Source organism: Sorex fumeus, unplaced genomic scaffold (genome assembly GCF_029834395.1).
Source record: "Sorex fumeus unplaced genomic scaffold, SorFum_2.1 ptg000008l, whole genome shotgun sequence".
Taxonomy (NCBI): domain Eukaryota; kingdom Metazoa; phylum Chordata; class Mammalia; order Eulipotyphla; family Soricidae; genus Sorex; species Sorex fumeus.
The window spans coordinates 65,124,158-65,196,246 of record NW_026606065.1 but is presented as its reverse complement, the minus strand read 5'-3'; positions in this window follow the sequence as shown (position 1 = coordinate 65,196,246).

Below are 72,089 nucleotides of genomic sequence, written 5' to 3'. Positions count from 1 at the left end.
TGGGCATGTCCCATAACATTAATGGCACAAATCTCAGTGGGCACTGCAAGTGCAGTGTGAAAGTTTCACAATAATGATGTATCGTATCTGCTTTACCACAGTGGAATGTGCAAGCTCTTTGGCAATCAGGCATGTCTGCAACGCCAATCATCACCAGGGTAAAACAAATGACAACACTATAAAGGGTGGGGAGAAGGAAGAAGAAATTTAAAATATAACAAATGAAAGTTATTTTTCCTATGGTCCTTAGAATAGATAATGAGTCATTTCAGTGAACTGTAGTAGAGGGATATTGAGACTTTAGGGTGGGTGTATATAGAAACATATTTTGAAGAAGTGAAATAAGGTACTCCCCAAAAATAAAGCTTTGTAAACTACCATTATCTATTTATTATGTTGGTGTTTATTCAGGTAACATTGATTTTTTATTGATATACTGTGATTTACAATACTATTAATGATGACATCTCATGTTTACATAATTCTGCTATTATGTCCAGAAGAGTCATGACCTCCTTCCTTTGGGGAAAATCAGCAAAGTATGATTGTGGTGTTGAAAGTGTTGTTGTGGAGACACAGACTATTTGAATGCAGTTTGAATGCAAATGTTGAATATTTTCATATTACCATAAAATAAAATTTCCAACACTTGGAGAGGTTAGAGTCTTAGACCTAAATAATTTAACTACATAATTCAGACCCACTCTGGGAGCAAAATCTTCATGTTTGCCTCTACCATGGGAAAACACAGAAACAGTGGAATACTATAAAATATTTGGGTGCAGTGAATTTCTATGCCACTTTAAGAGAAATCATCTCATAGCATCAAAGTGGTTGTTGAATTATTGTTTGAATTAATCTGATTTACAGATTGGAATACATCCAATTATTATACCTTGCCTTGTTCTTTAAAAATATTTAAAGGAACTTGAGACACTTTTTAAAATAAAGTGCATCCCGAGCGAGTCCTCCAAAAATCCTTTACTTGCTGTTCTTTTCTCTATCTGATCTGCCTTTTCTCCCAGAATCTGCTGCCGACTTCCAAGTCATGGAGCAGACCTCCTGGTACTTATCTCAAGTATTCTTGGGTTTTCATCTCCCATTCTGTTATTTTATATTCCCCAGATGAGTGCAGACTTTCTATGTCTGTCCCTTTCTTTCTGACTCATTTCATTTAGCATGAGTAGAACCACTTGTATGCAAATAGACCGAACATGTAAAGTAAAGACCCTCCCGTTGTTGATCATTGATTTGCTCTAGCGGGCCCAGTAACGTCTCCATTGGAGACTTTGTTGTTACTGTGTCTGGCATATCGAATACTCTCGGTAGCTTGCCGGGCTCTCCGAGAGGGGCGTAGGAATCGAACTCGGGTCGGCCATGTTGGCTGCGTGCAAGGCAGACGCCCTACCCGCTGTGCTATCGCTCCAGCCCTGATGACCACTTAATACCTCTGTTGCAAACCACAACACCCTAAAGGAAAGAGAGCAAAAGAGAATGCCCTGAGACAGAGGTGGGATGGGGTGGGGTGAGGATGGGGTAGGGGGTGGGAGGGCTACTGAGTTCATTGGTGGTGGAAAATGGGCATTTGTGAAAGGATGGGTACTCAATCATTGTGATCATTGTATAACTGAAACCCAAGCATGAGAGTTTGTACCTCAGGGTGTTTCATTAATAAAAAATAATTAAAAAAAATAAAAGATCTTATATTCTAGGTCTGTGCTGTCTGAAACAGTTTGTCCTAGCCATTGGTGTTTATTAGGCACCTGGAAAAGTGATGTCCAAACTGAGATGTGCAGAAAGTGGAAGTAACTCATAGGATTTTAGGGATTTCATATGAAGGGAAGAATGCAATATTTTTCAATACTTTTTATACTGACTATATTTTGTATTATAAATTTTTAGTCATGTTGGGTTAAATAAAAAGCTTAATCACTTAATCACTTAACTTCCCGTTAGTCGTCGATTTGCTCGGGCGGGCGCCAGTAACGTCTCCATTTGTCCCTGTCGCGTGCTAGTGTAGCCCAATGGCATCTGTTCGCTCCGGGAACATGAAGGGCTTCAAACCAATCGTTCATGATCTTGACGAAGAAGTCTGACCATCTGGTAGGTGGGCGGCCACGCGGTCATTTGACATCCCGTGGAATCCAGTCGGTAACAGCTCTAGTCCAGCGGTCGTCTTTAAATCTCATTACGTGACCAGCCCATCTGATTTTCGACACCTTGGCAAATGAGACAGCGTCCCTGATCCTTGATCGTCGACGGATGTCAGAACTCCGGATTCGTTCTCTCATTTGAGTGAAACGTGATATTCCAAGCATAGCTCTTTCTATTCTTCTTTGGGAGACCTGAATAGTATTCTCATCTTGTTTGTGTAGGGCCCAGGTCTCTGAGGCATATGTTAATGCAGGAAGAACAGTGGAATCAAAGAGATGTGCCCGGAACCGGAGGTTCTTCGTCCTCTTAGCAATTTCTTCGACGTTCTTGAAAGCATTCCAAGCCGCTCTCTTCCTCCTGCGCAGCTCGGGTGCCAGGTCATTTGTCATGTTGACCTCTCTACCTAGGTACACATAGCTGTTGCATTCGGAGATAGTCATTCCATTGAGAGTGAATGGGGCGTCAGGAACAAGGCTGTTTCTCATAAACATTGTCTTCATAAGATTCAGCTGTAGTCCTACCTTTCCACACTCACGGTCAAAGTCGTTCAGCATTTGTGCCACTTGGCTGATGTTTGGTGTTATTAAAACAATGTCATCAGCAAAGCAGAGGTGGTGTAGTTGCCGACCATCTACCTTCACTCCCATCCCTTCCCATTCCAGTCGTCACATGATGTTCTCGAGGGTGGCACTGAAGAGTTTCGGTGAAATGGTATCACCCTGCCACACCCCTCTCTTGACATCAACGATCACTTCTTTGTAGAATGGTGAGATCCTGGTAGTGAATCCGCAATAGAGCTCACGGAGGATCCTGATGTATTGGGCTTGAATGCCCTGATTGGCTAGGGCTTCAATGACCGCTTCCGTCTCAACAGAATCAAAGGCCTTCTTTAAATCAATGAACGTTAAGCAGAGCGGCATCTTGAACTCTCGAGAAGTTTTGCCTGACCGATGTCGCTGTTGTCCCAAAATTTCGAACGGGATCGGACCACCGTCTCCTTCGTGCAAAATTCTACTTCACAGAGAGGGGAGAAAGGGCTGCAAAGTTCAAAAAGAGAACTCCCAGAATGACCACCAACTGGGAACTCTTTGGTACTATTGCGGCAACTTGGGAAGATGCCATTGTTGACAACATTGACGAGGAATACGATCGACTGGTTCAGCACCTCCATGAATGTGCGAGGAACGCCAAAACAGAGATAGCCACAAAAAGTCGCCTATCTTCGAAAACTCTTGAGCTAATTCGCCAGCGTGGTTTGGCGCATGCCTCAGGCAACCTCAAGCTAACGTCCGAGCTTGCAAAGCAGTGCAGAGATGCGATCAAGGAAGACCTCAAAGAGAGAAGAGCAGAAGTACTGGTAGATGCGGCAGAAGCCGGGGAAAGTATTCGTAACACCCGCCTGTCCTTTGCCAACTATAAGACCAAGATGACTGCCCTCCGACGTCCTGATGGATCCATCACATCCTCCAGAACGGTAATGGAGAAGATTATTCATGACTTCTACTCAAATCTCTTCGATAGCCATGTCCACTTGCCGACATACCAAATTCCACAGGATGGGTATGTCGTTCCCAATGTTCTCCCTTCCGAAATCTGACACGCCATTTCGTCGGTAAAGAAACAAACAGCACCTGGCCCAGACAAGGTCAGACCTGAACACCTGAAGAACCTGCCGTCAGTACTCATCAATACACTGGCTCGGCTCTTCACTCGCTACCTGTCTGAATGCAAGGTTCCGTCCCAATGGAAAACCAGCAGGACCGTACTACTGTTCAAGAAGGGAGACATCCATGACATTGGCAACTATCGTACGATCTGCCTATTGTCTGTCATCTACAAGTTGTTCACTCGAGTCATCCTGAATAGGATTGGCAGAACACTAGATGAAGGACAACCATGCGAGCAAGCAGGGTTCCGCAAAGGATTCAGCACCATTGACCATATCCACACGATAACCAAGCTCATTGAGGTTTCTCGGGAGTTCAAAATAAAAAGCATGATTCAAAAAAATAAAATAAAGAGCAATGATAAATGCGTAGTTAGAGAAATGGCTCAGCAGATATAATGCTCTTAGCGATATTTTAGAAAATTATAATATGCTTGGTAGTAACAGTCTGCTTAAGATAGCTATTTTTTTAAATTAAGAGGGTCAATGTTTATTGAAAATAGTGTTTATGTGTAACAGGATAGAAAAAGAAACCTTAGATAATTAGGAGCCTTACGAATAAAAGAATAATTTACATTTGAAGTAATATTTCAAGTATTTAGTATAACTTATTAAGTTGCTTTTAGTACAAAATAATCTCTATTCAAGTAGGAAAATAAAATATTCTTTGCCATAATGAGGCAAAAACCAAGTTTAGTAATGATTAAAGAATGCAGGCCACTATACCTCTATTTGCTGAAACAAAATTGAATGAATCCATTAATCTTCATTTATATTCTTGTTTAATACACTGGCAACTATACAAATTGTAAATAATTGATGAATAAAATGTTTAGTTTGTCCTTTGGTGCATTATTCATGGAAGTAAGGAAATACATAGATATTGTGCAAAATCCCAAAGCATATGTCAGAAAAAAATTAACTTTTTGGGAGAGGAAACTATTATAATACCTCTATGGTCAATTAAACTTGATAGAAACACAAGGGTTGGCTTCATATGATGGAAACCATTGAGCTTTTGGGATTAATCAAAACAAGAATTTGTTTCTTTTACTAACTAGCTGTGTAACTGTGGGAAATAGTACACCTTTCTGAGATTCAGTGCCTGTTTGGAAAATGGTAGAAATAATTATAGCTTAAATTTATGAAAAAATTTAATTTCTCCATGAAATAAATATTTGAAAATGCCAAGTATGTCATCTTTCATATAGGAAATAGTAAATAAAGTTTTCTACAATTCTTTATTGTTTTAAAACTCCAATTCCTTCAAGCTATTTAATTTGCACATCCACCTTTCTGCAAAGTAGGTCTTGAACTGAAAATAAGCATAGATAGCTGCACATCTCCCTTGTGTAATGATTCACATTGCTTTCCTTGTAAATGAACCCTCTTGGGCACAATGCAATGAGAATATATTCACTATTTGTCAAAGAGGAAATATTAACATTGAAAACTCTATACCATTGATGTTAACTTAAATGTTACTCATTTTTCAAAAAACTCACAAATTCATAGAATGCTGCCACTTTTAAAATAATTTGTCTTTTTAATTTCAAAGTATGTCAAGTGATTTTTAATCACCTATATTAGAAATAATATTATGCCTTTTTTACTTTTGTTTTTTGGGTCACACCTGCAGATGCAAAGGGGGTTGCTCCTGGCTCTGCACTCAGGAATTTCTCCTGGCAGTGCTCAGGGGACCATATGGGATGCTGGGAATCAAACCTGGGTCAGCCGCGTGCAAGCAAATGCCCTACCTGCTGTACTATAGCTCCTGCCCCTATACTGCCATTTTAGAGGAGGGACAGAGGCTCCCCAGCAGTGCTCAGAGTATCTAGGGTTTATTCCCAGTGACACCTGGCAAACTAAACTGGTGGTGCAGTGCTGTGATGCAAGAATGCATTGCTGTTTCAGTCCTGAGCAATGAAAATCATCAGGGGAAGCAGGAAGCATTCAAAGGTATGTCATTGGCACTTAGGGATATCCCCTGTGATTCTCAGTGCTCAGAGGCTTTAAGGGCTACACCCAATGATGCTTGGGAGATTATGTAGTGTCAGGGATTGAACATAAATTGGGTGTATTAAAGGCATGAAACCTAACTCCTGTACTGCCTTACCCACTGGTAAATCAGATTTTTGATGATCTTCCTTCACTAGCAAGTTTTTTCTGTCTACATAGAGGGAAATGGGCATTTAAAAATATTTGTAATTATATCTTATTGAATTATAGAAAATTTAATTTCTCCATGAAATTTTATAAAATCCAGATCCCGGACGAGAACAGTGCAGTCTCTGCCCCCGCGCCTGGGTGTTCCTTCCCGGAGTCCCTTGGAGGGGAACGGGTTGAGCTTTCCTCCCCGCCCCGAACAGGGCTACGGCAGCCGAAGACCTCCAGGACCAGCCACCACCATGCTGAGACCACTCTCCGCACACATGAAGGTACTGGCAGAGGGACAAAGCCACACGGGTTCCGGGGCCGAGACCTCCAAGCCTACTCGAATTGGAGTCGAGCATCTTCCACCCAGATCCTCCAAATTCCAGTAGGCGGGGGTCACACCCACCACCTGGCCCCCTGGCACCGTGTAATCCCATCAGCGGCCAAGACTCAGAGACTATAAAATCCAGATCCCGGAACCGCGCGGCCGCATTTGCGGCCGCACGACATCTTAACAGAACATTTTTTTATGACATCTTATTGTCTTATTTCTACTTTGGACAAACTTGCAGGCTATCGAATGTAGCCTGTCCACAGGGCATAGTCTGGCAAACTCCCCGTGGCGTACCAAATATGCCAAATACCAGTAACAATGATGGGTCTCACTCTCCTAAATAGCCTTGAATATAATCTCAGGGCTAGGATGAAAGAGACGTTACTGGGGCCTGCTCGAGGCAATCGACGAATAACAGGATGATGAAATGAAAAAAATGAAATGAATTATAGAATATATCTGGTGTATACATATATTCATATATATCATATATTTTTGTTTGATAATATATAAAGAGAAAATTTCTTAGACAAATTTGATAACAGAAAATTTAGTCTATGATATTTATATTATAGAATATCATTGTATATGACAATGTATTATCCATTATAAAATAATCTTTGATAAATTAAATGTCATACAAGTATATGTCAGATATATTCTATTTTTTTTTTTTTTTGCTTTTTGGGTCACACCCGGTGATGCTCAGGGGTTACTCCTGGGTCATGCACTCAGGAATCACTCCTGGTGGTGCTTGGGGGACCATATGGGATGCTGGGAATCGAACCTGTGTTGGCCATCTTGGCTGCGTGCAAGGCAAATGCCCTACCCTCTGTGCTATCGCTCCAGCCACCTCTATTTTCTTATTAACCTTGTCTCTCCTGAATTTACTTTGGCTGTAAATTTTTCTTGATTAATTTAACCACACCGAAGCTACTTTCCTAAAAATTCTTTTTGTTCATTTGCTTCTGTGAGTTGGAGAGCATGACCCAGTTAGGTCTTGCTATTTATTTTACCCACATATCTGTTTTTTAGCATAAGTTTCTTCATGACCAAATTTCTAATTATATAAAACACTTATAAAGGTAAAATTAATAAGAAGTAGTAGTATAAGTATAATAAAGTCAAAGAGAAGAGTCCAGTCTAATCCGCTTTATAATATAGAAAAATTTCCTTTTTGCACTGTTTTCTTGGGATCCAATTTTTAGATTCTGAACAAAATACAAAATTATGCTTGAAATAAATTAGAAAGGATTGTAAGAGTCATATTATTAAGGAATTATTGGAGGTATTTTACATAGATTAGAGTTATTAATAATAGCTTGCATTTGTATAAATGAGATTTCTGTATTTTTTTCAGTAAGATGTGATTTGAACATGATTTGAATATTAAGTAAATTCTAAACCTTTAGAATTGTAAAGGCAAGGTCAAAGAGCTACTACAGTGGGTGCAGTGTTTGCCTTGTATGCAACTGACCCATGTTCAATTCTTGGCATCCCATTTGATCCCCTGCGCATTTCCAGAAGTGATTTCTGAGAGCAGTGCCAGGAGTGAACCCTGAGCATCGCTGGGTGTGACCCAAAAATACCCAAAAAAGTGTCCAAAGGCTGTATTTATTATATATATATTTATCAAAAGTAGTTATTTAGTACTCAGCTAAATTAATTTTTAGCTTCATATGTCGTGTTTTAACAAAATTACACTATTATTCATGAAGTAAAATTGTTATTTTCATTTTATCATCTAAGAAAAGTTTACTTTAAATTCAGTTTTCTCTGTTAAATTTTACCAGATATCATCTAACCCATCTACTATTGGCAAAAATCTTGTGTGCAGAAATATTAGTTCATTTTTCTAATCACTCAGCACATTGTACCGTCATTGTTTAAATTCCCATTAAATTTAAGATTCTTGAGTTAGGATTGTCTGTTAATATTAGCCTTTATATTTATATAAGTCTATGTTTAGTGACTAGTATCATCGCATAATTTGTTTTGTTTGGGGTTTGTTTGCTTGGTGGCCACACCAACCAAGCGGTGTTCAGAGCTTACTACTGGTTCTGCGCTAATAGAGATCATATGGGATGCCTGGGATTGAAACTGGGTTTGCAGATTGTAAGGCAAGTGCTCTACCTCTATTCTATGTTCTGGGCCAGTCATCATCATTATCATATAATTTTGACCCTAACATTATTTTCAATAATGTACTTAATACATAATCTAGTGAAAAACAATATTCAGTACTTTTCAAGTTAGTTAAGAAAATAGTAACTCTTTCAGTCATTTACTTCATAATATTTCAAATCACCTCAAATATTCCCTGGGTATTGTTAATTTGAGGGGATCTGCTTATAAATATTATTTATATATTTCTTTTTGCATTTCGATCTTATGTTTACTTTTTACCAATGTTTGTAATCAAACTACTTTATACTCAAGAAGATAAAAAGAAGCTAGTCATCTATAGTTCAAGCTCATTTAACGTTCCGAAGTATAAGATTTCAATCAGAGATCTGCAAATTAAGCAGTAGTAACCAATTACTTGAATTAAGTGAGAGTGAGGATGCATCATTTACTCTTAGTCCTCCATTAGGTCTTGGCCTTCTGTTTCTAATAGACTGGGGAGGTTTTATAAAAATGATGAAAGTGTGAGAGAAAGAAGTCAAGTGCTGTAATCATTCATTGGAATAGCTTACTAATTAAGAATGAAAAATGCAGATCATCCTAAATTTGTGGATTGGTCTTCTATTGCTCTGTAAAGGCTTACTACTAATTTAGAGACTTAAGACAAACAAATATGTTCTTTAACAGTTCTAGAGGTCACAACTTTCAAGTCAACGTCGAAGTTGGGAGAGTTCATTTTGGAGGCTTCAGAGGTGAATTTGGTTCTATGTTATTAATAGTTTTTAGAAAACACAACACTAGATTATGACTCTTTCCTCAGATTCTGTAAAAATCCTGACTAAAAGTCCTACCTCCTGATTTGAAACAAATTTGTATTTACTTGTGTCCACCCAGGCAATCCAGAATAATCCTTCTATTTCTTTTATTTTCTGTTTTTGTTTTGGAGTTGTACCTGCTGTGCTCAGGGTTTACTCTTGAACCCCTTATCAGGGATCACTCTTGGAAGATTTGCGAGACCATGTGGCGTGCCAGGGATCAGACTAAAGCCCATTCAGTCACCTGCAAGATAAGCATCCTACCCCCTGTACCATTGCTCTAGTCTAAATTATATTAATTTATACTGATGAATTATACTGCGACTAAATTATACTAATTGATTTGGAATGAGCTTAAACATGTGTGTTGAGAGATTCTTTTCATAATAAAACATTGTCATGAGTACTTTTTTTAGTATAGCACTGTAGCACTGAAGCACTGTCCTCCTGTTGTTCAGCGATTTGCTTGAGCAGGAACCAGTAACGTCTCCATTATGAAACTTGTTGTTACTGTGTTTGGCATATCAACTATGCCACAGGGAGCTTACCAGACTCTGCCATGCAGGCAGATACTCTCAGTAGTTTGCCGGGCTCTCCAAGAGGGACAGAGAAATGGAACCCCACTTTTATAGTATAAAAAATCTAATATACCATCCTGTGATATTTGTTAATTTTACCAACCATCTAAAATCTGATGATCTGTAATCTTTAAAATATAGATACTTATACTTGACATTTAAATAAATTTTTAAAAATATTTATACTTAAATTGTTTGTATACTCACATATTTTCCTGATGGAATTTATGGAGGATTTTGACCCATGTCTGTTTCTAATACTGTTACTCATACTGAACTCCATTATGGGATTGAGATATTTCCACCCTACAAGTACTAGTAGGAGAAGTAAAGTAGAAAGGGGTTTTTCACTAAGCACACTTTATTGTTTCAGTTTCACTAAAATATTATAAAAGTTGTATAATTAAATATTCCCGAACGAAATAATAACATTCTAATAGATTTGATGTGAAAACTTAACTTAGCAATTACCTGAGATTTCCTAGAGAAATTAGAGCAGTGGAAGCCAAAAGTAGATATAAGAAAACTAATAAAGTACAAAGTGAATGATATTGAAAATGAGAAAAAAATAGAAAAAGGAAATCACGCTAGGGGGCAGGGGCCATAGTACAATAGGTAGGGCACTTGCCTTGCACATGACCAACCTAGGCTCAATTCCCACCCCTCCCCAAAACTCCATATTGTTCTGGAGCCTGCCAGGAGTGATCCCTAAATGACAGCCAGGAGTAAGCTCTGGAACTGCTGACTATGGCTCTTAAAACAAAAAGTAAAAGAAGAAAGCCAATATAATTTATATGTCTCTAGGCAGAAAAAAAGGAAACAAGCAGATATGTCATAAATATAAAATCCAATATAGGATCATCAATACTAGTTACAAGGACATTAAGATGAAAAAGACATACTGTGAAAAGTGAATTCCAGAAATTTGATAACTTTTACTAAAATTATCTTTTTATTTTAGTGATTAAAAACTAGAAAGCCTCAAAGATAAATATTTTATGTGCCTACCACAATGAATTAAAATTAATAACTGGTCACAAGTAAATTACTGGGGCCAGATGGTTTTATTAAATTCTATATAATATTTAAGAAATAAATTATACATATTGCAATAACCACTTTCAAGAAATAATGAGAAACTACCTAACTCATACAGTAAGATTAGTCTTATCAAATATCTTTCATGATCATGGTAATGAAAACTCTCAATTAAGTATTAGTAATTAGAATTGTACAATGATGAAAGTTTTGTACACTATGACCAGTGGGATTTAGTCTAGGTATATGAAAATAGTAAAGTATTTGAGATTCAACCATTATTTGTCAAATTTACAAGTATAAGAAAAGCCATACAATTGTAACAATGAAGAAAAGACACTTTATAATACATAATGGCCATTCATGATTCTATATACATAACTAAGAATGAAAAACACTTCCTCTTGAATTGAATTACAGAAAATTGTAAAACTTACAACTAACATTTTATTGTGAAAAAATGAAATGCTTTGCCACTAAGTCAGTGTTTTCAGAAATAGGGTAATATCACTCTTTGCGTGAGTTATTGGAATAATCCAAGAGGTCAGTAGTAAACCTGGGAAGTGCAGTGAGTGATACACTTTTTTCTGAAAAGGTAGTGATAAGCTAAATAAGTTTGAGAATCTTTGTTAAAGGACATATAACAAGAATCTGAGGATTTTCACTCCCCAACCTTATTCAATGTGACACTAGAAATCTTAAGTTTTATAGAGTCTTTTTTATTAAATAAAAAGTATTTAGAGTGTAGAGAAAAATTAAAACTGTTCATGTAAAGAAAAAACAAACAAGGAATGAATATCTTTTGTTCATAGCCAAAATATTAGAGCAATGTGGCAAAATACAGGGCAAATTTATTTGAAAGTCATTTGCTGTAATGTATTAGGATGACATTGGATTTAAAATAAAAATTTTATGCCAAAATAAAATGACACTAAACAATTGAATCTAACAAAATATATACATGACCTTTATAGAGAAAATTACAAAATGCTGATCACTTTGGAAAAGTTTTAAAATAGAAAGCTGTCTCACTTTCACAGATTAGAGGAATCAATATTTTAAGGTGACAATTCTTACCAACTTGATCAAATGTGGAATGCAAACTCCTTAATGTTTACGCTTTACAGCAATATCTTAAAAAGTCTTTACTTCGTAAAATTAATAGCTTATTTTCCCTTTTTCAGTGTTTGTCTTTTTCTTAAATCTTCTACTTAATTGTCACGAATTACCATTTCTGCAAATCTGAGCAGTTAGTCGAATTTACTATCCATAAAAATTTTGCAGAAGTTAAAAAGTTTTGGAACAGAAAATCCTTCAAATTTGCAGGTAATAGAGGCAGAGCAGGGACCATACTGAGGTTCTATCATCAAAGATTCTCAGTTAAGTAACCCATAATCCCAGCATCATTTATCATCTGTCTCCAAATTCATTGTCTAATGTATCAAATCATGAGTGGTTATAATTAAATAACTCTTGAAAGTATAAGTAATATTTTAATAATCTAGTAGTTAGCAATTTGAATTTATCCCCTACACTGGGATCACTAAGTACTAATGTGAAGCAAAATGCCATTGGTTCCCTTCCTCCCTTGCTTAAGGGTCTGAATTAATAAGAATAAGGTCACCTTCCTGATGAGTAGCAGTTTCTTGGTTAATGAGAAAAATCTCTGAAACTCCAACTTTAGAAATGTGAGTACATTATTTCTGAGAGTATCACTTCTTCTCATATTTTATAATTTTTATACCTTTAAAAATTGTTTTATAATCTTTCATAAATGAACAATGACCTCTATATTAATTTTTATATTATTTTCATTATAATCATCATCATAACTATATGTCATTTTAATTATTTATAGATAAAATGCTATAATCACTTAACTAAAACTGAAATGCACTCTTAATTTTCATTTTTTAAAGGTTTAAATATTTTATTTTGCTTAGATATTTTCAATATAAACATCTCAATAAATTCTGGGAAACATGTAGAACGGAATAAACATTTCATATTTTTAAATGTAACATTTCTGTTAATAAAGTCTTTTTTGCATTAGGTTTACTGGAAACATATTGCATTATTCATTTATATTGACAGAATTTAAGTTGCCCACTGTAAATCAACTTTATATTTGCCCTTGTTTGAATAAGTTTCTCACAATCTAAAAGGAAAATATATTTTGAACCAAAGTTCAAAAATAGCTAGTTATAATAAACATTTGAAATCAGCTCATCATTTCAAACTGGAATAAGTTTACTTCATTTTTATAAAGTAGGTTGATCATTATTTTCTGTTATTAACATTTAAAATTTTTGATATGAATATCTTCGCATATATCTTAAATAAAATAATTACTAAAATAAGATCGGGGGAAAAGATATGGTTCCCTTTCTCTAAATATGTTTTTATGTTTACAACTTAATATATATATCTACATATATACATACACATTTCATAAAAAAAACATTTCATCATCCTGTTAATCGTCAATTGCCTCGAGCAGGCCCCAGTAACATCTCTTTCATCCTAGCCCTGAGATTATATTCACGGCTCTTTAGGAGAATGAGACCCATCATTGTTACTGGTATTTGGCATATTTGGTAGGCCACGGGGAGTTTGCCAGACTCTGCCCTGTGGGCAGGCTACATTCGATAGCCTGCAAGTTTGTCCAAAGTAGGAATGAGATCATAAGATGTCATAAAAAAAAGTTCTGATAAGATGTCGCGCGGTTCTGGGATCTGGATTTTATAGTCTCTGAGTCTTGGCCGCTGATGGGATTACACGGCGCCAGGGGGCCAGGTGGTGGGTGTGACCCCAGCCTGCTGGAATTTCGAGGATCTGGATGGAAGATGTTCGACTCCAATCCGAGTAGGCTTGGAGGTCTCGGCCCCGGAACCCGCGTGACTTTGTCCCTCTGCCAGTACCTTCATGTGTGCGGAGAGTGGTCTCAGCATGGTGGTGGCTGGTCCTGGAGGTCTTTGGCTGCTGGAGCCCCGGTCGGGGCGGGGAGGAAAGCTCAACCCCCTCCCCTCCAAGGGGTCCCTGCAAGGGACACCCAGGCGCGGGGGCAAAAGACTGCACTGTTCTCGTCCGGGATCTGGATTTTATAGTCTCTGAGTCTTGGCCGCTGATGGGATTACACATATATATACACATGCATATATATATATATGCAATTGCATTATGAGACCTGTAGGTTATGCCCTGTAGCCATAGATATTATCATAAACCTCTAATAAATGTGGAGATTTAGATAGTCTATCAAATACCATAATTGATTTACTTAGCATTTACAAATAAATTATGTTGAACTGCTGTCTTCACACATATAGAAAATTTTTTTGATGCTTTATGTTTTTAAAATCTTTTAAGTTTTCATAAGACAATTATAAGTAAAGGCTCTCATCTGTACTATGCTGACCACTGATTCATGAACTTGACCTAACTATAAAAATCTGTCAAATTCCAGGCATAAGGAACTTCCCAGATACAATTAAGCTCACTGATAGTGAATTTAACCTAAGTATATTTTGCTGGATTATACAGATTGGCTTGATGTATTTAAAAATAAAAACTGAATAAAAATGTGACAAAGTGGGTACTCAGGTATTGAAAGCCTGGGAAGGATGGGTAACACTCTTGTTGGATTTAAATTTAAAGGAGACAAAGAATCATAGCTCAATAATCATAAGGAACAAAATACTATAAATGACCTGCAAGAACTTGAAGCAGATTTTTCTCTTAAATCTTTGGTTACTAATGAATGTTTTTATTTCCCTCATTTAGTCTAGCCACTTTGTGCTAGGATTCCAACCTACAGAAACTGATACATGAATTTGAAAATTTAATCTTTATGTGAATTTGATAATTTTATGTTAGCAAATATTAATGCATCCCCCTTAATTAATTAAGTACAAATTTTGTCCTTGAATTTATAACTTTTTTGTATATTTCTCAAAGGTATCTCATAGACAAATGAATTGAAAGTAGAATATTTCACATTACTACCATTTAAACATAAATATGAATGAGAATATACATTTTTTACTATTAGTCAGGGAACTGCAATTTGACATGTTCTTGGTGTTTAATTTTCCAAAGCTCCAATTTTAAAGTCTTTTATTTGATATATTTAATGTTCTCTTATAATAATAGCAAATTACAGTTTGGACTCATCCATATTATTTAGTTTAAATAGTGTCCAGAAGTATACCCTTATCTTACTAAGTATTTAAATCCTTTACTTATAATGGTGTTAGAACTTTTATATGAAGTAGGGAATATTAAGTCAATAAAAAAAACTTATTTTGTGGGCTAGAAGGAGTATAGCTGGTGGGGCACTTGCCTTGACTGACTGACCAGGTTACTATCTCAGACATCCCATATGATCACCTGAGCACTGCGAGGAGTAATACTTGAGTACAGAGTCAGAAGTTACACCTGAGAATTACTGGGTGCACCCCACCCCACCCTGCAACAACAACAAAAAGACACATTTTTTTAAGAGGTCTAGCAAAATCCTCCTAAAGGGATGCCTAGTTTAAGTCCCCATTCCAAAAACCTGGCAAGTTGAGACCCTTCTAAGCTAAGATAATCAGCAGTTCCCTGGAATATCGAGACTCCACCATTGCTCCATTCTGTCCTCCAGTTCGTAAAACTGGATTAGGGACCCCATCTGCCTTAGCTGTTTGGCCTCTCTAAGACCTTCATTCTATGCCATTCATTCCTGAACTCCAAGAATTGACTGCACTACCTCTTCCTTTCAGGGATAAGCTAAAATTATTTCAATATCTTTATATAATTGGCTCAAACATTTCACAGTTGATCCAAAGTACTATATGTATTTCTTATCCTGTTTATGTGGTTGGTTTATCACTTAATCACACTTAATCGTTTAACTTCCTGTTAGTCATCGATTTGCTCGAGCGGGCGCCAGTAATGTCTCCATTTGTCCCTATCACGTGCTAGTGTAGCCCAATGGCATCTGTTTGCTCCGGGAACATGAAGGGCCTCAAACCGATCGTTCATGATCTTGACGAAGAAGTCTGACCATCTGGTAGGTGGGCGGCCACGCGGTCTTTTGACATCCCGTGGAATCCAGTGGGTAACAGCTCTAGTCCAGCGGTCGTCTTTAAATCTCATTACGTGACCAGCCCATCTGATTTTCGACACCTTGGCAAATGAGACAGCGTCCCTGATTCTTGATCGTCGACAGATGTCAGAACTCCGTATTCTCTCTCTCATTTGAGTGAAACGTGATATTCCAAGCATAGCTCTTTCTATTCTTCTTTGGGAGACCTGAATAGTGTTCTCATCTTGTTTGCGTAGGGCCCAGGTCTCTGAGGCATATGTTAATGCAGGAAGAACAGTGGAATCAAAGAGATGGTTGGTTTATAATGTTTTATATACAATTTAACTTTCTCCCAAAATTTGATGCATGTTTCCTGTTCATCCTCTCTCAGAACTCATCTACAGAAAGTAGAAGTTTCCTCCTGATGCAGCTCAGGTGAAAAGTGTCCTCTAAGAATGGTAGCACACTGTCTCTCTTAGGAGGATTCTGCTGTGTCAGGCTGATCAGTGTACTTTCTTTGAAAGGACTGATTTTATGATGCCTAAACAATCTTGCTGTTGGTAAATTCTATGACCACCCCAGGCCTTAGACCCTTCAGTGTGAGGATTTGAGACCTCCTGAGAACCCTTCATTGCTTAGTCATCAAAAAGGCTTATATGCATCCTCCATTCTTCTATTATTTGTCATTTCAGAAATCTCAAAGTCTAAACTGACTGTAACATATTCAGTTTTAGGAAAAATTAATTTACCTTTTTTTTCCTTAAAACTACTGTAAGCTTGTCCTCACACTTTTTTCTTGCCTAATTAGAATAAAAATCAGGCTGTTAACTAGTAAATATAGATCTACAGATATTACTAATGTATTCATATAATCAGACATTTCATTTCATTTTCATTTCATCAGTTCATTTCATCATCCTGTTAATCGTCGATTGCCTCGAGCAGGCCCCAGTAACGTCTCTTTCATCCTAATCAGACATATTTTAACAAATTTAAAAATTGGGTATTTAATCTATATCTTTAAAGTTTTTTGTATGCATTCATTATTTATTAATGAAATATTCACTTGATCATTTGACATCCCGTTACTCATCGATCTGCTCGAGCGGGCACCAGTAACATCTCCATTCGTCTCTGCCGCATGCTAGTGTAGCCCAATGGCATCTGCTTGTTCTAGGAACACGAACAGCCTCAAACTGATCATTCAGGATCTTGACGAAGACATCTGACCATCTCATAGGTGGGCAGCCACGTGAACTTTTGACGTCCCTTAGGATCCAGTCAGTAATGGTTCTAGTCCAGCGGTCATCTCCAAATCTCATTATGTGTCCAGCCTATCTGATTTTTGACGCCTTGGCAAATGAGACAATGTCCCTGATTCTTGACCATGGATGGAGGTTGGAACTCCAGATTCTTTTTTTCACTTGAGTGAAAAGTGATAATCCAAGCATAGCTCTTTGGATTCCTCTTTGGGAGACCCGAATAGCATTCTCATCCTGTTTTCGTAGAGCCCAGGTCTCTGAGGCATATGTTAATGCAAGAAGAACAGTGGAATCAAAGAGATGTGCCCGGAGCTAGAGGTTCTTCATCCTTTTAAGTAATTCTTTTACTTTCTTGAAGGTGTTCCAAGCTGCTCTCTTCCTTCTACACAACTCAGGTGCCAGGTCATTCGTCAAGTTGACTTTTTGGCACATAACTTGCATTTGGAGAAGTTCGTTCTATTGAGAGCGAATGGAACATCAGGACTAAGACTGTTTCTCATAAACATTGTCTTCGTAAGATGCAGCTGTAGTACAACCTTTACACACTCACGGTCTAAGTGGGCCAGCATTTGTGCCACTTTGGCTAATATTTAGTGTTATTAAAACGATATCATCAGCAAAGCGGAGTTGGTGTAGTTGCTGACCAACTATGTTCACCACCATTCCTTCCCATTCCCGTCACTGCATGACATTGGTGAGGGTGGCACTGAAGAATTTCGGTGAAATGTTATCACCCTGTTGAATCACTCTCTTGACATGGATGATCACTTCCATGTAAAATGGAGAAATTCTGGTAGTGATGCATAATACAGCTCACAGAGGATCCTGATCTATTGAGTTTGAACGTCCTGTTTGGATAGGATTTTGAAGACCGCTCCAGTCTCAACAGAATTCAGAGACCTTCTTTAAATCAATGAACGTTGTACAGAGTGGCATCTTTAACTCCCGAGAAACCTCAATGAGCTTGGTTATTGTGTGGATATGGTCGATCATGCTGTATACTTTGTGGAAGCCAGATTGCTCGCATGGTTGTCCTTCATCTAATGTTCTGCCAATCCTATTCAGGATGACTCAAGTGAACAGCTTGTAGATGACAGAAAACAGGCAGATGGGGTGATAGTTGCCAATGTCGTGGATGTCTCCCTTCTTATACAGTAGTACAGTCCTGCTGGTTTTCCACTGGGACGGAAACTTGTATTCAGACAGGCAGTGTGAAGAGCCGAGCCAGTGTATTGATGAGTACTGATGGCAGGTTCTTCAGGTGTTCAGGTCTGACCTTGTCTGGGCCAGTGGTGTTTGTTTCTTTACTGACGAAATGGCGTGTTGGATTTCCGAAGGGAGAACATTGGGAACGACATATCCATCCTGTGGAATTTGGTATGTTGGCAAGTGGACATGGTTATCAAAGAGATTTGAGTAGAAGTTATGGATAATCTTCTCCATTGCCGTTCTGGAGCATGTGATAGATCCATCAGGATGTTGGAGGACAGTCATCTTGGTCTTATAGTTGGTGAAGGACAGGTGGGCATTGCAAATGCTTTTCCCAACTTCTGCCACATCTGCCAGTACTGATGGTCTTCTCTCTTTGAGGTCTTCCTTTATCACTTCTCTGCACTGCTTTGCAAGCTGGACGTTCACTTGTGGTTGCCTGAGGTTACCAAGACACATTGGCAAATGAGTTCAGATTTTTCAAAGATGGGCATCTTTTTGTGGCTATCTCTCTCTCAGCGTTATTTGCATAATCATGGAGGTGCTGAAACTTTCGATCGTATTCCTTGTCAATGTTGTCAATAACGGTAATTTCACATGTTGCAGCAATAGTGTCAAAAAGCTCCCAGTTGGTAGTCGTTTTGGGAATTCTCTTCTTAAATTTTTCAGCCCTTTCTCCCCTCTTCATGAAGTACCATTTTTCACACAGGAGAAGGTGAAATATTATCTCATTAAATATGGGGCAAAGGAAAAATATTGATTGTTTGCCTTATTTATGGATCTTCTCTGGCTCCATGTAGAACTTGTCAATTTCTCCTTCATCATAATTGGATGTTGGTGCATAGACAATGGAGATAGAAACTGCAGGCAGCGAGCCACATCTATTCAAGCATAATTGTCTGATTCAGGTTGGTAGGCATTCAAATAAATCAATGCTTATGGCCAAGTTGTATTGACAAGGACACCGACACCACTGGCATGTTTCGAGGAACAGTTCTTCTCCAGGGTCGAAAATGGCATGATGTGATTGATGCCTTCTTGTCCTGGTCAGATCAATGAAGTCGTGCTTGATCTTTCGTGCTTATACCATCAGATCCTCAATGTATGCATCTGATTTATGCATCTGTATGCATCTGTGTATGTGCATTGAAAGTACACACAGTCATTTTGTCTTTCTTCATTTTGGCAGACTAGTTTGGCCTTGAGATTTTATCAGCCTCTCTTTCGTCATCCTTCTTAACGCTGGTGTATTGGTGGCTCTTTCAGGATCAGGGGAATGAGAACCATTTTATTTACTGGTTTTGGCATATCGAATATGCCATGGACAGCTTTCTAGGCTCTGCCATGTGGGCAGAATACTCTCTGTAGCTTGCCAAGCTCTCTGAGAGGGATAGAGGCTTTTAGGGAGGCCTCTAATTGCCCTTACAGGTGTTCCCAGGGTTCAAACCATATTTGAACCTTATCAAATATGGTGCCGCAATCCTGGAACATAAGAATTAAATGTCTTATGATGTGTCGGTCCAGAAAGCATCCTAGAGTGTGGTGACGGTTGGGTAGTGTATGAAGTGGAGGTAATGGAGATCTGCCAGCAAGGTATTTATTTGGTACTGGTAGGGTGGGTATTCTGTATTTAATCCCTGGGTCACTGGCTGTTGGTGGAAGCAGACAAGGCAGGGTAGGGTGGGGCTCCTGATTCTAATCCCTTGGTCAACTGCAGTTGGTGGGAGCAGGCAGAGGATCTCTGTTCCTGGGTCTGTTGTGCCAGGAGTGCAAGGTCTCAGAGTTCCGCTTCCCTGGTTCTGTGGCGCTTCACTTGTGTGTGAGCATCCAGAAAGTGTCTTGGAGCGTGGTGCCGGCTAGGTAGTGGAGGTAATGGAGGCAAAGAGGACCACACCTACTAGAAAATCATTGTCGGTGATTGTAATGCCAAGATAGGACTGAGATGATCAGCTGAAGAACTCCACATCGGGACCCATGGCCTAGAGTGAAACGAACAGGGTGAGAGACTGTCTGAGTTCATCATGTCCACCAAGACTATCCATGGTAAATCACAGTTCCAGAAGGCTGAAACTAAACCTTGGACTTGGGAGTTACCCGGTGGATGATTCAACAAAGAAATAGACCACATCACATTCAATCTAAGGTTTAGCCTGAATGATGTCACTGTCGTCCCAAAATTCCAAACGAGGTAGGACCACCATTTCCTTCATGCAAAATTCTACTTCACGGAGCGGGAAGAAAGGGCCGCAAAATTTAAGAAGAGAACTCCCATAACAACCACCAAATGGGAGGTCTTTGGCACTACTGCTGCAACGTGGGAAGATGCCATCATTGACAACATTGAGGAGGACTACAATCGACTGGTTCAGCACCTCCATGATTTTTTGAGGAATGCCAAGAGAAAGATATCCACAAAAAGATGCCTGTCTTCAAAATTTCTTGAGTTTATTAGCCAAAGTGGCTTGAGGCAGGCCTCAGGCAACCACAAGCAAATGTCTGAGCTCACAAAGCAGTGAAGATAAGTGATAAAAGAAGACCTAAAAGAGAGAAGACCATCAGTGCTGGCAGATGTGGCAGAAGTTTGGAAAAGCATTCACAATGCCCGCCTGTCCTTCACCAACTACAAGACCAAGATGACTGTGCTCCAACATCCTGATGGATCTATCACATCTTCCAGAAGAGCAATGGAGAAGATTATCCATGACTTCTATTCGGATCTCTTCAATAGCCACGTCTACTTGCCCACATACCAAATTCCACAGGATGGATATGTTGTTCCCAAAACTCTCCCTTCCAAAATCCAACATACCATTTTGTTGCTAAAGAAGCGAACAGCACCAGGCTCAGACAAGGTCAGACCCTAACACCTGAAGAATCTGCCATCGGTACTCATCAGTACACTAGCTCAGCTCTTCACATGCTACCTCTTCCATCCCAATGGAAAACCAACAGGACTATCCATTACTTAAAGACTTAAAGAAGTCCTTTAATTCTGTTGAAACAAAAGCAGTCATTGTAGCCCTAGTCAAACAGGGCATTCAAATTCCATACATCAGGATCCTCTGTGAGCTGTATTACAAATTCACTACCAGGATCTCATCATTCTACAAAGAAATGATCATCCATGTGAAGGCAGGGGTTTGGCAGCATGATACCATTTCACCAAAATTCTTCAGTGCCACGCTCGAGAACGTCATGTGAGAACTGGAATGGGAAGGAATGGGAGTGAAGATAGACGGTCAGCAACTACACCACCTCTGCTTTGCTGATGACATCGTTCTAATAACCCAAATATTAGCCAAGCAGCACAAATGCTGGCCCACTTTTACTGTGAGTGTGTAAAGGTTGGACTACAGCTGAATCTCAAGAAGACAATGCTTATGAGAAATAGTTCGTTCCTGACACTCCATTCACTCTCAATGGAAAGAATATCTCCAAATTTAACAGTTATTTGTACCTAGGTTGAGAACTCAATATGACGAATGACTTGACACCTGAGTTGTCCAGGAGGAAGAGAGCAGCTTGAAATGCCCTCAAGAACGTTGAAGAAATATCTTAGAGGATGAAGAACCTCCAACTCCCGGCATAGCTCTTTGATTGCACTTTCTACCTGCATTCACATACCTGCCAGTTGAATGTGTGCTCAGTGACCTGGGCCCTGTGAAAACAGGATGAGAACACTATTCAGGTCTCCCAAAGAGGAATTGAAAGAGCTATGCTTGGAGTATCATGCTTCACTCAAATGAGAGAAAGAATCCGGTGTTCCCACCTCCATCAATGGTCAAGAATCAGGGACACTGTCTCGGTTGCCAAGGCATCGAAAATCAGATGGGCTGGACACATAATGAGATTTGTAGATGACAGCTGGACTAGAGCTGTTACCGACTGGATTCCAATGGGATGTCAAAAGATCGCATGGCCGCCCACCTATGAGATGATCAGACTTCTTCATCAAGACCCTGAACAATCGGTTTGAGGCTCTTTGTGTTCCTATAACAAGCAGACGTCAATGGGCTACACCAGCGCATGACAGGGACAAATGGAGACGTTACTGGCACCCGCTCCAGCAAATTGATGAGTAAAAGGATGTTACGTGATCAAATGAAGTGCTTTATTTAATAAGTGTGAGCTCCCTGTGATGTATTCGATATGCAAAACAAAACAAAACAAAACAAAAAACAGTAACAACAAGTCTCACAATGGAGATGTTACTGGTGACTGCTCGAGCAATCGATGAACAAAGGAAAGATAGTGCTACAGTGCTACAGTAATCAATTTATTTGCAAGATAATTTTTATAAATATAAAATATTACTGTGAATTCTTTCATTTGTGTAAGGTTTGCTCAGGTCAAAGATCTTTCAGTTTGTGTTATAGATAATACACATTGTAAATCTACTGAAATTTGATATTTAAAATACCTTTGTAGGGAGTCAGAGTTATTGATAATACAATAGAAGAGGCATTTGCTCATGACTGAACTGGGCTTAATATATGGACCACTGAATACCAGCAGGAGTGATCCCTGTGCACAGAGCCATAAGTAGCCCCTGGCACTATGAAGTTTGGCCCAAAATTAAAAAAAGTGAAAAGTCCCTAAGGCTACCATATATTATTTAAAGCAGAATAAATAGGTATAAACATTGTCCCATACTTTGAGTTACAGGAAATCTGCTTTTATGCAACATTTCAGAAGAAATTTACATTTTTCAACATAAATTTTCAGTGTTACAATGATTTTTTCCTGAGGGGAAACAAATTTCTTCTTTGTTATTATGTAAATGCTCTCATTTAACTTAAAAGTAGTCTCCAGATGTGTGACATTATCCTCATTTGAAAAAAAAAAGGAATACTCTAAAGCATAAGACATTTAGATAGCTCATTTACATCACATCACAAGAAAAAATAGGAAGCAACAATTCTTTCTCAACTACAGTATGTCTGGTTTTAAAGTTCATGTTATTTGTACCACAACAAAATGCTTTTAAATTCCCTAGGTTACTATCAAAAATTTACTAATTTATTATTTCTTCCCAGAGCAACATCTGTTTACTCTTCTAAAATGTGAAATTAAAGTTTTATATTATAAAATTTCACATTGGAGCTCTTGTAGAATATTTAGCACATAAGCATGATAAATTACAGCTTAAAATATTTAAGAATGCATATATAACGAGACTCCTTTACTTTTCAACTCCTTCTTTAACTAGAGTATAGAGGGAATTTCTGCTTGGAGTATTACAAAAGCTACTGAAAATATTTTCACTCTACAAAATAGTGTACTTTTTGTCTTAAGATGGTTTGTGGAAATATCTACTCCACACACTAGCCCCACATGTGATAAAAAGATATCAAATAATACCAATGATGATCTAAGTTGCAGCAAATAAGGATGGGCAAAGTGTCTTTGTGTTTAGAGTTTGAAAACAGCATATTGATTCCAGGGACAAGGGCTGTCACTCTATTTGAATATATTCTAGAAATAAAAGAAGAGTTTCATATGAGAAAATATTTAGATAGCATTTATTAATTTGGTAGGAACATGGCTTAGTAGAAAAGCACTTGCCTTTCATGAGAGGCCCTGATTTGATATGGAGGACCACCCTATCCCCAGTTGCATGAACTACTTCAATCAAAAAAGAAAAAAAACTGTAAGTTAGTCTCTAGAGTCAGTGATAAATTATTTAATGAAATTTCAACAGCCATTAATGTGTTAGTTTTGGGTAGTGGTTGTGGTACTGGATGGGATGGTGTCCACTCAAACATGCCCAACATTGTGGACCTGGCCTTTTTTCATCCTGTGGTGTTTCACCTGGGTGTCCTGGGGGCAAGCCCAGCCACTCTGCTAGTACTTAGGTGCCACCAGACTCACCAAGCCCACGCTGGCAGATTTGGGGTTCATGCAGCAGCAATGTCAATGAAACTCAACACCTTGCAAATACCTGCATGTACTCTACCACTGAGTCACGTGTCTGGACTCATTTATATTAAAAAAATAAATAAATAAACCAAAATTTATTAGATTTCCATTAATAAACATATTAAAAATAACAAATGCAAACTATGAAAATATAAAACATTTTACTTGAAATAAAACTATCAAAATTATTTCAAGAATAAAGTTTAAAATTCCAATATAATAATAATGTTGGGTATACTAAAAGATATCTAACATACTTTGACACTTTGAGTAATATACTTAAGAATAAATCTTAGAAAAGGCATGATGCTTTATTACTTAAACTTGAAGCCTGTTTATATAGATGAATTATAAGAAAAATACTATATGTTCATGAATAAGAAGAGCTGGTTTTATAAGAAAACTACTTCTCCATAATTACTCTATTGATGTGCAACCAATCAAATTGATCAAAGAATTTTCAGGGTCTCCCAGAATATGAGAACATGTATTAGAAGATGAGCAGTAATTCAAAGCAGTACTTTACTTGTCTAGTCAGGTGTTTTCAGTTAATATAAAGTTAGAGTATTTATATTGTAAACCAAAAAAACATTTGAAATTAAACTGTATTGGAATACAGTTTAATCAATACATATAACTGTATGTATTGATTTGAAGAAAAGAAATTATATTGGTAATAATTATGTGGTTCTGAAGCTTTAAATTATAAATTTGAAATAAATGTTTAACATTATGTTACACAAACTGCCTTCTAAATCTGATTTAATTTATTTTTGAAGATTAAACATTGATATCACTGTCACTGTCACTGTCCTTCCTTTGTTCATTGATTTGCTCGATCAGGCACCAGTAACATCTCCATTTTGAGACTATGGTTAGCTTTTTTGGCATATCAAGTATGCCACGGGGAGCTTGCCAGGATCTGCCACGTAGGCAGGATACTCTCGGTAGCTTGTGGGGCTCCGAGAGGAACGGAGCAGTTGAACCCGGGTTGGCCATGTGCAAGACAAACACCCTACCTGCCGTGCTATTGCTTCAGCCCATACATTGATATACTTATAAAATTAGTTATAATATTTAGCTTGATTAAATTTTGTTAGAATCAATAATTTTGTCTTTTTATGTGCTTTTATAGTCATTTCATTACTCCTATTGAGATTTTTTTCCTTCTTATAAAGCTGTTTATTTTAACAATACAATTTAGCTTGAGAAAAATGTAGTCCATTGACACTCCAAGAACATTAGCATTTCATGTTATTGGTGCTTCAATGTAGAAGCAGATCACTTTAATAGTTAACCAATTACACTTCATCTTTCAAAAATTGTCTGCAAATAGTGCTAAGGAGAAAACATAAGTGAGGTCAAATTGAGAGACTTGAGAAATCTAAATGAAATCTTTTCCTTGAACCAATACCAAATTAATGTTCTCTCAGCCCTTTATAATCAAAATGTAATATTGTGTGAAACAGTGCAATCAAACAGAAAACAGATGTCAGAGGAAGATTAAAAATTAACACTTAGTCACTTTCAGAGTCATGGCTGTAGTTCTGATTCTAAAGGCAAAACATGTATCTACTTTAGCAATGTAAACACTGGCAGTATCCTCAGTGTCAATCAAGAATGGAAAGTGTATGGTAACTTCACAACAAATTGTATTAGAAAATATGTATTATCATATTGAACATTTATAAACTATATCTTAGGTAGCTAGATAGCTACTACTGTTGTGGAACTGAAACATCACAATCACAAATCATCCTGTTAATCGTCGATTGCCTCGAGCAGGCCCCAGTAACGTCTCCTTCATCCTAGCCCTGAGATTATATTCAAGGCTCTTTAGGAGAATGAGACCCATCATTGTTACTGGTATTTGGCATATTGGGTACGCCACGGGGAGTTTACCAGACTCTGCAGTGAACTGAAACATACATGATATATTTTTAGTCTTATACGCCAGTTCCATCAGGATTTCTTCACCTTCACAGTATTAACATTTTGGATTCGGGCCAGAGAGCTAGCACACTGGCAAATTGCTAGCTTTGCACACAGCTGACCTGAGTCTGATCCAGGGTACCACAGATAGTCCTGCAAGAGGCTCACCAGATGTGATCCCTGAGCACAGATCCAGGTAATAAATCCTGAGTTCTGCCCAGTTTGGCCCAAAATGCGAACAAACAAGCAAATTATAAAAAAGAAGGAAAAAAAAGGGGGAAAGATACTATACTGTGGTGAAGACTTTCTGTGAATTCTATGACTGTTTAGTTATACTCTTGATTTCTATCCACTAGATGGGATAGCATCAGATGTCCACTTCAAGGTGCAAAAATCAACTATGCTTGCCATTGCCAAATGTTATTTGGTGAAACAAAATTGCACCCATTTGGGAAATGCTGAGCTAAAGTAGTATAAAGCTGAAATTATTTAGCATATGTAAATGCTTATAGTAAGTTAAAACTTTTTAAAAATAACACTCCCTTTCCAGTTTTTGTTTTGTAAGGAGCAATGCTTCTTTGTTATTTTATGTACCTGCTATGTTATCTACCCTTTATCTGTGTTTGCTCTTCTGTCTTAATCCATTTTTTCACCTAACAGAGATAATATAGTCATCTTGGAATTTTATTCAAAAATAACATCTCAAAAGCAGTTTTTCCTTATGAAGAACAATACTCATTCATTGCAATGAGGGTAACTTGCTTTAAGGTTTATTTACTACACCAGGCATATCACTGACCTTGTCCTTCCCACTTTTCAGATAAGTCTGGCAGATAGAGGAGTGACACAGGATTCTGATCCTACATATAGCTTGCTCCGCAGAGAAATTCTGATGTGATTCAAATAAGTACGGTGGAAGTAACATTGAGTGTCATTCTTCCTGAATTATAATTTTAGTGTTAAACTATTCTTTCTTCCTACTCTTAATTTTTGTCCAACTGTCTATCTATCGACCATCTCTTCATCTATCATTATATAATGTATATTTTCCTCAGTGTAATAGCCTTCAGTTATTGAGGATTTTAGTGGTATTATATAGTCATCCAGGAGCCCTTCTATTATACTCAGATACTCATGAATACTCATTCATTGCATATATGGAGCAGGACTCTGGGCACCTCAAGAAATTGTGCTCATGTGCAAATTAAGTAGCAAATAAAATCTATATCACAGGTGAACAAAGAGAACCAATTAAAATTGTCCTATTTTTGAATTTCTTAATTTTACTTTTCACTGTCTCAAAAATTAAGTAGAGTTGGCCTGTTTCCTATTTTGGGGGGGTTTAGGGGTCACATGGGGTTTGGGGTGCATGTACAGGGGTTACTCCTGGCTCATGTACTCAGGAATCACTCCCGGACGTGCTCAGGGGACCATATGGGATACTGGGAATTGAACCTGAGTTGGCCATGTGCAAGGCAAATTGCCCTACCCGCTGTGCTCTCTCTCCAGTCCTGAACTGTTTCCTATTATGCGAAGTTTTCATTTATGTTAACTTCACTTAGAAAAATCACATCATCATCCACTAAACTCTGACCATTAAAAATATGTGGCGTTAAAGATTTTAGAGCTGGAGCGATAGCACGGCGGTAGGGCGTTTGCCTTGCACGCAGCCAGGTTTGATTCCTCCACCCCTCTCGGAGAGCCCGGCAAGCTACTGAGAGTCTCTCGCCCACACGACAGAGCCTGGCAAGCTACCCGTGACGTATTCAATCTGCCAAACACAGTAACAGCAAGTCTCACGATGGAGATGTTACTGGGCCTGCTCGAGCAAATCGACGAAAAACGGGAGGACCGTGACCGTGACTTAAACTTTGAACCCATGTTTGGAAGGTAATATATAAAGAGAGAGTAATATCATAATTTTTGAAATTTTATGTTCAGTACTAAGATTTCAGTTTTTTTTTTTTTATTTTTGGACCACATTGGCAAGTGCTCAGGGCTTTTCCTAATTCTGTGTTTAGGAATCATTTCTTGCACATTTGCTCGGGTGCTGGGGATCCAATAGGGTTGGCTTCATGAAAGAAAAGATTCCTACCAGCTGTTCTATCTCTCCAGCTCCAGAGATTTTGAGATTTAATGGATAGCATCTAAAATTAGGGAGCCACTTACATCTATTCATGCAAAAGTTTCAATTAGAAGACTTAGTTTTAGATGTATCATCTGCTAAAATGGATGTTATTTACATAACCTACAGAGCTTTCTATTTTATTTATCAACATTGCAAAGGTTCAGTTTTCACACGAACACATACACAAACAAAATGGTAACTTTTAATATCAAGTCACAAAATGTGAGAGAAAATAATAAATGTAACTTATAATTATTGGAAAACTCTTAAGACTAAAAGAAAATTAGCATCACTATATGAAATACATTGTCATTGTCACTGTCCTCCCGTTGTTCATAGATTTGCTCGAGCGGGCCCAGTAGCGTCTCCATTGGAGACTTTGTTGTTACTGTGTTTGGCATATCGAATACATCACGGGTAGCTTGCCAGGCTCTGCCCTGCAGGCGAGATACTCTCGGTAGCTTGCCGAGCTCTCCGAGGGGGCGGAGGAATCGAACTCTGGTCGGCCATGTTAGCTGCATACAAGGCAAACGCCCTATAGTTGTGCTATTACTCCAGCTCTTGAAATACATTAATATATGAAAAGTTTATGTCAATAAAATAGCAGTTCTCTTTTCCATAAAAGTAAAGTAAAGTAAAGTAAAGGCCCTCCCGTTGATCATCGATTTGCTCGAGCGGGCCCAGTAACGTTTCCATTGGAGACTTTGTTGTTACTGTGTCTGGCATATGGAATACTCTTGGTAGCTTGCCAGGCTCTTTGAGAGGGGCGGAGGAATCGAACTCAGGTCGGCCATGTTGGCTGCGTGCAAGGCAGACGCCCTACCCGCTGTGCTATATAACTATTATAAAATAATTTATATTTCATTCGTCCACATTAAGAAGTTTCTTTAGGGGCTGGAGGGATAGCATAGTGGGTAGGGTGTTTTCCTTACACGAGGCCAATACAGGTTTGATTCCCAGCATCCCATATGGTCCCCCGAATACCACAAGGAGTAATTCCTGAGTGCAGAGACTGTAGTAGCCCCTGTGCATCACCAGGTATGGTCCAAATCCCACCCAACCTGCCCCCCCCCAAAAAAAAGGAATTTCTTTAAAAACTTCACATTAGATACTCTGAAGCTACCTTAGAGGAGATTACAAAACTGTATGCATATATCTTAAATCCACCCTCAGCACTGTATTGTTCCCCCAGCACCACTGGGTGTATTCCTGGTGGTCTCCCATCACTGCTGCACTGGTAGTACTGAATTCTAAGTCTCAGCTTTGATTTTTCAGACCTGCATAACATGATCCAGTAGTACTGGGTCTGGCCTTAGGGTCCCCTGAACACTCTTTGGGAATCCTGGTAAAAGAAAAAAGAAAGAGAAGCAAGACAGTTTTCAGATTAGTTTTTTTTCATTCCTATAGCCTTTTGTGCACATTCATGCAGGTAGCTTAGAATACCTTCCACTTCAAACTATAAGAAATTAATACAGAGGTTCTGGCACATGCACTGCTTGAGTCTGAATTAAGTTTATTCCCGGGTACTGTTGACTCAGTATTACCGAGAGGCCTGTGTCCCCTGAGCACCGCCTAAGAGCCTCTTTGATCACCAGTTCTGGGGAAAAATCACACATTAATAACCTGCCATATTAGATTTTCTGATAGGCAAATTTCATTCAACATACCATCTTTCAGATTCATTTGTAGTGTCACACATGTCAGTGTTCTTTCATGGCTGAATATTATTCTGATCTATATATTATCTCTTTCTTTCATCTTTTCTTTGTTTTTTGTAATTTCAAAAGAATGCATTTATTTTAAAATATCTATGTTAGTTGTGATCTAAACGATATAGAGATATATAGCTTATAGAGAGGGGCTGTGTGAGCTGTTTTGGATGAACAGGTCCTCTCCAGGATGTTTTCTTTCCTCCTTTCTTTCCTCGGTCAATTTGTTACAACTTGGTATAATGTCAGAAGCAAAGAATGTGAAACTCAATCTCAGTATCTTTAAGTGCTCAGACTCAGAATTGCACTTTTCTGCCAGACTCACAAAAGGCCAGCTTTTCATAACTATTTGTCCATGTAAATTTCTGTTGTTTCTATATCTCACCATTGCAGGGGTTACAGTTTCATGAGTATTAAGTTTCAATTGTCTAAGACAAATAAGCTCTAGGGATATATTACACAGCACTGTGTGGAAAGTTAATATTATATTGTGCACTTTAAAGTATGTTCAGAGAGTTGCTCTCATTTTATGTGGTTTTGCTTCAATAAAAAATAATAACTAATTTGCATTAGCTTTGTTAATATTTTTGTTATTGATTGCAATTGTTTCTGAAAATATGCTTTGTTTGAAATCTGCTTTGGCTGATATGATTATAACTATTCTAGCCTTTCTCTCCCCCTCAATTCTCATTCTCCCTTTTTTATATTTGTCTGGTATAATTTTTCCATACTTTAACTTTAATACACGTGTATTTTATGCCTAAGATTTATTTCTTATAGTAAGCATATAGTTGTTCTGTCTGTTACATTTTCAATATGAATTTAGTGGCATCCTTAAATATTCTGATTTTTATCAAGAGCTTATATTTAATTTCGGGGAGTTATTTTGTTTCTTCTCACAAATACCTTCCTTTACCCTGCTCTTTTTTTCTAGAACAGTAGGTTTGTTTGGATTATTCACAGTAATTTCATTTCTCTTGGGATACGTTTGAAATGAGCTGAGTTTTTATCTTTTCTATCATAAATATGAAATTCTTTGGAAGTCTTGGACTCCTGGCATTCTTCTGGCAGGTAGATTTTCTTGTTATGATTATAGATAAAATGTTAAATAATACCTATACACTGCAGTTTCAGAAGTAGCACTGTTTTTTAAAGTTAACTTCAATTACAAGTAAGTGAAAAGATAAATTTTTCTCACTGGTCAAGGAAATTTAGTTCCTAAATGTATATGACCTAAAAACTCTTACAGACTATTGTATAACAGCCTAATTTTGTGAAAATCATACTCTCAAAGAAATTTAGAAGTTTAATCATGATACATTTAATAATTATAAAATTACCTGAATGTAGTCTTATAATTTCATGATATTAAGATTAATTTATCCACCAACATGAATGATTAAATTACTAAGAGACCAAAATGTTTATGACTGTATAAATAAGTAGCAAAAAGTATTCAACCTAAATACTTTAAAAGTGAAATTAACTATGCATAAAGTTCTACATAGCATATGACATATTGTCAAAAATACACAAGGTGATGTAAAAGTCAAACTTATCTCTGAATGAAGGACAGTTGAATAGAACTTTCTTAGGAGGTACCTGGCATCCTAATGTGAAATTGCCCAGAGGTGCTGAGGAGATGACCTCATTAATCTTTTGAAAATTTTAATTTAAGAGCAGAGAAGTGAAAACTCCTAATCTCTGGCCTCCTGTTACTGGACAAACTAATCTTCCTGAGTCACGTAGGAACAATTATGTTTGATCTCTCCAGAGGATATTTTTGGTATTAAATATCTAACTTTAATTAAAACCTTTCAGAATTATACCTTTCTAGTAAAGTTTATTACACCTTAAGGAAAACTTGTGCTTTTCAAAATGCAGACTTCAGACAGTATCACAATGATCTGTATTCAGTATTTTTCTTTAATTTCCATTTACTTCTCTACCATTAAATGAGTTAGCTCTACGTCAAGTGCCTGTGCACTGCTCTCAAGAAAGCACTGAGATTCTGAGATTCTACTTTGAATCTTTCAAGCCAGGTCAGGTGCCCTCCCACATACCCCCTCCTCTGATTATTTAAGCTGTCCTAACAGCTTCTTTTGCTTTCTGCATCTTTGCTAATAACACTAATATATTTTAGCACTCCTATACAGCTTTTCTGATTGCTCTGTTCTCTCACCACACCCCCAAATCATTAAGAACAGATTTGGGGCTGGAGAAGTAGTAAAAGGCAATTACCTTGCATGCTTCTGACCCTGGTTGAATCTCCAGCCCTGCATATGGTATCCCCAACACCTCCAGGAGTGATTCTTGACTAAAGAAAGTACTGAGCTAAAAGTGGCCCACAAACCAAAGCAAAACAGAACTATTTGTGCCTGGGAGATGGTTCAAGGGCTAAAGCACATGCTTTGAATGCAGGTGCCCTGGACTCCATCCCCAACCTGGCACATTCCCCGGAGCACCAGAGTCAGTGCCTTCAGGGGCCAGTGGGTTTGGTGCAAACACCAAATTTCAAACTGCACATACTTCTCTTTAAATACAGTCCTGGGCACATCAAGTTTGGATTCCAAATGGTTCAAATTTAACAGACTGTTCCAGAAGTCTCTTTTTAATGTTCCACAGTCGTCCTATAAAAGCTGATTTATATATACATCTAATATAAAAATAGCACAGTGTGGTTATTGTATGAAAATATTTTGTATCATTTTTAAAACCATGAGTACTGCATATTAAAAGTGTTGAGTATAATTTTTATTTTGCAGGTTAAGCTATTACTATAACCAAAAGCACTGCTGCTTTAACAGATTAAGAAATAAACATTAAAAGACTTAAGATATCCTCAAAAAATAATTTTGTTTTCTAGTCTAGCATGGGCTGGAGCAATAGCACAGTGATACAGTGTTTGCCTTGCGCACAGCCGGCCCGGCTGAGCCAGGTTCGATTCTCCACCCTCCTCGGAGAGCCCAGCAAGCTACTGAGAGTGTCTCACCTGCACAGCAAAGCCTCGCAAGCTACCTGTGACGTATTCAATATGTCAAACACAGTAACAACAGGTCTCATGATGGAGACGTTACTGGGCCCACTCGAGCAAATCAATGAACAACGGGAGGACAGTGACAGTCTAGCATATTTTTTGGTACTGCAGCAATTGCATGCTTTGTATTTTCTAATGTCCTTTGAGAGAACAGAACCTATTTAATTTTTTAAAGATAAATATTGGTTTTTAAGGTAGCAAAGGACATCAACTCCATTTGGTGAAAACAAAAGCTAATTCTAGTATACTTTAGAATAAATGAAAAGAAATGACCAGTACTGTTTGAATATATTATTATAGCTTTATATAGAAGTCTTTTGTCTCCTCTTATTAAACATTAAAATTCTCATTTAAAAAAATTCTTACCAAACACTTTTTTGGAATGTGACATAATTATGTTTCTATATCCAGTAAATTTTAATGGGGAAAGTAGGTCTACTTCAATCTAGATAATCTTTTGTAAACAACCCTGTGTGTTGCTAGTATTTCTCATCTTATAAGTATAGTTTCACAAAGGGGAATCAAAGATCAAGTTTATAAGCAATTTATCTTCCCAAATTCAAAACATTCATATCAGTATTTTATGTTCTTCATCCATAGTACTGAACCACAGTCAGTGCCATTGTTTCTGGTCTCTTGTATTTAGTGGGGATAAAAGAGATAGTAACCTCAAGAAAACCTATTTGTCTCATAATTCCCAACTATATGTATGCAATCCATGCTCTCCACTTTCCCATTATATCTCTTAGTGCATTAATCATAGCTAATTTAAATTATCATCTTATAATTTTAAATACTACCATAGCTGAGTTTGTTTTTGTTGCTTACTTTGTCTCATAAGACAGTATTTAGACATTTAAATGTGATTAAGATATTTTAGCATGTAACTTAGACACTTTGTTGTTAAAAATCCAATGAAATGGATGTCCTAAATTAGGAATTAGGAAAACAGACTTTTATGAATTTTATAAATTTTATGCTTGTTCAGGTCAGGAATATTACTGAAAGTATTATTTGCTATAATTTTATTTATTAGAGCCAAATTTGCCTTTATTTTTTGATTTTTTACTCTACTTTTATATCTGGATTTGTATGAAGCCTTCATAAATAGGTTCTGAGCTTTCAGGTATAAGAACGTTCCATTATTGTCACAGTTCTGGTGAGAACTGTGGAAGTGGTGGTAAGATGTATGGAACTGGGTGGAGGAAGGTGTTTCATGATCTTACTTTAGGTTTCAATTTCTAATAAATTTGTGCCACTGAGTAATGATAGTCATAAGAATTTTTCTGCTACTAACCACCACCTCTACCTCTACTGCCTCCAAGTCACAGGTCTAGTAGAGCCAAAGGGGACTGTAGTTGTGTTTATTCAACTTTTCTGAAGTTGAATGAATTCTAGCAGTTTTCATTCAAAAGAGAACATTCTAGGCATAATTTAAGATGCAGGTTTTACTACACCCCTCTTTTTCCTGCCATATTTGAAGGTTATTTTCTTTCCTGAACTTTATTAGAAGAGTGTCCTTCCCCTTTTCTCTCTCCTTTTGGGCATTATGGTTTGCAATATAGATACAGAAAGATTAATATATATATTCCATACACACACACAGTAACAACAAAGTCTCCAATGGAGACGTTACTGGGCCCGCTCGAGCAAATCGACGATCAACGGGAGGGCCTTTAAGGGCTGGAGCGATAGCACAGCGGTAGGGCGTTCGCCTTACAAGCGGCCAACATGGCCGACCCGAGTTCAATTCCTCCGCCCCTCTCGGAGAGCCCGGCAAGCTACCGAGAGTATTCGATAGACCAAACACAGTAACAACAAAGTCTCCAATGGAGACGTTACTGGGCCCGCTCGAGCAAATATATATATATATATATATATATATATATATATATAATATATATATTCCTTTACTTACTTGCAACACTCAGTTTTTCTCCAGAGTGATCATTTCCAACTATTATTGGCATACTGGACCCTTCTCTATCTTAAGTACCCTCTGCCCCCCACATACTTGTGATGACTTCCAACCATTTTCCAGTTCTCCTGAAGCCTGTTTTCTATGGCCTTGAACATTGGCCACATACTATTTTTATATATCCTACAAATGAATACTGTCATTTTCTCTCTGTCTCTTCCCTTTTGACTCATTGTACTCACCATGTCCATCAACCTATAGGAAAATTTTATGACTGCATTTTTGCTAGCACATGTGCAGTATTCCATTATGTAGATGTACCATATTTTCTTTATCTAGTCATCTGTTCTCGGCCACTCAGGTTGTTTCCAGATTCTGGCTTTTGTAATAGTGCTGCAAAAGCCATAGAAATATGGCTCTATGTTTTTGGTATCCCCAGGGTATAATCCCAGAAGTGATACTGCTGGACCAAATAGGAGCTGAGTTTCTAGTTTTTTGAGGAATATCAATATTGTTTTCCAAAACCGCTGGACTAGTTGGCCTTTTCACCAGCAATAAATGAGAGTCCCTTTCATTTGTGCCAGCAATGGTTGTTCTTGTTCTTTATGATGTGTGCCAGTCTCTATGATGTGAGATGATATTGTTGTTTTGGTTTGCATCTCCTCATTATTACTGATTGAGATTTTTTTCCCCCTTGGGCCTTTTGAATTTCTTCTTTGAGAAAGTTTCTCTTCATTTTTCTTCCCATTTTTTGATTGGTTTGGATCTTTTTCTTGTAAAGTTATGCTAATGCTGTGTATATCTTTGATATTGACTCCTAATAAGACAGGTATTGAATGAAAATATTTCCCATTGTGTGGGCTGTCTTTACATCTTGGTCACTGTTTCTTTTGAAGTGCAGAAGCTTCCCAGTTTAATGTAGCCCCATCTGTTGACCTTTGCTTCCACTTGCTTGGTCAGCAGTGTTTCATCTTTGTAGATGCCAGTGTCATGGAGGGTATTGCCTACATTTTCTTCCTGCACCTCCGTATTCAACTCTGATGTTGAGGTCTTTAATCCATTTTGATCTGAATTTTATGCATGGTGTTAGAGAGATGTCTGAGTTCATTTTTTTAACATATAGCTGTCCAGTTTTCCCAGCACCACTTTTTAAAGTCTTTCCTTGCTCCACTACATATGTCTTGCTCCCTTATCTAAGATTAAGTCATCATACATTTGAGGGTCTGTGTCAGAATATTCAACTCTATTCTGTTGTTGTACAGGTCTGTCTTTGTTCCAAAATCTTGATGTTTTTATTATTACAACTTTGTAGTACAGTTCAAATTTTGGGAAGACAATTCCACCCTTCTTCCTTTTTCCTAAGCATAGCTTTAGCTACTCATAGGGGTTTATTGCGCTATATAAATTTCAGGAGTGTTTTATCTATTTCTTTGAAAAATGTCATAGGTATCCATATGGGGACTGCTTTGAATATTTATAATATTCTGCAGAGTATTGCTATTTTTGACAATGTGAATTCTCCAAATCCATGTGTAGGGGTTGTGTTAACGTTTCTTTATGCCCTCCTTTACTTCAAAAGTAGTGTTTTGTAGTTCTCTTTGTTTAGGTCTTTTATCTCCTTAGTTAAGCTGATTCCAACAGACATGATTCTCTGAGGTACAACTTTGAACAGGATCGTTTTAAATACATCACTTTCTTCTCCTCTATTACTTGCATATAGTAAAGCAATAGACATTGGGGTATTTATTTGGTAACCTGCCACTCTATTATACAAATCTATTGTTTCTAGGAGCTTTTTGGTAGTGAAACTTAGGGTTCTTTAAATATAGTATCATGACATCTTCAAATAATGAGAGCTGCGTTTCTTCCTTCCCTATCTGGATGCCCTTGATATCTTTTTCTTCCCTAACTATTATGGAAAGTATTTCCAGTACTATAATGAATAGAAATGTTGAGAGAGGACAACCTTGTCTTGTCTTGTCTCAATCTTAGAAGGAAGGTCCTTATTTTTCCCCCCTTGAGAATAATGCTTGCTTTGGGCTTGTGATAGAAGACTTTGACTAAACTGAGGAAAGTTTCTTCAACTCACATATTGTTGAGAGTTTTTATCATGAATCGGTGCTTGATCTTTTTCAATGTTTTCTTTACATCTATTTATATGTTCATATGGTTTTGAGTTTTCTTTTATTAATATAATGAATTATGTTGACTGACTTGCAAATGTTAAACCATCCTTACATCCCCAGGATGATTCCTACTTAGTCATGGTGTATGATAGTTTTGATTTTTTTGTTGAATTCTCATTGCTAGTATTTTGTTGAGGATCTTTACATCAGTTATTATGTAAAGATCCTCCATCAGTTGTCATCAGGTATCGGTCTATGATTTTCTTTTTTTGTGTGGTGTCTGTCTGCTTTTGGTATTGGGGTGATGTTTGCCTCATAGAAACTCTGGGAGTATTTCTGTTCTTTGAATTTCCTTGAAAAAACTTGAAGAGGACAGGCAATAGGTACTTTTTAAATGTTTGGAAGAATTTACTACTAATTCCATCTTGGTTTCATTGATCTTTCAGATTAATTTTTGGGATTCTAACTCATTGATTTATACTCTAATTTTTATTATTTCCTTCCTCCTGCTTTGTTTAGGCTCCTTTTGTTGGTCATTTTCTAAGATAAGTTGTGAAGTCAAGTATTTTGTATGGACTCTACCTTCGTTCCTGATGGACAATTGCAGAGCTACTAACTTTCCTCATAACACTGCTTTTCCTATGCCACATGAGTTCTGGTAGCTTGTGTCCTTATTCTTGCTTGTTTCCAGGAATCTTTTGATTTCTTCCTTGATTTCCTTTCCAACCCACCGGTAATTCAGTGGTGAGCTGTTTCATTTACAGATGTTTGATTTGATTATCTGGTTCTTTATGTGATTATCTTCTACTTTCAGTGCATCATTCTTTGAAAATATAGTTAATACAGTTTATATCTTGATTTTATGGAGGTATATTTTGTGGCTCAGCAGGTGATCTCTCTTGGAGAATGTTCCATGTGCACTGGAAAAGAATGCATATCTGACTTTTGAGGAATGAAAAGCTCTGTATATATCTATGTCGCTTGCTCTCTTCCATTACTTTCTTCAAAGCCAGTTTTTTGTATATCAACTTTTAGTCTCATTCATTCATAAAGAGGTGAAAAGGTGGCATTGAAGTCTCCAACTACTTTTATTGCTTTGCTGCCATGTTCTCCTTGAAGTCTATTAGAAGTTGTTTTTTAAGTATTTGCTGGCTCCTCATTGGGATGTACATGCTTAGAAGTGTATTTTCTTTCTGACGTATATATTTCTTGATTTTTAAGAGTGGCCTTTGCTGTTCATTCTAAACTTCTTCAGCCTGAAATGTATGTTGTTGGATACTAGTATGGCCACTCCAGTCTTTTGAAGGAGTTGTTTGCTTGAACAACTTGTCTAGTCTTTGACTTTGAGCCTGTGTTTATTCTGACTACTCAAATGTGTTTCTTGTAGGCATCAGAATATTGGATTTTGTTTTCTATTGATTCTTGCATTCACCATTATTTTGGGAATTGGGAGGGCTGTTGATTATTGTAGGAACTAATGGGCTGTTGACCTAATGTGCTGGATAGCAAGGCTACCGGCATGAGAGTTCGGTTGAGGAGGCCAATATGTGGTTCCAATGTACTATTGAAGCTGAGATAAACTGGTGGCTGCTTAGGAAGCCATGTCCCCATACCACAGGTCAACTTGAGGAGGAAGGGCCAAAGATTGGCCCTATCTTAAAGTCACAGGTCAAGTGCCATTGCTGGATCTGCGCTTCTAAAACCTCAGGAATTTTCTCATTTTGCCTAAGTGCTCATCTCTTTTCTAAGATTTTAACACTTAAATTTTGGGGGGATGAACTTTGCCATGTGTCATGTGTCTGTGACAGAGGGTTAAAAATTGATTTTTTGATATCCATATTATATATATATGAACTATTGTAAAACAAGTTATTGAAAATATGCTAATATGTTTCATTGAATTACCTGGGTATCCTTCTTTAAATTCAATTCAACATGGGGTTTAAATTTACTTCTGCACTCTCTATTCTATTCCATTGATGTCTGTGTCTAGTCAAAGCCTTTTGAAACTTTCTGAGTTTCTGCTGATCTGTATTAAATTTTGAAAGAAAGAAGCTATTAATTCACCTATATTTTAAAATATATTCATCCTATCTATATATATTGCGTTTCCATGTGAATGTCCACTTTTTTAAATTCTCTCTGTAGATTTGGAACTACTACTACTTTAATGACTCCTCTCATCCCCAGCTCACAATCATGGGTATATATATATATATATATATATATATATATATATATATATATATAACATACATATAAAGTTCTAAAAATATAAGTCTTGTACCACTAAATTTGTATACCAGACTCTGAATGACTGGTTAAAGAAACTTTGGTATATCTACACAATGAAATACTATGCAGTTCTTGGAAAGATAAAGTCATGAAATTTGCTTACAAGTGGATGGTCATGGAGAGTATCATGTAAGTGAAATGAATCAGAAATTGAGGGACAGACATAGAATGACGCACTCATTTGTGGAATATAAAATATCATAATATGAGACAAGGACAGTAAGAGACAAGGTCCAGAAAGATTGTTCCATGGTTGGAAGCTGGTCTTATAAGCTTGGGGAGAAAGAAGCTGGGATAAAGAATGGATTACTAAGTCAATGATGGTTGGAGGGATCGTTCGGGATGGGAGATGTGTGCTGAAAGTAGATAAAGAACCAAATATAATGGCCTTTCTCTCTATATATTGTAAACCACAATACCCATGAGTAGAGGGATAATAAGAGGGAAATTGTCTTCCATAGAATCAGGGAGAGGGGTGGGACTTGGGGGAGAGATAATAGGGAAATAGGTGTGGAAAATGTACATTGGTAGAGGGACGGTGTTCAATAATTGTGTGACTGAAACTCAAACATGAAAATATTGTAACTGAAGCTAATGGTAATTTAATATAAATAAATGAATAAATGAAAGTTAATAAATAAAATTGTGTACCTCTGGGCTCAGATCTATAGTACAGCAGGTAAAGCACTTGCTTTGCACACAACCCACTCAGATTCCATCCTTGTCACCAAATATCATTACTGGAACTACTCTAACTCCTACCGTGAATAATTCCTGAGTACAGTATGAAGAGTAAGCCCTCACTATTGCCATGTGTGATTTTTAAAAAAACAAAACAACAAGAAAACATAAAATCTTATTTTTATACGATTGTAACTGAATGATTTATAATCTTTTTGAATTTTACTTACGATGAAATGTAAATGTTATTTTTCAGTATTTCTTTTAGCCTGAAAACTTGCTGGATTCATTTTCTAGCACAGCAGATTTGTTTTTTAAAAATAATTCCTTAGAATTATTTCTAATGTCACAAAGTGACATAATAAATATGTCATAAGTGACTTCTTTTTTTCCAAATTTGAGTTTTTTCTTTATGCTTCTTATCTTATTTCCATAGTTAGAGCTTTGAGTGCAATTTTATCAGAAGTGGAAAATACAATCAATATTACATGGTCTTTATACTGCAGGAAATATATTAAAATTGGTTTGACTACTCAGTTTGATGCCACTATGAACATCCATTAAGTATCCTTTAATAAATTGAAGAGTATATTAATTAATTAATAATAAAGTATATTATGTTTGTCTCCTTTATTTGGCAATCACAATATGCTAATACTTCTCAACAAAATATGTTAGAAGAGTTTAGTTTATGTAACTTAATATCAAGGTAACATAATAGTGTTTATATTTCTATATGACCCAATGTTGCATGTTGCTTTTAGATTATTTTGTAACTTAATTTCAAAGTTCAGACAGGTATTTAAAATATAATTTTAATAACCTCAATTTTACTAAAAACAATAAAGTAGGTGCAATTGCATTTTTGCATTTAATAATGTTTCAAAACATAACTAAAGTTAAACACTGCAAATGCTATCAAGGAGTAGCTGCTGACACAAAGTCTGGATATGTTATATAATAGGAAGGAAAATGAAGCTAACTCTTCTACTTTCAGCTTCAGTTTTTCACTTCAAGTGAAAAAGCATTTTGATACTAATAAACTTTGTAAGGCTTTTGTCCTAGTTAATTTAAATAATTCAAGTATATAATTTCATATTTATCTATAGAATGCATGGAATTTGTTGTTGAATATTTGAAATATAATTGAAATGCTAGTCAATCCCCAAAGTTGATTATTATTTTAGTATTTCAATATTCCTTTATTAAGTTTTCATAAATTATGTATAGAAATACAACATCTTCAAACCTTTCAGTTATTTTAGTGTATACATAATCACATGCAAATATCTTAAAGAGTCACTTTCATTCATTGTTGAATTATTGTTAAACATATTTCTCAGATATAAAATAAAAAACTATTTCCTAATATCACAAATGGATGGCTATTTGCACCTAATAATCTAAGTTTTGGTGTTGACTGGTTGTTTCCATGTCAACTGCATTCATTAAAGTTGATTTTTTGAGAATGTGTTTGATAGAAACATCTTGGTTCTCTGAAGATGAGTCTATAAGTAAAAATAGATGCTGATTAAAAGTTAAAATGACTGAAATATTTATTACATCAATGGGATTGTTCAAAATAATTTTTCTAATTGTTCATGCTAAACATATTTGGTCATTATTTTATTATATATCTGCTTTTGGGGACCAGATGTAGGTGTGCTCAGGGTCACTACTGGATCTCTGCACTCAGGAATCACACCTGGCCGTGCTCAGGGCACCCTATGAGGATTACTTGACTGAACCAAATTGGCTGCATGCAGGTAAGTGCTCTACCAGCTGTACTATTGCTTCATTCCCCAAATATTTTGTTGGTTTGGGGCCACACTCAGTGAGGCTTGGGTGTTACTCCTGGTTCTGTGCTCAAGGATTACTCCTGGTGGGCTCAGGCAACATTATAAAATGCGGGCAATGGAATCTGGGTCAACCATGTGCAAAGCAAGCACATTACCCATTGTACTATTTCTCTGGCCTTTATTCCCAGAATTTTCTTCATTATTATTACAGATTGCCTTCATAAGTAAAATATATTGATCAGAAATTATGAAGAAAAGGTAAAAAGGTAAAGGTAAAGGCCCTCCCGTTGTTCGTCTATTTGCTTGAGCGGGCCCAGTAACGTCTCCATTGGAGACTTTGTTGTTACTGTGTTTGGCATATCGAATACGTCACGGGGAGCTTGCCAGGCTCTGCCGTGTGGGCAAGATACTCTCAGCAGCTTGCCGGGCTCTCCGAGAGGGCTGGAGGAATCGAACTCGGGTCGGCCATGTTGGCTGCGTGCAAGGCAAACGCCCTACAGCTGTGCTATTGCTCCAGCCCAAGAAAAGAAACAACAAAAATAATTTATACTTTAAAAATTTAGAAAATTAACTAGAAATTGCTATAAAATCCACTGTATAACTTGTGACACTCTACTTTTACATTTGCATTTTAATACATTAAGTAGCTATGTACAATGTTTTTCAAATACTGAAAGAAACTAATGACAATATATATGGCTCAGTAGAAAAACTTTAAATTCTTCCTTTTATATTAACTGATTGATAATTGAGATAGTTTTTATGAACAAAACTGTTTATTATAGAAAATTCTTGCTCAAGGATATGAAATTTATGAGAAATATGTATTCTTATAATTATGTATTAAATTATTTAAGTTTAATTTATTGGATCAAATAGCTTGTTCTCTACTTTCTGAGGAAAATAAATTCCTTACCTAGACATTTCTTACTTTCAGTTTTTTAACTACTAAGGCTTAATTTTCTTTCATTTTATAATCAGCAGTCCTAAGAGTTTAATCATAAAATCTTCCCAGTCCCATCTATATTCTTATTGGAAAGTAATCATTAAATCTTTGAGCATAGACCCCTTTCCAAGCTTATGAAGATTGTTCCAAAACTACTCCTTTTAGATTTTACTAAATTTCCTTCATTATATTGTTTTTCTAAGTCACCAAGTATTGAGGCTATCTCTTTCGTTATACAGTTATTAGAATACTTCCATACTCGTTGTTCTTTACACTATCTTGCAATTAGAAAGAATGTTTAACATATTGATAGTTCTGTGTTAAGCTAGTTTCGTTACAGATGAAGAGGAAAGTGCAAAGACCAGGTCCTCAATGAGATTCCTATAGTTTGTCTTGTAGACTTCCCACAGGTATATCTTTCTTAATAATTCTATTTCAGAGTTTTATAAAGAATATACTGCCATCTCCCAGGAACTCATTACACCACCAATACTAGTCAGACTGTTTTGAGGCTGAACAACAATTATTCACTAACTCACTATTCATTTTTATTCTGACTTATTTTCTCAAAGGGTTCATATCCTAGCTCCAATACTGGTGTAAGATTGCTTTGCAGGACAAGTTCATCATCTTTCTCAGGTTGCTAACATCTCTAATTATAATAAATTTATTTTAGCTTATAGATGAAATGATCTTTTCCAACATTAGATTTCCATAACAGCTGATGCCACCAACTTATATTTGATGAACTACAGCCAAATACTCAGGATTTAAATCCAGGTATACTTGCTGCTGGGAATACCCAGGTCTCTGTTTTTCAAACAAAGATTCATACCAACATTGTATATATTTATATATACAAACAGCAAAGAAATCCCATATCATGGTGCAGAATCAGCAATTTTGCACAGGGGTAGGGCATTTGCCTTACAAGCAGCCAACATGGCCGACCCGAGTTCGATTCCTCTGCCCCTCTCGGAGAGCCTGGCAAGCTACCGAGAGTATCTCGCCTGCACGGCAGAGCCTGGCAAGCTCCCCGTGATGTATTCGATATGCCAAACACAGTAACAACAAAGTCTCCAATGAAGACACTACTGGGCCCGCTCGAGCAAATCAATGAACAATGGGAGGACAGTGACAGGACAGTGACATTTAATGTATTAGAATGCTGTTGTGAGAGTTGTCTGAGGATCTTTACCAGGAGAAGTAAATGATCTATGTTCTCCTTTGTTTAGCATACTATAGTGTTTGTTGGATGTTGGGTCCTACTCCCTTCATGCTTTCTTTCTATCACTGGAATAACATCTGCAGGCGTGGTATGGGGTGATTCCAGAATGGAATATGTACCATTTGATTCTTGAAAGTTAGTTTTATATGTTTTTTTACAAAGCTACCTCAATTTAGGAAGAGTGTCATAGCCAGAATGTTGTCAAGGGAAAAGACTTTGAGCTTTGTGAACTTCTTTGTTCTCTTTAGGTCATGTGACAAGACATTTCTGGTCACCAATTTCATATTTGAATCAATTGAATAGTTGCAGATTTTCCTCATTTATGTAGGAGAGTCTCCTTCGATCCACTAAGGCCCAGATAGAGTAAGATTTTGAGTAAGAAAAACTTACTCTGCCTATCTTCCATCTGGGAATTTAGTCTTCTTCCTTTGGAATTGAATTCAGGTTGCACCATAGACCTTGGATTTCCTGATTTTTAGGCCATTGTTTTGATCTGGATAATGCAGTAAGTTCTCCTGAGAGTCCAACTGATAGGCTATAAATGCTAGCTTCTCAACATCTGTAACTGTATATTTGTTCCTTTAGCAAATCATCTTAATACTAAATTTTGGTACTGAGAGTTGTTCTTGGAGAAGAGAATTTTAAAGATGACTTTTGTGAATTGCTTCTGGGGATGCTGAAATTGAATTTTTATTCTGATTAAGGGCTGGAGTGAGGTCACAGCGGTTAGGGCGTTTGTCTTGCATGCAGCCGACATGACCAACCCAAGTTCGATTCCTGCGCCCCTTTTGGAGAGCCCGGCAAGCTACCAAGAATATCTCGCCCACATGGCAAAACCTGGCAAGCTACCCATGATGTATTCAAATGCCAAACACAGTAACAGGTCTCACAATGCTACTGGGCCTGCTCGAGCAAATCGATGAACAACAGGAGAACAGTGACAGTGACAGTGATTGTGATTAAAAGTAAATATGCTAATGACTTCAATAGTATAGAGTACACTTATACTGATCTAGTGTTATGGATATGAAATATATCTGCTTAATTTGTTTAAGAAGCAAAGAGATGGGTAACTCTGTTGATGGGTTATATGCTTAGGGAAGTCAGGACTGATAAGAACTTGCAGAAGTCCCTGTATTGTAGAATATTAAAATATTGCCAACCCAACTAAGGAAGTTATTGAGCTGCATCTAATATACATTTGATCTCTGTGATATGGTATGGGACACAGATCAAATCCCTACCACGTGAATTTTGGGAAGCTCCTGGTTCTTAACTGAGACAAGCTTATACTCTTCCCTGGAAAAGGAGTGGTCAGACCAATCTCCATCCAAACTGCAGCAATTGGTTGTTTATTCTTACCGAATCGAGTGTCAGGAGAGGACTATTATTGAAGCAAAGAAATTTTGCTAAAAAGAGGAAAAATGAATTAAGAAGAGAATGCAATTTATGAGAGAAAGTGAAGCCAGGCCAGAGTTCACTTATATGACAAGGGCAACTATTCTTTCCCTGAAGGACAAGGATAATTTGCCTACCAGTTTTCCTATCTTCAAAAAGTTTCACACACTATTCCTCATAGAATCCTTCCAAAATATAACCCTTTCTTTGTTTAAATTTTCAGATTATATAACTATCTTACGGGAACAGCCCATGAAAGAATTTACTCTTCATTCTGGTCTACTCACACTTCTTTTCTGTTCTTTATCTTTACAAAAAATGTAAATGAACTGAACTCAGTTTTTTAATTTGGAGGAAGTAGACCACTCTCAGAGACATCCACCTTCCTCTACTCTCTTAGCATTGTGTGGGTGAAGTCACAGCCTTAAAAATAAATACTGTTTGTTAAAGAGGCTTTCCTTACTCCACTTCACATTTCTTGCTCCCTTATCAAAGATTAGATGATCTATTTGAGGATGTGTATAAGAATATTCAACCCTGTTCCATTGGTCTGTAGCTCTGCCTTTGTTCCAATTAAATGCTGTTTATTACAGCTTTGTAGTAGAGTTTGGGTTGGAGCGATAGCACAGTGATAGGGCATTTGCCTCGTGTGCAGCCAACCCGGCCGAGTTGTGTTTGATTCCTCCGCCCCTCTCAGAGAGCCTGGCAAGCTACCAAGTGTAGGAAGCTGGCCCTTTAACTGACCAAGAGCCTACGTGCCTGTGCTAGGTACGGCTATCTTGACCTACATGACCCTCGGCAGGTAAAGCCCGTGGTATGGTAATCCTGACCTATGTGACTCTTGGCAGGTAAAGCCTGTCCTATGTATGATTATCCCGAGAAAACAATTATCATGGCTGTAACTGACAATGATTAACTAAGTATAAGCTTTGTAATGTATGGTAGGTCAAACTTATAGACTGCAACTTTCCTAACCACATTTGGGCAAGACCCTTTGTATAGCTGCCTCACTAATATATACCCCCAACGCCCTCAATAAAGTCTGCCCCTTTTTCTCTTTGTTTCTAAGCTGCATTCTGTCTCTTGTGTCTTGTGTTCATTCGGTCAGTCCTTCCCTGCACCTACGGATCCTAGGGCCATCTCCGCGGGCCAGAGAGTGGTCTGGCGGGGCCCCCGCAACCAAGAGTAACTCGCCCACATGGCAAAGCCTGGCAAGCTCCCCATGACATATTCAATAAAACCAAACACAGTAACAACAAGTCACAATATGTAGACGTTACTGGGCTCGCTCGAGCAAATCAATGAACAGCGGGAGGACAGTGACAGTGACAGAGTTTGAGGTCAGGGAAGGTGATGCTTCCCATCTTCTTTTTCCCAAGAATTGCTTTAGCTATTCTTGGGGGTTTGTTGTTCCATTTGAATTTCAGGAGTGTTTGATTTCTTTAAAGAATTTCATGGGTATCCTCATAGGGATCTCATTGAATCTTTATAATGCTTTGTGGAGTATTACTATTTTGACCATGTTAATTCTCCCAATCCATGAGCAGGGGATATGTTTCTATTTCCTCCTGTCCACTTTTATTTCGTGAAGTAGGGTTTTGTAGTTTTCTTTGTCAAGATCATTTACTTCCAAAAGCAGAGAGAGAGAGTAAAAGGGAATGTGCTTGCCACAGAGGCAGGGGGTGGAGGGGGTAGAGGGATATTGGGAACATTGGTGAAGAATGGGCACTGGTGGAGGGATGGGTACTTCTTGATCATTGTATGACTGAAACATAAGCATGAAAATTTGTGAGTCTGTAACCGTACCTCATGGTGTTTCACCAATAAAAATAAATAAATAAATAAATAAATATCTTGTTCAAAGATATAATAATCACTAATTAACTATTATTGATTTATCTTCTCATCATTCTATTTGCCAGTTCTTAAAGTTTTTTTTAGAATAAGTAATATAGAGTAAATTTGTTGTGTGCCTAAGGGGGCAGGTTGTGATAGGGAGAGAAACTGGATATTTGTGGAGGGAAGGACCCACTGGTTAAATTGGAACACTATAAGCTTGAAATGACTATATAATAAACAACTTTGTAAATCATGGTGTTTTTAGTAAAAACAAATACTTTAACAGTGAAGGACCCCAGACAGTTGCCTGAAAAATACTTGTCAATGCAAACTGAAACAACCTTAACCCCGGAAATTGGAAGGTGGATTGGGCACTTCACAATGAGTTTGTTGGAAATAATAAAAATCATATGTGATCTAAAGAAGATATTCTTGTAGAGGTCTAAAGCATACCAAATTTGAAGATTGAAACCTCATTGTCAATGCAGGAACTGATGTCAGAGAATTCTACTAGGTGCTAGTGTTGGCCCAGAGAATACTAGAACCCTTCAGCAGAGGAAGAGATTTAACAGGAACAAAAGGTCACAATTAAATCAGGGAATGTCAAAGAGTTTTACCCTTGGGGGCTGAGAGATTCCCACAGAGGTTGATTTTGCAGAGTCAGTGTGAAGAGTAAGGCAGGAGTAAGCCCTGAGCATACTGGTTGTAGTCCACAAACAAACAAACAAATAAACAAACATAAAACCCCTAAATTCTCTTGAGAGAGGTTGGTCAAAGGGTTAACCACATTATTTGCTTACAAAGCTTGAAGGACATACTTTGTAAACTAGGATTTGATTCTTGCACTGTATGAATCCCTGAGTATTTCAGAAATAACTCCTAAGCACACAACAAAGAGTAGCTCCTGACCATCACCAGTGTGACTCACAAATGAAAACAAAAAGCAGAAACAAGACAAACCTCTAAAATCTGATGCCTTTTTCTGCTGGTCTTTGTTAGTTCAGCAGATAAAGTCTAAATCAAGTTATATTGCCTGGAGTAACGGAAATAGCCTCTCCTAAGAGAGCCATTGAAGAAAATGCTGATTTTTCTCAACAAACTACTTTCTTTGCTTCTAAAGCTTAACTGGACTTAAGTCCTTGCAGGTTCCTAAATATTATGTACAAAGTATGACTCATGAAGAAGATTTTTACTTTCTAAAATAACCAATTCTATTTTCTAAGGTATATAGACAGAAATCTGAGAGCTTATATAAAAATAGTATGAGATAATGATTAAAGAAACACAAAGTTGAATCAGAATAAATATTGTGTATGGTCTCCTTAAAAAGAAATGCTACAATTAATGTTGCAGCCTGGGGGCTTAGGAAGAAGGACATTAATCAATTTTTTTTTTTTTTTGGTTTGCTGATTAACAATAGCAATGGCTAAAAGGTAACCTGCAGTGGTTAAATTAGAAATTTCGGGATTTCCTTCAAGTAAAACATTCGGGAGTTTCATATGTTATGGTGGATTCATTATTTTATTTAAGCTCTAATTTGCCCAGACTGGGAGCTACTAGAAGGTCTATTTTCCATTGTTCGTATAAAATACAAATTTAAGACAGTAGTCCTGGAATCATTGGAATGATCAGAGATTAATTTTCCCTAGGGGCTAGATCTTATAATAACAACAGCCTGCAGTCACTACTGGGAAAACTAGAGTTTATGGGAGTAATTGGATCCCAGAGCCAAGCTGTAGCACTCAAATGCCAACGGCAAAGTTATCGTGATTACAGTAATAGACAGAGGGTCAAAACTACAACCAGAACAGTTTAATTCACCTGAGACTATTGTTTTGGCTAGTCTATTATAGTGTTATTAGAAATCAAACAGAAAGAAAGCCCCTAAGTGTGCATATGGTCTGTATAAGCTGAAAAGTTTCTGGGCATAATAATAGGCAAAACATCTGAGGGTCCATTCTTTTTGTGTTTTCCAGTGGAAAGGCAGATGCTAGTTTGAGCTGAAGCCACATGAGCTTATTAGATATCACAGACCAGGAACCAGGTGGTCTTTGGAACCCAAACAGCCTCCAAACCTTTAATGAGTTTTAAAATTTTATAATGAGGTTATGCATTGTCATAGGTGATGACAATTTTAAAAAAGGTAACAAGACTGTCATCAAAAGAATATGGAATTAGATGATGTTTTGAAGTACTTTGCATGAGAAATGATTGGGATGATCCTCTCAAGAAAATACTGAAATATTATTTATTAAAAATCATACAGAAATGAAAGAAAACATGATGTCTTAAAAGAAAATAATAAACCTTTAATTGCTAGTATAGTTGATCGCAAATGCTAATGGCCAGAGAGATAATACAGGGGTTAATGAAAGTTCCTTATATCCCCACTGAGTCTTTTTCAATTTATGCACACTTCCTATGATCCCAGTAGCACCAAGAGGCTTCACTCCTAAGAACAGAGCCAAGATTAGTCCTGTAGCATCACTAGGTGTGGCCCCCAAACAAAACAAAAGGGAATAAAATTTAAAAAAAAATAAGAAAGGACATTAAGCCTAAAAATAACCTTTAATAAAAACAATCTTAATCTACCTCAAAACCTATCTAGAGGGATTGAAGTGATAGCACAGCAGGTAGGGTATTTGCCTTGCATGTGCCAACTGGGATTCGAACCCTGGCATTTCTTATGGAACCCCACCAGGACTTCTCCCTGAGCACAGAGTTTGGAGAAAGTCCTGAAAGCTGCTGGGTGTGACCCAAAAAGGAAAAAAGCAAACAAACCTAAAAACCACGAAACCACCACCAAGAACAATAACAAAATCCACCTATTTGGAAATATAATAGAAGATAAAGATTGTACTCTCAATAATAAAAATTCTAAGCTACATAGAAATCAATTGTCTAAGTATCTTAGGAATAAAGAATAAATCATGTTAAAATATTTAAAAGAAGGCTGGAGCAATAGTACAGCGGGTAGGGCATTTGCTTTGCACGCGGCTGACCCAGGTTCGATTCCCATCATCCCTTTTGGTCCACTGACCACCGCCAGGGGTAATTTCTGAATGCAGAGCCAGGAGTAACTCCTGTGCATCACCGACTGTGACCCAAAAAGCAAAAAATAAATAAAATAAAATAGTTAAAAGAACATTAATAAATTAAGGTAAATCACAAAGATGGCAATTCAATACAATTCCCCATAAAAATACTTTAGCTGTAGAGTTGCTAAACTTTGTTTATCTTATATGAAATTCACAGTGAAAATGAAAAGAAACTTCTGTTTTCACATAAGGTGGATTAATGTGGGCTTGATGTATCCTTGTGTTTAAAGGAAAGAGATACATAGCTAAACATGTTAAGAAAAACATTTCAAAACACTGGGCAGCAGCCAACACAGAACAGTGATTCTGAGAGATGATAATTCCTATGAATCCTCCTTGCATTGATATTTTCCAGATTAAGGAAAATTGAGGAGGACAACGTAGGCAGGGTCCAACGGACTTAGTATATTGACGATAGTTCAGAGTTGACAGGAACTGATATGACGACAATAATCTACAAATCATAGTAATAAAATTAAAATAAACATCTAGAATTTTCTCAATAATCATCTGAATGTTAATACTGTATAGTGAGAAAAATTAATATGACTTAGGAAATAATTGGATTGAAAGGATTAGCTATACAGTCCAAAGAGACAGTAGAGAAAAAAATATGGTTCTTTTCCAATTCCCAAGTTACTGATCCCTGCGCAGAGAATCAGGAAAGACCTTGAACATAGGTGATTGTGTTCCCAAACATTGAGAAGAGAAAATAATCAATTTCAACAATACTAATCCCCATAGAGGAGAACTACATGATCTACCATCATCGTTTCTTCAAGTAAGTTTTAAGACCTCTTATATCCTAAGGGATAAGGATCTTGTTAAGAACACAGTCTTTTGGGACTTGGTCATTAAGACTGTGTCATTAAGACATAATTATTAAGTCATCATAATCCTTGGGGAGACAGTCATTAAGACTGGCAACATGCAGACACACATGCTTGCACACACAACAGAGAAACAGTTTAATGGGCTGACGATCCAAAAGAGAATTTTTATTAAAAACTATTATGACTTCAACTCCTGTCCCATAGCACAATATCTGTTGCCCAGTGCAGATTGACTGTGCATCCAAAGCCCAAGATGACCTCCCACACCAAGTAGTAGGTCTGAACTTTCACAGCTGGGTTTGAATAATTACCCTGAATTTTTGTTTATTGAAAGACTGCCTAAGGGCAGTCAGTCCAACCTATCAGCTAACTGACACACATTCATTCCACTCTATGACAAATGATGGCTATCGGAATAGAAGTGGGAAAAAAATGCAGAGTTGTTGACAGGTGCTTTGTGTAGGAGACGCAGAAGCTGGAAACATCCATTATTTCTGATATGTCAAAGAAATTGGCTTGAAATGGCAGAACCAAGAATAAGCTAAATTTAAGGTCCTTACAATGGTTGTAAGAATTACAGAAGCTTATGTGTTGTAATAGCATATAAAGAGGACCAAGCAAAATAAAAATGAGAAACAATCTCCATTGTCTATCTCAAAGAGTGTGATAGGTGATTTGGAGGGTCGGGACTGATGGACAAAATTGTCCTCGACTAACACAAAAATCAGTTGTTACAAATTCAGTTAAATATATTAGAAAGAACTCAACTTGCTAAGAAGGCTTTTCATTCTTTGGGGTTTATCATTTCAACCTTTTGCATGATAAAAAGAGAGATTTCTTTGAATCTTACTTAGATCTTTCATTTGTCATCATAATTTGTGCAGTGAAAATTTTGGACATTAGAATTTAGAACTACTCATGCTAAATGTTATCCCATCAAAGTTTATAAATAATTGCACTTTAAATAAATGTCCTGAAATATCACAGATTATAAAATAGTGATATCAATGTGAACTTTTGTTATTGTTGTTTTCCCCAAAACTGCATATAATGATCTATCAGTGTTGATTTAATTATTGCCACAAAGTCTGAAACATGTGAGCAATAACTGAGTTCACTTAAAAATAATATATTCTGATTCAGAGTGATAATAAAGTAGAGAAGGCACTTGCCTGGTACACAGTCAACACTGATTCAGTCCCAGATACCACACGGTCCCCTAATCCTACCAAGAAAGATACTGGAGCAGAGAGTTAGGACTAAGTCCTGAGCACTGCTGGATGTGGTTCCTGAAACAAAATAACAGTAAATTCTAAGTTTCCTTTACCATGGGACATAAAAATTGTTACAGTGAGACATAATATCTTATACTATTACTGTTTTCTCGGCATTTAATTAAAGTGATCATTTTTTCATCTAGTCTAGCATGATGATGTTGAAACACTTAGGTTATTGCAGGGAGTAGCCATTCTAATTCAGAAAAATATCCTCTTGCACACTGGGAAAGGAGGAATATACATAAAAATACTAATCCTACTAAAGATTCATATGTAACATATAATATGTTACACATATTCTTAAAAATATTCATATCGAATTTTATTCATAGTTAGACATGTTATTTTTCTGTTGTCACTAAACAGTAATTCTCTTATGTAACTTTTTGAATATCATAGGCATTTACAGTGTTATTCAAATATTTAAAATATTTCCAAATACTTAAACTCATGACTTTTTAGTCTATAAAATTCTGCCACCAAATACAATAATAGGTAACCAAAGTATTGTATTATAATGCGTTTAAAACCAGATTGGAATAACTGGAGACATAAACTAAAATATACTGCAATTGTAAGAAGATCTCTTTAGAATAAAAAATATAGGTAAGCATAAAGCAAATAAATAAAGAAGCATGATAAAGTGATACATTCATTAAATTTCTCATATTTTATTATTTGTGATGTAAATTTTTTCTAAAAAAATTTTATAGTGTCTTGGAATATTAGATGAATGTTATGTCAAATATATTGAAGGGGCTTAAGTAGTCTTACTATTGTCCTTGGACTGTTTCTCTTTTGTTTTCAAGTAATTATTCCTGAAGTAATCATTCAATAATGACAGTAAAACTTTTACCACTTGGTGGTGCTGGTGGATAACATATATACATTAGGGAAAAAAAAATCATGCTATTCCTGGAGTACATTTGAGAGCTTGTTATGGTAGATTAAATAAAATTAAGAGGACAGAAGCTTCATTCACCTGTCATCTCCTATGTTTTCATTTCTTTTCTATATGTGAAGAGTATAAATTATACAGAATGGTTACTGTACATGGCTTGTGTCCCTGCTAAGTAGCAAAGGGAACAAAGCTCTTTAACTCAAATTTCATGGCACTGGAGATGGAGGATTAATGAGGCTGTTATTTTCATTTTAAATTGTCTCTGCTACAACATAAAAGATTGCTTCAGTTGCACTTTATTTCCGTCCCGTCAAAAGGACATTTTTTTGTGACTGCTTGTTTTCATCTAACATGATCACCACAAATTTTGTTATTCTTTTCTTTAAATTCTGATCTAGATGGGTACAAAATTATTTTAATATGTCACTGATTGTCTTTAAAACAAAATAAATAGTAAGTACCTCTCCAAACTTGAAAATTGTTTTTATACTCAGTGTCAAAATACTGAGTGTCAAAACACTTTTTTTAGACAGAAAGTGATAAATGATTCAATGTTATTTAGTACTTATAATAATTGTTATTTTCTGTTATTATTCTGAATCCTTGCCTTTAAAAACACTATATAGAAATCATGATCTCCTAAAGTGGTTGTCGCATTGTATCAGATTTACATATTTACAGATTTACATATTGCCAGTATTTTTCACTTAGTTCAGCTTTAGAAGTTAGACTTTAAAAAATGATTCTACTATAAATTTGTATGAAGTCTTATACCACGTATTCTTTTCATTATATAAACAGAAAAGAAGAAATATGCCATTGAAATATTTTCTCTCTTATCTATTAGCTAGGGGCAAGTCAATGAATTTCTTATGTCCAGAGTTAACCTAGACAACTGCACTCTACAAGGTATGAGGTGGAAGTATTATATGTAAAGGATTTTCAATGACAAAATGAAAGTTTGCACTTTACTTCAAAGAAAAAAAACTCAGCAGAATCATATTCTTTTGTCACATCTGTAGTTAGATACATTATTAATACCTCTGACATGAAAGATAAGGCAGCCCTTGGCCCCAATTTCTAGTTCTGTATAGATGAAAGCATAAGCACCTAACTCTGCTACTGAACAACTATTTTAAATATAAGGTGAAGATCAAACCCAAAGTTTATTTTTAATTCCAAGGTCCTTTAAAACTTAGAGTTAAATACTAGGTTTGAAAGGACCTTGATTTGAGTATACGTGCTTTCAAGCATTTCAAATCCACTTGGAAATAATGAGGGTAGTTAATAAAAAAAAATGACCAACTACAAAATGCCTGAAAAGTCTTATAATAGCCATTGGTTCTAAAATTCACTTATGTAGATGGAATCAGTCATCATGTTCTCTGATGCAGACAGTGAAAGTGTGCAATTCACCACAAATTTCTATTCAGAATGAATTAATATTCTTTAGGCTACCTACTGCAAGTTATAAGATTATTTACATTAACAAATTTTTAAGATATACTATAGAATATACTATAGCAATAGCATAGTGGGTAGGGCGTTTTCCTTGCATGCGGCTGACCTGGGTTCAATTTCTCCGCCCCCTCACAAAGCCCGGCAAGCTACTGAGAGTATCCCATCTGTACAGCAAAGCCTGGTAAGCTCCCCATGGAGTATTCAATATGCCAAAAACAGTAACAAGTCTCACAATGGAGATGTTACTGGTGCCCGCTCGAGCAAATCAATGAACAACGGGAGGTCAGTGCTACAGTGCTTCTAGAGAATAAGTATTTCCCTCTCTAATAATCCTTTACTTTATTCTATAATGTTTAGGTATAACAAAGGTAATTATTCTTACTGGCCATAATATCCCCCCTATTACGAATATGCCATATTATTATTTGAAGTATACATCATAAAACACTTGTTGATAATACACAAAATATTGTGGCAGTCATGTATATGAACTTGCTGGCCCTTGCTGGTCCTTCAATTTAAAGCAGTGTGAAGTGGTCAGAGAGATAGTACAGAGAGTAAAGTTCCTGCTGTACCTGCAGCAGGACTGGGTTTAATCCCCAGCATGATATGTGCTCTCCTGAATCCCATCAGTAGTAATTCCTGAACATAAACCACGAGTCAGCACTGAGTACTGTTGTATGTAGTCCCAAAGAAATGGGAAACAAGTGGAAACCTCTTATTTATAGCATTTATATAAATTATTTCTATTTGATTTCTTTTAATTTCATTATTTTCTTGCTCATTTCTTATTTCATGATCAGTAGATTGCTGTAATTGTAGTTGAGGGGCCTTACAATCACTGAGTTGCAGTCAAATAATTCCTTAATTTCTATTGATTGTTTTATGCTATAACTCCATTGGCCCTATTTTCATAGCATATATAGTAATTACCATTACTTAATTATATTCAGGTAATATATTAATAGTTATATTAATCATATATTCTTGATAAATCAATACACAACACCCATCTTTCTCATTCAATGTTTTATTAGATATGGTATTAGCAGTTTCTTTCTTTTCTATTATTTCTTCTTATTATTTTGTTTTTGGGTCATAGCCTGCCAGGCTGAAGATGCTTAGGAATCAAGTCCTGTCAGTTGACAGGGAAGCCTATGTGGTACTGGGAAACCTAGGTCATCGCTGTTCAAGATAAGCACCCTACCCACTGTAAAAATTTCTCTGGTCTCAGTTTCTTTCTTCCGTCTTTATTATTGGCTTGGAGAACATTTCTCCAATCTTAATTCACACTGAGTTTCTATTTTCTTTGTATCAGATATGAGAGACATGTACATAGTATGTGCATTTTTTATTTTTTAATCCACTTACACTGTCTTTCTGTTAGAGATTCCAGACTCTATTTTTAATATGATTATTAATTTATGTGGTTTGCTGTTTTCTATTGTATTTTATTTGCTTTGAATTAAAATTTTTTTTCTTCTCACTTGTTCCTTTCTGTCCACCCCCCACCTGCCCCCGCCCTTTGGACTAATATTTCCTGGTGGTTATCTCCACTTTTTTCTATCTCTTCTCCAGATTTAGCTATTTCTTTGACACTCTTGAAGGCATTCCAAGCTGTTCTCTTCCTTCTGTGCAACTCAGGTGCAGGCCCTTTGTCATGTTGACTTCTCGACCTAGGTACACATAACTGATGCATTCAGAGATGTTCGTTCTGTTGAGAGCGAATGGAACGTCAGGAACGAGACTGTTTCTCATAAACATTGTCTTTTTGAGATTCAGCTTTCCACACTCACGGTCGAAGTTGGCCAGCATTTGTGCCACTTGGCTAATGTTTGGTGTTATTAGAAGGATTTCATCAGTGAAGTGGAGGTGGTGTAGTTGCCGACCGTCTGTCTATCTTCACTTCCATTCCAGTCTTCTCATGACATTCTCAAGGGTGGCACTGAAGAGTTTCGGTGAAATGGTATCACCCTGCCAAACCTCTCTTTTGACATGGATGATTATTTCATTGTAGAATGGTGAGGTCCTGGTAGTGAATCTGTAATACAGTTTATGAAGTATCCTGATATATTGAGTTTGAACACCCTGTTTGGCTAGGGCTTCAATGACTGCTTCCATCTCAACAGACAGAGCAGCATCTTGAACTCCTGAGAAACTTCAATGAGCTTGTTTATCACGTGGATATGGTTGATCATGCTGAATCCTTCAAGAGCGTCAAAGAAATAGCTAAGAGGACAAAGAACGTCTGGCTCCAGGCACATCTCTTTGATTCCACTCTTCTCCCTGCATTAACATATGCCTCAGAGACCTGGGCCCTATGCAAACAGGATGAGAACACTATTTGGGTCTCCCAAACAGGAATTGAAATAGCTATGCTTGAAGTATCATGCTTCACTCAAATGAGAGAAAGAATCCGGAGTTCTGACCTCCATTGACGATCAAGAATCAGGGATGCTGTCTCGTTTGCCAAGGCATTGAAAATCAGATGGGCTGAACATGTAATGAAAGTTGGAGACAACAGCTGGACTAGAGCCACTACTGACTGGATTCCATGGGACATCAAAAGATCACGTGGCAGCCCACATACAAGATGGTCAGACTTCTTCGTCAAGACCCTGACTGATCGGTTTCAGGCTCTTTCTGTTCCTAGACCAAGCAGACACCACTGGGCTGCACTAGCATGTGACAGAGATGAATGGAGACGTTACTGGCACCCGCTTGAGCAGATCGATGAGTAACAAGATGTCAAGTGATCAAGTGATCTCTAGACTTCCATTGGTGGTTACCATGAAGATTGTATCTAATTTACTACATTTAAAATAGTATTATGTAGTGCTGATATTTGATTTGATTTGATTAACCAATATCTTGGCTAGGTCATGATTTGATTAACCAATGCTTTTTCCCACACTCTTTTATAAATTTTCATCTGTAATCACTTTTTTTCCCTGCTAGCATATTACTATTTGTTCTCATTACAACGTTTTTGTATTATCTTGCTTTTCTGTTTCTGGTAGAAAAACTTCTTTCAACATTTCTAGTTGGGCAATCATTGATGATATAAATTCTATTCCCTTCCTTTGTATGTAAAAGTCTTATTTCTCTATAATTTTAAAAAGAATTTGGAGGGGTGAAATATTCTTGGTTGGCTATTCTTATCTTTAAATGATATATTTATGACATTATATTTTATTCTAAGCTGCTGAATTTATGCTGTTATACTATTAATGCCTGATAGAAATTCATTTGGATACTATTATTTATTCTTTTCTCTAAAAACTTTAATATTTACTTTCATTTGGATTGTAATAGTTATGTGTCTTTAAGTTTGGCACTTTTACTCAAGTTTTGTGGTTTTTTTCTCAACTGCTTTGACAGCTACTAGCGTTCCTTTGTTAGATTTTAGAAATTATCAACTATATTTCTTTAAATATGATCTGTTCTCCTTTTTCTATATCTTCACCTACTAATACTTTGATATTTACCATTTCAATTGAATTTCAAAATTCTCATCACTTTCTTTTTTTCCCTAAATCTTTTCTTAAATCACATTTCATTTTCTTTTTTTATTTATTTATTTATTTTTTTTTATTAGTGAAACACTATGAGGTACAGTTGTAGATTTACAAATTTTTGTGCTTGGATCTCGGTCATACCACGATCAAATACCCATCCCTCCACTAGTGCCCATTTTCCACCACCAGGATAATATCCCTCTCCCCCAATCCCCCCATGCCCCCCTGCCACTGTGGCAGGGCATTCCCTTTTGTTCTCTCTCTCCTTTTGGGCGTTGTGATCAGCAAAAGAGGCATTGAGTGGTGAACATGTTCAGTCCAGTCTACTTTCAACCTGCATCTCCCCTCCTGGGAGGATCCTCCAAACACCCTCCACTTGGTGTTACCCTTTCTATCTGAATTGTCCTTTCCCCTAGAATACCCAGCTGGCCTCTAAGTTATGGAGTAATTCTCCTGGTGTTGATCTCAGCTATTCTTGGGTATTAATCACATATTTTGTTACTTTATATCCCCCAGATGAATTTAATCTTTCTATGTCTATACCTCTCTTTCTGACTCATTTCGCTTAGCATGATACTTTCCATATTGTACCACTTGTATGTAAAGTTCATGACTTCATCTTTTCTAAGAGCTACATAGTACTCCATTGTGTAGATGTACCAAAGTTTCTTTAACCAGTCATCTGTTCTTGGGCACTCAGTTCTCTTCCAGTTTCTGGCTACTGTAAAGAGTGCTGCAATGAACAAACAAGTGCAGATGTCACTTCGGCTACACATTTTTGCCTCTCTGGGATATATTCCCAGGAGTGGTATCGCTGGGTCAAATGGGAGCTCAATTTCTAATTTTTTGAGGAACGTCCATACTGTTTTCCAAAAGGGCTGAACCAGTCGGCATTCCCACCAACAGTGAAGGAGCGTCCCTTTCTCACCACATCCGCGCCAGCAAAGGTTGCTTTTGTTCTTTTGAATGTGGGCCAGTCTCTGAGGTGTGAGATGGTATCTCATTGTGGTTTTGATCTGCATCTCCCTGATGATTAATGATGTAGAGCATTTTCTCATGTGTTTTTTGCCATTCGGATTTCTTCTTTGAGAAAGTTTCTGTTCATTTCATTGCCCCATTTTTTGATGGGGTTGGATGTTTTCTTCTTGTGGAGTTCAACCAGTATTTTGTATATCCTGGATATCAACCCCTTGTCAGATGTGTATTCGGCGAATATTCTTTCCCATTCTGTAGACTGTCTTTGTATTTTGGTCACTGTTTCTTTGGAGGTACAGAAGCTTCTTAGTTTAAGATAGTCCCATTTATCTATCTCTGTTTTCACTTGCTCAGCCAGTGGCATGTCATCTTTGAACATACCATTAGCCTCAATGTCATGGACGGTTTTGCCAACTTTGTCTTCAATGTATCTTATGGTTTCTGGTCTGATGTTGAGGTCTTTAATCCTTTTTGATCTTACCTCTGTACATGGTGTTAGGCAGAGTTCTGAGCCCATTTTTTTGCATGTAGCCGTCCAGTGATGCCAGCACAATTTGTTAAAGAGGCTTTCCTTACTCCACTTCACATTTCTTGCACCTTTATCAAAGATTAGATGATCATATGATTGAGGGGAGATGTCAGTGTATTCAACCCTGTTCCATTGGTCTGCAGTTCTGCCTTTGTTCCAGTACCATGCTGTTTTGATTATTACCGCTTTGTAGTAAAGTTTGAAGTTAGGGAGGTTGATTCCTCCCATTTTCTTCTTCCCAAGAATTGATTTAGCTATTCGTGGGGGTTTATTGTTCCATATAAATTTCAGGAGTGTTTGCTCCATTTCTTTGAAGAATGTCATGGGTATCCTTATAGGAATTGCATTGAATTTGTACAGTGCTTTCGGTAGTATTGCCATTTTGACAATGTTAAGTCTCCCGACCCATGAGCAGGGGATGTCTTTCCATTTCCTCATGTCCTCTTTTATTTCCTGAAGTAGCGTTTTGTAGTTTTCTTTGTACAGGTCCTTTACTTCCTTAGTTAAGCTGATTCCTAGGTACTTGATTTTCTGGGGCACAATTGTGAACGGGATTGATTTTTTCATATAGCTTTCCTCTCTCTCACTGTTTGCATATAGAAAAGCCATGGACTTTTTGGTATTGATTTTATAGCCTGCAACTTTACTATACCTCCACCAAAAAACTCCTAGAAACACATTTCATTTTCTATCAGTGTAATCTTATTGGCCCGTCTGTAAGGTCACAGATATTTTGCAAGTTTATTTGAGTTTTGGTCCTTCCCATTGCAACCACACTGTGCTCTTTTTACCCCAACCTTTCAATTATATGTAGTGGACATGTAAATGAACATAGTTGAATAATGCTGTTTAGATCAAACATACTGTAAATTGATAAGACTATTTCCCATTATATTCAATTGAGTTCTAGCTCTACTTTAATGAAGGGGTTTATTTGCCTACATCTGTTTAACCATTCCTTAGAAACTATTTTCTTTAATTATAGTTCTTTCAGGTGATGAGTTGTTGTTATTGTTGCTGATGACTTTTGGGTGGAGGGCCATACCTGTTCGTTCTCAGGGGTTACTTCTGGCTCTGCATGCAAGAATTACTACTGGTGTTGCTTAAGAAACCATATGGGATGCCAGGAATCCAATCCCGTCGCTGCTTGCAAGGCAAAAGCCATACCCATTATACTATGACTCTAGTTTTGATAACAAAAAAAAAAAAACAACCTAAGTATATTTCTGTTGAGTATATTTGGTTGAGTAAAACAAAATTACTGAAGATTGCTAACTTTGAAATCAGTATTGAGAACTCCTGTAGTTTTTAATTTGAACTATTTACTATAGAACCACAATTTATTAATATATTTCATGTTTACAATGGAGGAGCAGCCAGAACAGATGGTCATATTTCTGTGACACAAAAACTGAAAATACCAGAAAAAATTACTATAATTCTTTTGTTATTTAAAAATGTAGAAGTAAAAAATAAGCAGTATTTCATAAAACACTAAAAATTCATGCAGCTTATTTTTTTAAATATCATTATTTGAAATCATTTTTTCTCGCTCATTTCTATGGAGCAATGGCACAGCGGGAAGGGCGTTTGCCTTGCATGCAGCCAACATGGTCAACCTGAGTTTGATTCCTCCGCCGTTCTTGGAGAGCCAGGTAAGCTACTGAGAGTGTCTCGCCCTCACGGCAAAGCCTGCCAAGCTACCTGTGATGTATTCAATATGCCAAACACAGTAACAACAAGTCTCACGATAGAGATGTTACTGGGCCCACTCGAGCAAATCGATGAACAATGGGAGGATAATGACAGTGACAGTGATTAATAATATAGATCAACTAGACTATTTCCTCAAATATCACTGATTTATTTGAAATTTTGGGTTCAGTCTTACATCACTTAATTTTCAACTCAGTGTGTTGATAGAGTAAACTAAATATCTTTCCATTTAGAAATCTTAATTTAGAGAAAGTGTATGATGTACTTTAATTAGATTTTTAGGAGACACCTCAATAACATCTTTTCATCATTGTTGTTTCATCATTGTTGAGGATACATAAGTGCTCAGGAGCTACTGGCTCTGAGTTTGTGGAACACTCACAGGGATGCAGATCATGCTCATAATTGAGTCACAGTTTCTCACATACAAAAACTCCACATGGCCATTTGGCCTCTCAGTGACATCTTAGTGTTAATTCTCTAATATTAATTCATTATGTGAAATGGGGAGCATAATAGCCAAAAGAGCATTGGTACATTCCATTGGTGGATATATAGGAAAAGGTCTTCATGTTTGAAATTTGTATTAAAACATTTTTCGATATATTTGATCATTTACAATTTGTTTGAGCAAGTAAGGTAGTGCTAGGGAGCTACTCCCAGTGTGTTCTTAAGGAGTTATTCACTTAGTACTCATGAAACCATGTGTTTCTGGGACCAAACCTGGGCTTTCCTCAGGAAAAGTCTACTAAAACCTTTGAACCATCTCCATAACACAATATTATTAATCCTCCCTTAATCTCCTACCTAATAAAATATTTTTTAATTCCAAAAAGTTCTCATATTGTGGTGACATTGAAATTTAAATTCATGTGCAGGCATAAATCAGTAGAGGCATATAAGATCAATATGTTTTTAATATGCATAATTTTTTTTGCTTCTTGTTGAAAATTCTAAGTGATAAAATAAGCTTGCAAAAAAATGAATTGAATTTTTTTAGCACATAAAGGGAATTATGCCAAATTTCAGATAATGCTAAATTTCAAATAAACATTACATTATTTTAGAACATCTCTTATTTTCACTAGATATAAAATACATTCCTTAGAAATATTCTAAATTAGATATGTACTTTGTATCCATAATATTTAATATGCAAGAAATGCTTCTACTTACAATATATATGATCTTTCAGTAGTTGCTTTAGTGTTAATGCTACCTTGGATTTATTAAAAATGCAATAATGTAATATGAGAAACACTTGATCACTTGACTTCCCGTTAATCATTGATTTGCTCAAATGGGCACCAGTAACTTCTCCATTTGTCCCTGTCGCGTGCTAGTGTAGTCCAACGGTGTCTGTTCATTCTAGGAACATGAAGAGCCTCAAACCTATCATTCATGATCTTGATGAAGAAGTCTGACCATCTGGTAGGTGGGCAGCCATGTGGTCTTTTGACGTCCCGTGGAATCCAGTTGGTAACGGCTCTAGTCCAGCGGTCATCTCTAAATCTCATTACATGTCCAGCCCATCTGATTTTTGATGCCTTGGCAAACGAGACAGCGTCCCTGATTCTTGATCATTGACAGAGGTTGGAACTCTGGATTCTTTCTCTCATTTGAGTGAAACGTGATATTCCAAGCATAGCTCTTTCAATTCCTCTTTAGGAGACCCAAATAGCGTTCTCATCCTGTTTGCATAGGGCCCAGGTCTCTGAGGCGTATGTTAATGCAGGAAGAACAGTGGAATCAAAGAGATGTGTCTGGAGCCAGAGATTCTTCATCTTCTTAACTATTTCTTCGATGTTCTTGAAGGCGTTCCAAGTTGCTCTCTTCCTCCTCTGCCACTCAGGTGCCAGGTCATTCATCACGTTGACTTCTCGACTTAGGTACACATAACTATTGTGTTCGGAGATGGTTGTTCCATTGAGAGTGAATGGAGCATCAGGAAGGAGGCTGTTTCTCATAAACATTGTCTTTATAAGATTCAGCTGTAGTCCGACCTTTCCACACTCACGGTCAAAGTCGGCCAGCATTTGTGCCACTTGGCTGATGTTTGGTGTTATTAGAACAATTTCATCAGCAAAGCAGAGGTGTTGTAGTTGCCGACCATCTATCTTCACTCCCATTTCTTCCCATTCCAGTCGTCGCATGATGTTCTCAAGGGTGACATTGAAGAGTTTCGGTGAAATGGTATCATCCTGCCAAACCCGTCTCTTGACATCAATGGTTACTTCTTTGTAGAATGGTGAGATCCTGGTAGTGAATTCGTAATACAGCTCACAGATTATCCTGATGTATTGAGTTTGAATGCCCTGATTGGCTAGGGCTTCAATGACCACTTCCGTCTCAACAGAATCAAAGGCCTACTTTAAATCAATGAACGTTAGACAGAGAGGTATCTTGAACTCCCGAGAAACCTCAATGAGCTTGGTTATCATGTAGATATGGTTGATGGTGCTGAATCCTTTGTGGAACCCAGCTTGCTCTCATGGTTGTCCTTCATCTAGTGTTCTGCCAATCCTATTTAGGATGACTCGAGTGAACAGCTTGTAGATGAAAGACAATAGGCAGATTGGTCGATAGTTGCCAATGTCATGGATGTCTCCCTTCTTGTACAGTAGTACAGTCCTGCTGGTTTTCCATTGGGACTGAACCTTGCATTCAGACAGGTAGCGTGTGAAGAGCCGAGCCAGTGTATTGATGAGTACAGACGGCAGGTTCTTCAGGTGTTCAGGTCTGACCTTGTCTGGGCTGGGTGTATTTGTTGCTTTACCAATGAAACAATCTTTTAAAAATGTTACTGGAAAATAAAATACATATAAAGTAAAATAAGTTTAATAGTTTTACTGTTTTATTTCTGTTGACACTACCCATTATGGCAAAAATAGGGAATATAACTCTGCAAAATTATGTTATCCAGAACAGATTCCAGTATCTGACACATTTAGTATAGTTCTAATTCAGGATAATAATCTTATTATTATAATATGAGTTATTTTAATAAGTCATTTTAATTTAAAGTTCTAATAATAACATTTTTTGTTGTTCTTAATATTATGTTCAAGCAACATGTTTTTTTTATAAATTATTTTTATATTCATGGTTTGTTTTGTAGGGAAATACTTCAATATGTACATATGCTTATTTTTAGCCACCCTTTATTTATTACTGATGCCTTGTAACAGGCTTCTATATATGGTCCCTCTGAAAAAATAAGATATTTTTTCTGTTGTGTTGATTGATGTTTCTACACCTAACCGTAATTAGGGTGTCTTAGTTTTGTAAACATGACCACATATGCCAAAAGTGTCTTACTATATTTGTAAATTAATTTAGAAGAGATTATTAAGCATATTATTTCATTGAGTACTCTGTGTGAGAGTAAACAGGTGTTTTGGTATTTATATTTCTTATAGGTAAATAACTGTAGTTTTGAAGCACTGTCCTCCTGTTGTTCATTGATTCGCTTGAGAGGGCACTAGTAACATCTCCCAACAATTGTGAGACTTGTTGTTACTGTTTTTGGCATACTGAGTACATCACAGGTAGCTTGCCAGGCTTTTTCCATGCAGGCAAGATACTCTTGTAGTTTGCTGGTAGCTTGCTGGGCTCTCTGAGTGGAGTAGAGGAATCGAACCCTGGTTGGCCGTGTCCAAGGCAAATGCCCTACCTGCTGTGCTATCTCTCCAGCTCAGGTAAATAACATAATCTAATATTTATTTTCTTACAAATATCTTACAAAACTGTGATTTTTTTTTGCTGGTTTTTATCTAGATATATTTTGATTTTGTTGGTTATTTTGAATGGGACTTTTGTTTCTAAAAAGCGAAAGTTATTTCATATAATTTTTTATCTTAAGTTTCTTTAATTAATTCATTAATATAAACGTTTTTCATGAATCTTTACTTTTACATAGCCAATCAATTTAGTTAAAAGTAAAGAATCTTCTATGATTTTTGTGACATAATATTTTCTCCGATTTCATTGCACTGATTAGTGCTTCTAATACAAATATGAATAAGAGTAGAGTATAAAGAATAAATTATCTCTTTTAATTTAAATATTTCTTAGTATTAGAGTGATGTTTTTACTAAGATGAAACAGTTTATTTTTATTTTCTTACAATGTGCTATCGAGAGTATCTCGATATGCCAAACACAGTAACAACAAAGTCTCCAATGGAGACGTTACTGGGCCCGCTCGAGCAAATCGACGATCAACGGGAGGGCCTTTACCTTTACCTTACCTTTACAATGTGCTAAATTACCAAGTATAAATTAATGGTTAACTATTGATTTGAGGGCACACCTAGCAGTACATAAGGGAACATGTGGTACCAGAGTTGGACTGGGCTTCATTTTTGCGCAGAACTCATGTCAATACTGGCCTTGTTAAATTAAGGTTAATATTTTTCAGCATATATTCACTGTCGCTGTCACTGTCCTCCCATTGTTCATCTATTTCCTTGAGTGGGCCCAGTAACGTCTCTATTGTGAGACTTGTTGTTACTGTGTTTGGCATATCAAATAAGTCACAGGGATCTTGCCAGGCTTTGCTGTGCGGGCGAGATTCTCTAGGTAGCTTGCCGGGCTCTCTGAGATGGTTGGAGAAATTGAACCTGGGTGGGTCAAGTCGGCCACGTGCAAGGCAAACAAATGCCCTACCGCTGTGCCATGATTATAATTATTCAATTTTCAATTGGTTTCTAAATGTACACTATTATATATAAGATATATACGCTAAATAGATATATTTTTCAAACTTCATATGTCATAAAAATTTTTATAAATATTCAAAATATAGAAAGATTTAAATTACTTTAAGATAACTTTTTAAAATTTTCAATTGTTCACTTTCCTAACATAAATTTGTTTAAAATACAAATGTTATCTTTTCATAACTATCCTTTTATGTGACAATTAAAATACTCATTTCAACTCATCCTCAAGTCATTTATGATTGCCATTGATTGTACAGTATGCTGGGACACAAACAATGATAAAAATGCAATTTGTAGTTGCAAAGAATCTTTTGGTCTTGTACACTGAAGTGAACAAGGTTATGATCCTATTTCTTATGAGTTCTTTTTTTATATATGCATACTGGTTATGAAGTATAAATAGTTATTTTTACCTGTACTGATATAATCAAGGTTGAGATATATCATAATTAATATAAAAGATAATATTTTATTTGGCAATTTCACCAACTTTCTATTATTGGAAAACCATGTTTTACTGATTTACATATTCTAGCACAAGATATCTAAGTATTATTAAATTGCAATGAACACTGTTTCTTTTTTTTCCTGTCTTGTATTAAATTTTAATGTTTTAAAACAACTCTAATGCAACTCTACTTTATCTGGCTATTATGGATTGTATTATTTCTTCTTGCTTCTTTACTTTCATTATGAGAAATGAATAAATATCCAATACTTTGATCAGGAGAAGTTATGTAGACTTCCATTAACGCCAGCTGGAGTATATATTTCTTATCCCTTTTGATGAGGTTTAATGGTATTTGACCAATAGGATATGATAAAAAGAAGAAGAAAACACTGCTGTAGTGTTCAGGCAAATACTTTAAGGAACATCAAGCACAACACTTTTTATTAACTTTTTCTTGATTTCTCTACCAAAAGAAAAACACTTGTGAGAGACATAGCTTTTCCAGCCTACAGACCCAAGGGCAAAACAGAGAGAATAGATCTAAGTTATGCTCAACAGTGTACTTCAAAAAAAATAAAATAAAATATTCACTTGAATATTCATATTCACTTAAGTTGAAATTTGAGAACATGTTTACACATGAAACTTTTTTCTGACTGACATAAGAATTATTTCATAAGTAATAACAACCAATAAAACAGCTGTATTCACCTATATATTTGTGTGATTTTTTAGTAAATTCTACTTTTAAATCATGAATTTGGAAAAATACAATTAGAATACTTAATTTAGATGAATCATCTTCATGTATGTGTTTTATATTCCTATTTTCTCCTTAAAAGTAAATTCTTCTTATTAAATGCACTAAATTGATGCAACACTAAAGGTCACAAACATGGTATTATGCATTTTTTAAATGAAATAGATATATTCACAGACAAAGAAAACTGGCATATTGGATAAAAGAACAATACTCAAAAAAAAAAAAAGAAAGACTTATGTGAAAGCTAATATTTTCTGCAAAAGGGACTTGGCTAAAGTGGAACACAGTGAATTATATTTAGGAACGGTATTCTTTCACTAAGAGTATGCACAGAGGGAGAGAATAGAAACTATTGGGACTGATGCATGTGTTATAAATTCTTGTTCCGGAATTATAAATATCCAAGGAACAACCTGACTTTATTTGGAAGGTTAAATTTGGGACATTCTATTATTGCTTAAAAGGTATAAGAAAGTATATTATAAGAAGTAATATGCCAGAAATAAGACAAACTATAAAAACTGTATGATTCCCACAAAATAAGTAGTAAGGTATACCATATTAAAATTGAATACCTGAGCAAATATATTTACTTTTATAAAATTAAATTGCATATTTTGAATTGTTTATACACAATTACTAAATTTTATTACCATGTAAATTATCACATAATCACCATTCTACAAAGAATGATAAAAAACAGAGACATTAACGTTTGTTAAGGTGCAGCAAGGGCTGGAGCGATAGCACAGCGGTAGGGCGTTTGCCTTGCACGCAGCCAACATGGCCGACCCGAGTTCGATTCCTCCGCCCCTCTCGGAGAGCCCGGCAAGCTACCAAGAGTATATTCAATATGCCAAACACAGTAACAACAAAGTCTCCAATGGAGACGTTACTGGGCCCACTCGAGCAAATCGATGATCAACGGGAGGGCCTTTACCTTTACCAAGGTGCAGCAACTATTGACTCCTACTTTTGAAATTGACATCCATTTAGGATCAGATAGGCCACTGCTTGTTTAAAAATTAATTTTTCTAACTTTATTTGAGGGCTGGAGCAATGGCACAGTGGGTAGGGTGCTTGCCTTGCACACAGCCGACACAGGCCACCCCGGCTCCATTCCTCCATCCCTTTCGAGAGCCCAGAAAGCTACCGAGAGTATCCTGCCCACATGGAAAAGCCTGGCAAGCTAACTCGGACATATTCAATGCCAAAAACAGTAACACGTCTCACAATGGAGATGTTACTGGTACCCGCTCGAGCAAATTGATGAACAATGGGAGGACAGTGCTACAATGCCACAACTTTATTTGAACACCATGGTTTACAAAGATGTTCATAATACAGTTGTTTTGGGCATTGAGTTTTCCAGCACCAAACACACCATCAGTGTGGCCTACCCTCCACCCAAGTGTTCAACCAACCTCCCCAATCTTGCTCACTCATAGGCACAAAATTATATATTTTTTGTTTGTTACAACAAAATTGTAGCTTGAATTATCAAAAACATCATTAAAAGAATACTTGTGAAAAGTGTTATATCTCACAATGGTGTTATTAAAGAGAAACACTATCATTTATTAATAATTTATATAGGCACATTGTGAAATGGCAGTATTGTTATTCTGTAGGGCTGGAGCGATAGCACAGTGGTAGGGCATTTACCTTGCACGCAGCCAACATGGCCGACCCGAGTTCGATTCCTCCGCCCCTCTCGGAGAGCCTGGCAAGATACCGAGAGTATCTCGCCCGCACGGTAGAGCCTGGCAAGCTACCCATGATGTATTCGATATGCCAAACACAGTAACAAGAAGTCTCATGATGGAGACTTTACTGGGCCCACTCGAGCAAATCGATGAACACCGGGAGGACCGTGACTGTGACCGTTATTCTGTAATAGGACTAAGATTAAAAAGGCTGACACGAATTCATTTCTTCCTCCCCTCTCGGAGAGCCTGGCAAGCTACTGAGTATTTCACCCGCACAGCAAAGTCTGGCAAGCTACCCGTGATGTATTCGATATGCCAAATACAGTAACAAGTCTCACAATGGAGACGTTACTGGGCCCACTTGAGCAAATCAATGAACAACGGGAGGATAGTTCTACAGTGTCTAGGTTGGGATAAAGAAAAAATAAAAAGCAAAGAGCAAGAGAAAGTCTGTATTTGCCAAAACCATGATAGCTTAAAGAGAAGCTATGCTTGAGTTTTAAGTACATAGTAGAAATTCAAGGGAAGAAACAATATTTCTAGGGTTTCTGGGGCCTTAAAATGAAAACAAAATCTTAGAAATGTTAAAAAAAACTATGAAAATATATGCTGACATAGCAACCATAGGCATAAATGAGTCAAATGAAAGTGTAAACAGACATATGTGAAAAAGAAAACTCATAACATGGCTATAGCAAGAACAGCACAGTAAGTGAAAACAGAGGACTACTAAGAAGAGAGTGTCTTGAGGCCAGAGAGATATTACAGTGACAATGAATTTTGCCTTGCACACAACAAATTGAGGTTTGATTGCCAGCACCCCATTTATTTTCCTCAAGCCTCATCAGGAGTGATCTCTGAGCACAGAGCCAGGAGTAAGCCCTGAGTACTACTAAGTCAGAATCCCCTTAAAAATAAGAGAATGCCTTTAAACAGAAACACTACATTTTAACTATTTTCAAAATATTTAATCACATTAAAAACTAACCTATATATATGTATATAGACTATATATGTATATATAAATCTATATATATACATATGCATAAAATATACTATATATTTTAATGTGATTATATATACACACATATATATATATACGTATATATAGAGAGAGAGGAAAGAGAGAATAGAATAAATTAAACTACAATTTAGAGCATGGACCAGAAAGATAGGGCAGAGTTTAAAATTCTTGCACATAGCCAACTTGCCCAAATACCCACACAGAATATAATCCCTCTAGCAGTGATCCGTGATCACAGAGTCAGGAGTAAGACCTCAGCCCTCAGCATGGCGGGGTGTGGCCCAAAACTCTACCTACAAAAAAATATAGAACATAAATATATAAAAGTCTAGATGTCTTAGATCAATGAGAACTTTTTTACATGAAATCAAGGCTTAAAATCCAAACAATAGTTTCTAAGCCAAAATATAAAAAATAACAACAAAAAAAATAACAAAACAAAACACTTCAAGAAATGCAACCATCAAAATTTTAGTCTTGAAGAAAATATAGAAAAGGTAAGTTAGGGAATTCACTTTTGATTTAGTATCATCTATTAATACAGAAATCAAAGAACAAAGTTATAGGTATAACTCAGAATTCCAGAATCATTTAGAAAATGTGATTTGATTGCATTCGAAAAAGAGAAAAGAAAACTAATGCAATTTATATGTGGAAAATCATGCCATTAATCTCTCACACACACACACATATATATATGCATATATATGTGTATATATATATATATATATATATATATATATATATATATATGGACTTCGTGTCAGGCTGTGAGGCAGGTGAGAGCCCTTCCCACCCCAAAGGATCCAGGTTTGGCAGCCAACCTCCACTGTCCGACCACCGCCATGCTCCAGGCCACTTTCTGGACACATTATAAGACACTTCCTTCCCATTTATGCCTCTGACAAAGCCTGGCAAGCTACCTAGAGTATCCTGCCCGCACGGGCAGAGCCTGGCAAACTCCCTGTGGCATATTCCATATGCCAAATACAGTAACGACAATATGTCTCATTCCCCTGACCCTGAAAGAGTCTCCAATCATTGGGAAACGATGAGTAAGGAGTGGTTGTTAAAATCTCAGGACTGGGGTTGGAGCGATAGCACAGCTGGTAGGGCGTTTGCCTTGCACGTGACTGATCCGAGTTCAATTTCCAGCATCCCATATGGTCCCCTGAGCACCGCCAGGAGTAATTCCTAAGTGAAAAGCCAGGAGTAGCCCCTGTGCATCACTGGGTGTGACCCAGAAAGCAATAATAATAATAATAATAATAATAATAATAATAATAAATAAAATCTCAGGACTGGGAGGATGTTACTGGCACCCACTCAAGTAATTCAATGACCAGTGGGATGACAGTAGTACAGCGATACATATATATGTACATGTATATATATATATGTACGTATATATATATACACACACAATGAAACAGTGTTTAGTAAGATGCACCACAATAAAATATACACTCTAATGGGAGACTGAAGAGACTTAGTTATTTTCTGAATGTCTATTTTAGGCTTTTTCCTGTTCGCTATTATTAAAAACAACAATAATATATTAATTAAATGTAATGCTGAAGCAAAATACCTAAAATATTTAGATATTAAATATGACACGGGTAAGTTATAATCAAGGAACCCTAAATATAAAGATGATAATTTCAAAAGTTATTCTGGGAGTTGATATCAGAATTTCACCCCATTTTATTTTTATTTTTATGTTTGGGGGCCACACTGAGTAGCACCCGGGGTTT